General features: G+C 39.9%; 6 protein-coding genes across 11 annotated transcripts; 1 reads left to right on the forward strand and 5 right to left on the reverse strand.

Annotated features, from left to right (window-relative positions):
- Positions 1–281: 281 nt before the first annotated feature.
- Positions 282–1,021, reverse strand: LOC115752203 (receptor-like protein kinase At3g21340). The gene is made up of 2 exons (XM_030690278.1): positions 964–1,021; positions 282–772 (listed from the first exon to the last, which is right to left on the reverse strand). Exons 1-2 carry the CDS (start codon positions 1,019–1,021, stop codon positions 282–284), a joined length of 549 nt encoding a protein of 182 aa, XP_030546138.1.
- A 1,445-nt stretch (positions 1,022–2,466) lies between these two features.
- LOC115752237 (ankyrin repeat-containing protein At5g02620) lies at positions 2,467–6,376 on the reverse strand. The gene is made up of 4 exons (XM_030690334.2): positions 6,038–6,376; positions 5,155–5,758; positions 4,648–5,057; positions 2,467–3,691 (listed from the first exon to the last, which is right to left on the reverse strand). The coding sequence occupies exons 2-4, from the start codon at positions 5,492–5,494 to the stop codon at positions 2,813–2,815; spliced, it is 1,629 nt and encodes a 542-aa protein (XP_030546194.2). The 5' UTR covers positions 5,495–5,758; positions 6,038–6,376; the 3' UTR covers positions 2,467–2,812.
- An 8,687-nt stretch (positions 6,377–15,063) lies between these two features.
- LOC115752247 (3-ketoacyl-CoA synthase 12-like) lies at positions 15,064–30,646 on the reverse strand. 6 transcript variants are annotated; one of them, XM_030690346.1, is made up of 2 exons: positions 30,623–30,646; positions 15,064–16,501 (listed from the first exon to the last, which is right to left on the reverse strand). In XM_030690346.1, the coding sequence occupies exon 2, from the start codon at positions 16,498–16,500 to the stop codon at positions 15,115–15,117; it is 1,386 nt and encodes a 461-aa protein (XP_030546206.1). In that variant the 5' UTR covers position 16,501; positions 30,623–30,646; the 3' UTR covers positions 15,064–15,114. The 6 variants fall into 6 exon arrangements, with proteins under 6 accessions (XP_030546206.1, XP_048136451.1, XP_048136452.1 ...); XM_048280494.1 differs by having other exon boundaries at positions 30,607–30,644; XM_048280495.1 differs by having other exon boundaries at positions 30,633–30,643.
- On the reverse strand, positions 25,017–27,082 carry LOC115752246 (exocyst complex component EXO70H1). Its single transcript, XM_030690341.2, has one exon. It carries the CDS (start codon positions 26,937–26,939, stop codon positions 25,077–25,079), a length of 1,863 nt encoding a protein of 620 aa, XP_030546201.1. The 5' UTR covers positions 26,940–27,082; the 3' UTR covers positions 25,017–25,076.
- A 13,252-nt stretch (positions 30,647–43,898) lies between the features above and the next one.
- On the forward strand, positions 43,899–45,232 carry LOC115752224 (protein SODIUM POTASSIUM ROOT DEFECTIVE 3-like). Its single transcript, XM_030690320.2, has 3 exons — positions 43,899–44,597; positions 44,788–44,863; positions 44,963–45,232. Exons 1-3 carry the CDS (start codon positions 44,067–44,069, stop codon positions 45,109–45,111), a joined length of 756 nt encoding a protein of 251 aa, XP_030546180.1. The 5' UTR covers positions 43,899–44,066; the 3' UTR covers positions 45,112–45,232.
- Positions 45,233–50,219: 4,987 nt separating this feature from the next.
- Positions 50,220–52,821, reverse strand: LOC115752204 (cytochrome P450 93B2-like). Its single transcript, XM_030690279.2, has 3 exons — positions 52,053–52,821; positions 51,770–51,959; positions 50,220–50,972 (listed from the first exon to the last, which is right to left on the reverse strand). The coding sequence occupies exons 1-3, from the start codon at positions 52,790–52,792 to the stop codon at positions 50,316–50,318; spliced, it is 1,587 nt and encodes a 528-aa protein (XP_030546139.2). The 5' UTR covers positions 52,793–52,821; the 3' UTR covers positions 50,220–50,315.
- Between the last annotated feature and the right edge of the window lie 18,239 nt (positions 52,822–71,060).

Raw genomic sequence — 71,060 nt, forward strand, 5'->3', positions numbered from 1 at the left:
TGAACACATTTAATACCCATAATTTTTTGTGTTCTACCATTTTAAAATCATTTTTAATCTATTTACTAAACATAGCTAACTCATATAATGATCCAGTCCATCAAATACGGATCAAGAAATGGATTTATGACCCATTTTGACAGATCTACGCTTACACAATTTATCTCTATATTCCTCTCTATACGACTGCCAATAACAGATATAAGTGAGATGGACATTGGTTTGTTTTGTCACCCCAAGATCGATTCAGTCGCGCCGTAATTGTAGCGGTAGCTCGTAGTTCACGCCCTGTCTTGGCCCATAGTAGCATACATACCATCGGGTAAGGGCCACAGTTCCAATGCCAAGATGAAAGGGTACTGCTCATCCTGCGTCCTAGCCATACACACGCTTATTAAATCACCCCAACTCGTGTTTACTGGTTCGTAGTACTGCGGCTCTGCGGTTGAGTTCGACACGGTGGTCCACTTGTCCCCGTCGAACTCGAGACCAAAGCTCGAAGGCCTCGAGAGGCCATCGTAGTTCCCATAAAAGAACACTGCCCTGATGAAGTACCTCTTCTGCACAGCCGCCGGCAAAGAGTAGCAGTCCTTGTTTTGTTCCGGGAAGAACCTGAGCGTGCTTATTTGCCGTTCCGCACTGAGGTTTCCATTAGGAAGCTGCACGTTTTGGCCCCTTTTAACGAAATCTGAATCTGTGTGCCAAAGAATTCCATCTACGGCATCGTAGCTTGTTTCTGACCCGCAATCTATCCGCAACGGGGATAATGTATCTGATATTGCAAGCACGTGTTCATCAAGGAGTATTGGTACTTAACTATCAAGAGCTCCTCAAAAGGATTGACCAAAGTTTTGGGGAAAAAAATTCTCTTTCCTAAATCTATCGATTCATATATGAAGGCGAGATTAGCCCTTGACGAACACAGATGTGTTGAAAGTCAACCATGAATGAAAACTAAAGTACCTTGAGACAAAACTTTCAGAGCAAAGAAAACCAGGAAGAACAGCATACCGATCTCCATTTAAGCTCCATCAATTCATTGTGGTTCTGAAGCAGGCTTTTACAGAGCACTAGACAGCTAAAAGGAAACAAAAATGGGTCCATCTCAAGTCACCTGGCAGTTGCTTTAGTTTAGTTGATTACAAAGAAGATTTGAGGCTTCTCTTTTACCAATATGGTCAACTGATACATTTCCTTCTCAACTTTTTCTATTTTGTACATCCCAAATCTTAAACAATGATTACCTCGTTAGCCCACGCACTGCTCATGTTAGGATGCACGTGTGAATTGTATTAAAAAAATTCCATATTGGAAAATTACTGTGGTGTCGAGCAGTTAATATATCCAAGTTGGCCCATAACTAATTGGCTTAAGCTTTTGAGTGAAGGTGGGTCCGACTAGATATGTTAACAGATTTGAACTTGAGCTCTCTCTTAGTAATTTCCTCGGATGAAAGTATTAGGCTTCTGCTACGTACTCCCAATAAATGGTATCAGAGCTCATGATTGATTGGTGGCCCACTCACAATATGTATCGGTGTTTGGCGAACATCTCAAGGAAAAAATCTGGTTCAAGTTGAGATGGATCTCAATGAAGGAATTTGGTGGCCAACGCTATTTCCGGGCTAGTGGGCCTTGTGATGTAGCAATGCAAGCCCGATGAGCGATGATGGAGATTAAGGGGGAGCAAACCTAACACTAAAGCTTGCCCGTGAGAGGGAGATTGTTAGGATGCACGTGTGAATTATGTTAATGAAATCCCTTATTGGAGAATTAATGTGGTGTGTAGTAGTTTCGGTTTAAGTTTTTGAGCGAATGTGATTAGCGATCTGTCCGGATGAAAGTATTGGGCTTCTGCTGCGTACTTCCAATAGCTCCTATCACGAGACCGTCTCATGCATAGCCAAGCTGTGAATGATTTGGAAACCAAGTGAGACGACAACGTTGTTTGAGATTTTGTGTTCCAGATGACCAGAAAACACACAATTACTCTGTTTCGAGCTTTTGTTTTTTTTTTTTTTTTTTTGGGTAAAGTAAACGAGCTTTCGGATTTTTCAGTGCAGTCAAGCTGTACAAGACAAATCTTTTGAGATCAACTTCAAGGGGACACGCCAAACTGCAACCTCTGTGCAGGATCTGGGATAAATACTCATTTTACAATGCAGGAAACTGTTGTCCTCATTTTACTTCTAGCATTGCCCACCTCGCCCGACTTCGTCTACTGCTTTTCCTTCAACAATGTCCTGCTTCTTTTATCCGAAAGAATATGCAAAGATGCAACTCTGTGTCAAGTTGAAAATAGTTAGCTCGAGTTACGTTGTCATGTCCATTGAGGGAACAAAAGAAGACATCTTTGATTGTATTCGTTTTGGGGAATAGGCTGTTCAATGAAAGGGGTCCATTTCTGTAGTCAACTGTGTGTATGAATCAAATCATGCCAGGACAATTGGCACATTATGGGCATGAGTAATAGTAAATAAGCAGTAATTGCTTAGAAGCAGTTCTCTTCTAAATGCAAGATCCATTAACAGCCATAGATGCTGAATCCAGAGAGTTGTGCAACAGCAATTATGTACACTGAAACACAAAACTTTACATCTCAGGAGAACAGGATGCCTCCTGGATCCCATTAAGCTGAACACTTGCATTTGGTAGATATTTATGTTGACAGCCAAAACTTTCTGGAGCGAATCAGAGCAAAGACTCTCAACCTCCATCACATGTACATCGTAAAGGATTCCGAAGGAAAGAGATGCGCTATCCTCCCGAGCTGAGAAGATCTCGGGCTTTCTTTTCCATCTGATGTAATTTATTTATATCGCATACATCTTCTTATATTCATTGGTGATGATCTCCGAATCCGACATCACTGAAACCGACCAAGACCTTGACCTACTTCCCAATGAAGACCTCCTTATGTTCCTCATGTTGGAGGCCTCGATCCGATGCCTTATGACCCAATAAATCATCGTGCCGAGAGTTGTGGCCATAATGGTTGTCCCTATGATGGTCACCCCTATTGCCAACCACCTTTCTTTCTGACCGACCACCACAAATGAGAGTGCCAAGAATGCCACCGAGACCATCACGCAGGCCAGCCACATTAACTTGTTAATGATCGCCATCATCTGCTTCTTCGCTTTGCTCTCGATGACCACGACCGACGTTTGGACCACCACCACAGCCAGGGATATGAAGAGAGCAACCGAGTCAAAAATAAAGAAAATCACAAACGGAACTTGTGGGGCAATATTCGCTTCCCCGAGAGAAAGGCCCGGTGGAATATCAGTAGGGTCATCCACGTATTGGCCTGGGACGGTGAAGATGGCTGCAAAAGCGACAGTGGCAATGAGGACAGCCACCACAGTTGTGGAGTTGATGGCATTGTTGAGGCCTTCAGCGTGCATTTTATTGATGCGCTTGGCGATGCCCTGGACTCGTTTTCTTGTTTGGCGGGTGTGCTCGAGCTGGTAGTGGACTTCATGCTTTATGTCGCTCACAGTTTGTTTCAGCTCACGGGCAGCACTGGTTGCTTGTGGCTGGAGGGCCTTGGCACTCTGCACGCCGTGCTCCCGGAGAATGGTCGCGATGTTGGAGTGACCCATTTTTTCTGCTGTATCAAGGGAGGTCTCGCCAGACCGGTTGATCATTCCTGTGCTAGTCTCACTGCAACCGAGCAGCAACCGAACAATCTGCAGAGTATTGTAAGATCTAGGATATTAGGATGCTTGTTTTTCTATCTGCTTAGACATGGAAAGGATACTGTCTGGCAGTTAAAGATGGAGATGCGGAAGCGACAATGTAACGATTGAAGAATAGGTCAAAATGCTAGCGCAAAAACTTAATTCACAAGTAGAATGGTCGTGTTTTCTTATTTTTCTATCACCATGAAAGGCAGGCTTGGTTTTTCCGGTCATCTGACGATATTGCAGATACTTCTCCAAAAGCAATGCAGTATGAGAAAATAAAACATCTGCCGAATTTTAAGAGAAAAAGATGGGTTCATTTTCATTGTCCAGCTTTGATTTACTACCGAGACAATCAACCCGATCGGATATTGGACGAGTCGGTAATTTAGCATCAAATGTTTTTGGCAGAAGTCAGTGAGCAGTTCAACCCCAAACCTATCCGCATAAGTATCATAAACATCAATCATGAATCAATGAAATTAAAGTGCTTTTAGCAAGATATAGCAAGGGAAGCTTTTGTCCCTTAATGTAATTAAAGTAACTAGCTAACTAGTAACGAGTGTTTACAGCTAGCATTTCCATTGTCATTAACAGAAGGAGCGTCAAAGTGGGCTCTTTGGATCAAGAAAAGGCTTCACAGTATATTTTCAAGTCATTCCTAATAACGGATGAACTGCCTAATCTGGTCTAGCCTAACATGTATTTCTGAAGTGACCGGAGGACGCGTTTGAAATCCATGTATTTACTTGCTATTTGTATGTTCCATCCTGTTTCCATATCAAGTCTTCAAGAGCAAACTGGATCATAAATGCAGCGGCTTGAAGTCGTGCTGTTAGAGCTCAGATAATTCATATTATTTTAGCTCACCACGCCTTCTTACTTTAAAGCTGAAAGATACTTTGCAACAACCAGTCATGACGTTTGGATCAGCAAAACATAGTAGAAATAGTAAAATTTACCTGATCTCTGCCCTTCCGGGTCGCTATGTGCAATGAGGTGTTGCCCTTTGTATCTACCATGTTGATTAAGGATGGATCTGCTCTTATCAACACATCCACCACTTCAACACGCTGACCCTTAACAGCCATGTGCAATGCTGTCTGCCCCTTTTTATCTACACGAGTCACAATACTAGGCTCTCTATCAAGAAGTGACTTTATCACCTCCAAATGCCCATTTCTGGCGGCTGAATGCAATGCTGTTTTCCCATTACTTCTCGCTATTGTTGCCAACCCACTTCCGGACTCCAACAACACATTCACGACATCGATATGGCCTTGCGTCGCAGCTGTGTGAAGCGCTGTTGTGTTCGACACATCCACCGTCATCGCCAGTTCCGGATGCACCTCCAAGAGTACCTTTAGTATTTCTGAGAGAGGGTAAAAATCAATCAATTCCTATATGCCTTACAATGACAAACCAAGGGCCCCAAATAGATATGAGATCATTCTACAGCAGAAACATACCCAAATCCCCTTGTTTGGCCGCAATGTGTAGCGCATCAAAGCCATTTCTTGCCTTGATTCCTGCATCGGCTAGATCATAGTGCTCGATCATCTCCCTCACAAGGTCGACGTAGCCATATTCGGCTGCAACGTAAAGGGCAGTTTCTCCAGCTTGGTTTTGCTTCTCCAGCAATTCCTTCAACTCTGCTTCTGCCTCACTGGCTTTAGAAATGATTTCCATTATCACAGCCAGATTGCCCGCTCTCGCCGCGGAATGCAGGGGCGTGTCGTCCCGCTTCCCTGTCAACTGTTTGGTCATCTTCTTCCGGGGCTGGCTTGGCTGCCCAGCTGGTGCCTCCATGCCTATTTAATCGCGCAAAATCTCTGTCCTTAACCTCTTCTGCTCGGCGATATGGATTTCCCTCTCCTTCCCATCGAACACAAGACGACAATCGCGCTTTCAACCCCACAAAGTAGGGTAATTCGCATCCAGCAGTCCCAGCTCAGAATGAGGTAATGACAACTCCTAAGGAACCCCACGATGAGACAGAAACCTTCTCTTGTTTCTCATTCCTTCATCTCACGATATCCTGGTTTTGGCATATCTCGCACCCCAATCAACACCCTGTTCATTCATAAACACCTCCAGATTAGATTTGACCGCCACAACATCAGAATCAAAGCTCCTGTTGATTCATTTGTCTCCATCGACCACCACCAAACTCGCATGGAAAGAACCATTTACGCACATCTTAATGCTCATAAGGGAAAATAACAAAAGAAGGGAGACAGAACACAAGGACCCAGAAACGGGAAGAGCTAAAAATAACTTCATCCTTGATCAAAGAACATGAATCCAGAAAAAAAAGAACCATGAAAAGTAAAAAAGGTGCTTCTTTTCTACCTGAGTCAGGTACGAGTGAGCTCTCCGTTTCTTGTTCCCTCCCCCTTGCAGCTGATGCGGAGAGAAACCCACATGGCTCAGGGGATCATCGAAACAGCCCCCCCTTCCCGCAAAGGAATTTCTTGGGAGAGGAAAGAACAGCACCCAGAAACTTTTCAAGCGTCGTCCTTTCTAACTCATTTAAAAGGAGGAAGAGGGAATAAAACAACGTTATGCGTAACACATGTTCACAACGGCTTTTGTCGTGGATCGTTTGGGTTTTTACATGAATCGCACCTGCAGGGAGCCAATAAAGGTGAGAACTTTGCTAGACGCGCGAGTGATGATGACAACGATCGCTTACAGAAATTTATGGGCCGAAAGAAAAGGAAAAAAATATTATGAAAAGGAAAAACAAGTAAAAAAAAAAAAAAGATAATTGCAGAGAAAACGGCAAAAGGAGAGACGGAAGGGAGAGAAAAAAAAAAAGAGAGAAAGAACAGAGGGTGGGTGTGGTCATATGAAAACTAACAGAAATAACAGAACCACGCGCCCTCGTAACTGGCGTGCGCGTGTGGGGTTAACGGCTCTGGTTTTCCTTGGCTTGACGCAAGAGCAAGCATGGGGGGCGATGCTAATCAGAAATTAGAATGGGACAAATCCGGAATTTGTGGCCCAAACCCGTCCGAGAAAATACACATTGTCATTCCAACGTGTGTCAGATGTAATATCACGCGACGAAAAGGAAAGGGGAAAAAAAAAACAAACAAACAAACCCCATTTTTCTTCGTCATCGATACCTTCGTACGTGGTTGGAACTCGAAAGTCAATTTTCACGCATTTATCAAATCTTTGGATTTAGACGTGCGAACCCGCGAGGTATTTCACTATACAAATTTCAATATGGTTCGATACCAATAGTAATATTACATGCAACGCAACCTAGCCTATAGATTTTTTTATTAGGTCCATGACACGACTGTGAAAAGGACGATATTATGTTGATGACATAAACGTGAAAAGGACCGATTTTTAAGATGGTCATCATAGATTGAAAACTAGTCACGTAACTTACTTTAGACATATATTTTATTAACCAAATTTATATCGTTTGAAAGAGGAGCACCGTTCTTTATTGCCATGGATCAACATCCGCAATTTTTGTAAGTCTCGAGTGACGTTACAACCAATTGTTTCCCACTTAACAAGAGCATTTAAATAAAGTGACTCCCATAGAGTGGTGCCAAGGACTATTTAGGGTTAACTTTCGCCTACCTCATTTGTTATTTTTCCTCCTAACTTGGACGATGACGGTGTGAACGCTTGAAAATCCCACAATCGAAGATCCAATAGGAGGGGGATCGCGAGAGGGGGGGTGCACCAAAAAGTTCGTAATCGCAATTATTGGTCGCTTTTCAACGCCCACTTTAAAGTGGGAAAGGAGAGAGGAAAAAGCCAGAAGAACAAAAAAAATCATGGGTATTTTAAAATAGTGGACGGAGATGAAATTTGAGGACGGCCAAAAGGCACCAACGTTGATTTCAGTGGGACGCAGCTATGACACCACGGACGCACAAAGCCAAAAAAACCATAAGTTCAACCCTCCCACAATTCACCTACGCAAAAGCAAGGGCCCCATCCTATCGATCCTCCACTTAGATGAATGGATGGATGGGCTAAAAGCGATATTGATTCTTTCATGCTTTATATATTTTTGGAGATTCGTAAAGGGATCGATCTCAGAGCCGGATAAAAGTAGAAAAAAAGAAAGGAGGTACCGATTAGGATCTCTTTCGGTGTTTCATTTTTGTGGCGAAAGGAGTTTTGATCGTGGTGGGTCTAATGATGATCTTGACGGATATTGATGAATTTACTCTTCGACTCTGATAAAGCATTTTATCAACTTGTAAAATTACATAAAGTCCAGCATATCGAGTTTCAGTGGGACGCAGCTATGACACCATGGACGCACAAAGCCAAAAAAAACCATAAGTCCAACCCTCCCACAATTCACCTACGCAAAAGCAATGGCCCTATCCTATCGATCCTCCACTTAGATGAATGGATGGATGGATGATCCAAAAGTAATGTCGATTCTTTCATGCTTTATATATTTTTGGGGATTCATAAAGAGATCGATCTCAAAGTCGGATAAAAGTAGAAAAAAGAAAGGAGGTATCGATTACGATCTCTGTTGGTGTTTCATTTTTGTGGCGAAAAGAGTTTTGATCGTGGTGGGTCTAATGATGATCTCGACGAATCTTGACGAATTCACTCTTCGACTTTGACAAAGCATTTTATCATCCTGTAAAATTACATAAAGTCCAGCATATCGAGATTCCCATCCCGAACCTTCTCTTCTTATAAATCTTTAGAGAAAAAAATGCTAAAAATTATAGAAAATAATAAATGGAAATAGAATTCGAAATATTTGCCTTTTTTTTTTTTTTGGGGTCAAAAATATTTGCTAGTTGATGAGGCCCGCGTTCACGCAAGTGGACCACGAGTGATTTTGGACGGGCAGGAGAACGAACACGTTTGATCTCCACGTCCAGACAAAAGCCCGGTCGGTCCCCACTCGAATCTTTTTCTATTCGAGGGTCCGATCAAAGGTGATGTGATGATGTCTAGGCGAGACCAACTGGCCGACAACCGCTAATTCCCACACGCTAATGTTTAATGCCGTTTTTATCCAAAACCGATGAGGACGACTCCGCAAAGGTCCAACCAAAAGCTAACGGGGATTGCCTTAATCCCAGGTCTCAAAAACGCACTTTTCTTTTCTGGTAAACCGAATATATGTTTGCTTGCGGTAATTATGACCTTTCGAGAGAATCGACAACGGCATCTTTAGTGCAGTTGCTAGTATTAGTAGCACTTATTACATTTTACGTTAATAATATAAGAAAAAAAAAGTTAATTTCTCGTAGATTTTGTATGCCACTATAAAATTTCAAGATTTTAGAAACGAGGGATATATGATGTGCTATGATGCGTCGGATTGACAAGCCCGGTTCGAATTTTGAGAAGAATTAGGTTTATTTATTGATTAGGATTCCCTAAAGTATATGTGCGTCCTTGGAATCTAATATGAGGGACCACAGCTAGGGTTAATTGACCAATTGAGGTCTTGTGATGTATCATGTTGATGAAGAATAAAGATATGGAGAGCTAGCCGACCGAGACCGTTGACTTGTGCAGATAATTTGGATGATACATTTTTTTTTTGTGTGTGTGCCAATTTCCAAGGCGCCCGCCCGCAATTCTCTGAATTATTCACAATCCTCGGACACAAAACCGCATGCATCGTTTGAACCATATGCTTGATCGACGACATCGTGTGTTCTCGGAATAATGTTTGCCAATGCGTCAGACTAAATTGATTGTGGTTTAGGGTTTGGATTAACTTGTAGGACCTCGGCAAGTCATTCTTCTTGCGCTTGATACAGAGTTTGGCCAAGCTTCGTCCACAGATTGGAAATGAACTGAAATAAATTCCAGCCCATGAACATAGTAGGTGCTTAATTATGTGAAAGTAGTCGGACAGTGGCTTGCTTAATTATTGCTTGCTTGCATTGATTTTTAATGTAGTGGGGCACATGCACACGCATTTGGTTTGTCCCACTCAATTTAAGCATATTGATTTAACTCAAATTTGTGATTGGGGATCAATGATCACCATATAATAGTTATATAAGTTACTGTAAATTACATGTATGCATTTGGTTATGGAATCACAGTAGGGGAAAAAGAATTGAATTGTGGAGGCTTGTAGATGATTGAGTAGACTTTTTAACTAAGCAGAACGTAAGAAATATTTACGATTTATCTTGTACATGGGAAAAGTACCAAAAAAAAAATCCTCAAATTTTCAATTGGATCAATTTAGTCCTAAATATTTTCACATTGGTACTAATTCGGTCAATCCGGTCAATTTAGGTTGAAAATCGGCGACGTAGACACTGGTCATTCTATGTGGCAAGACCAACGACCGATCTTGACGTGGACATTTTTAATAATATATATTTTTATTTTTTTACAAGTTTTTCTATTGTTTTTTTTTTTTATTTTTTTCTTCCCATTTTGTTTTGGTCAGTGGCTAGTTGCCGATCACAAGCCACGGCTGACAAGGACTCTGGCTGGACATCGTCTGGATAAGGTGCATCACTAGTCCTGGCAAAGGTGGGTCTCACCAACGCCCGCCCTCGCTTGTGGCTGGCCATCAGCCCACGGCAAAAAGAAAAAGGAAAGAAAAAAATAAAATAAAAATTATAAAAAATTGTAAAAAATAATAAAATATATTAGTGAAAATGTTCACGTTACGTCGATCATACTACATAAGACAATCGGTGTTCATATCAACAATTTTCAGCATAAATTAGCTGGATGGACTGAACCGCTACCGACGTGAATAGATTAATGATTTTTTTGGTACTTTTCCTCCTGTACATGGGGGCGCATGTGAATCCTTTCTTATAATGGGTATCGTGAAGTTACTTTGGCGAATTCATGTTTGGGAGGTATAAAATCGGAAAGGGTATCCATTTTAAACTATGCTTGAATGAAACACAAGTGGGAGAAGATTACGAGGCTAAGGCAAACAATTAGGCGTGGATTAGATTAGCCTAGGTTGTAATCAAATGGTGATACCATGCAAATAGATGTGATCATGCTCCATGAGAAAAAGGGAGGTACTTCGTGTTGAAGGAAAGCTTAATTATATTGAGGAAACTAAAGCCGGGTCTAAAGAACTCGTGGATCCAACTTTTGACAGAATCGCTTTCCTCTTCCCCCTGTCGAAGTCTTTGACAAAGTCCACTGAAGATGCCAGCACTTGCCTTGACAAAGTTCAGTGAGTTCTTGTGCTTGGTTAGGTCACATGCAGGCAATTCACGCCACGAAACACACGTTGTCTTAGGACGAAGGCGCTAGCCTAAGTAGACAAAAGCTCCGAGCTCTTGAAATGCTCCACTAAAACGTGGGTTAGAATAAGACTAATGCGTGTAATTGATATGGACGACATGCTCGTTTCTAGTCTGCTGAATCGATTTACGTTTATCAGTAACTCACCGTCGATTTTACGAAATTACAATTTCTTTATAGTTCATAAATGATCGATTTGTCTTAATTTTCGCTAACTTTTATTTTATGTTTCTTATTAATTTTTCTATACTTCACAATATTTATCGAAATACGCCGGTGCAACAAAGATCGGAATTTTCGGCATATACAGTAGAATTCCCCATCCATCGTGCACGAATTCTAATTGAAGATAATAAAAATTCCTCAATTGGAAGCCTCTGGCTCAGCTTGTTTCGCGAAGAAATGAGTGATTCAGAAAATATTTTCCTAAAAATGATCGTTTTGCATCGCTTGAAATAATTAGGCAACTTAAAATACTTTATTACCAACAACAATGTATGTCTAAGTGGTTATGTAGACGATAAAAGTATTTTTCGTTCATTCGTTTTATTAAGTGATATAAGCGATTTAAAAAAAAAACTGATTTCTAAATCAATTATTTTTTACAAAACAAATGGAGTCTTAGTTAACAGGGGACGCGACCTCTCAATCAGGAATTTAACCTTCAATTGATACTCTCCAAGATGCCCTGGTATAGTCATATAAGTAAGACCAAGGTTAGGTGATAAAAACAATATAAGCAAGCACAGATTTATCTCAATGACTTCGTGGAGGAATGGATAAGAACGACTACTTTCTCTAATTTTGTCGGGTAAGCATAATTAAGAATCTAAGGATTAAACTTAGGTTATTTTTTTTAAAACAAGTCATCCCCGGTGCACATGAAAGGGTCCAAACCTACCCCGACAGGGACGAAGCTGATAAACAGTGCCTTGTCTTCACAAGGAGACAATCGTTAGCCTCAAATTCTTAGTTTAAAAGAATCCTCCAATGCTTATCTAGATACTGATTAGATAATGGCCATAATGGCGATCAACAGTCAAGGCTACACAACTTTGACGAGAAAGTGTCAAACGCTTCCTCATGCTGCAACCAAAGTCAGTACATATCTCTCCTGAAGAACTTAATCCCCAGCTCACGTAATTAGCCACTAATCTAGCAGTCTTAATGTTTTAGTAACTAATCAATTTATCTAATATGATTGTTCGCGGCATTTAGCGAAAAGTGTAGAGTAAAGTTTTGAGTGTCGTTTGATGATAATACAAGCCATCAAAATATGTTACTGTAGCTACTTCGTATCTATTTGTACTTAGGCTCCGTTTGTTTTGTAAAAAAACGAATGATTTGGAAAATATTTTCTTAAAAATGATCGCTTAAAAAAAATTTCATTGTCTGCATCCTAAACTTTATCGAGAAAGATGAATTTTTTTCCTTTTGTTCATTTCTCTAAGCGGTATAAGCGACGCAATCGGAATTAACATGCAACATTCAACTCTCTTCCGTTGACTTCACCAGCCATTTTCACAGAGAACTTCTAATGACCTGGCTAGATCACCAAGATTGAAATGTGATTCTTGGCTGGAATAATGTTGTTTTATCTTCCCAAGTGACCTAAAACTCCATTGACGTTCTCACGACGGTCAATAGAAATCAGCTGGAATGAAAGCGAGGGAACGTCTGTTCTCTTTCTTAGATACAAGCTAATCATAATCCGTTAATCAATATCCAAGCAATCTTTGCTCTTCATTGTTCGGTGGTATCAGAGTCGCGTTTATGACCCATCATCGGGGTTTTAGAGCGTGATTTTCCTAAACTAATTTGCGATGCGATTCCGAGAGTCATTTCTCTCGCGCTTTCGACCTTGCCTGAATTCTCATCGGAGTCGAAATTCCTTACCTAATGAATAAAGCTACTTAATTTCAAGGTTAAGTGAGAGTGATTAGAAAACCCCGGAACCAGTGGAGATCATAGGTCATCGTCCACCTTAAACAACTCCGCTAATTCAGTTCCCTCCACGGACTGACCAGGGGTCACGATCACGGACTAAAACCTTACTCTGTTGACCAAACGGAGTCGTGTTGCGTAGATCATCTTCATTATTGTTAGGGGGATCGTTAGGATTTAGTTCTCGTGACGAAAGTGATTAGCGAAGTTGACCATGATACCTGGTTTTAGGCCATACGTTTCGTTCTGGCAATTCGCACTAACTATATTTACTTTTGAGTTAACGATCTTTCGAGATTTATCTGCTCAAGTGCCCATCCACTTGAGGGACGACTTCGTCTCGGCCACAACCGATCAAGTCGCAAATGCGTGTAGCGCTTCCGTTTTGTTCCTCCCGCTTGGATACGATAATGAAGAACCATCTGAATTTGCATGTTTGTTGTGCTTTACTTATTAGCGATTTCCGGGGATAATTGTCCAAAAAGTCATGAACATATTGTACGACATTCAATTCGATCGTAAAACATTCGATTATGCCAATTTAGTCATGAACCTTTTGACGATTCTTGAAAGATGTTTAGATATATTATAGAGATGTTTATGATATCTTATCTAATTCTACATATCACTCGATATTATGCATATATCCGCTTTGATATTGCATATCCTTGATTGATGTGGTGTTTTTGTTTATTTGATTTCCTTAGATAGCGATCTCATAAAGCCTGTAAATACGCTGATGTAATCTTCATTGAATTTCTCCCATTCTTAGTTTCAACTAACCTTTCAATTGTGTTCATTTATTCATTTTGAAAGTTTTGCCAATTTAGTCCTAAAATTATTATTTGAGTAATTTGCCGAAAGGACTACATTGACAAATCGTTAAAAGGTATATGATTAAATTGGCAAATCCTCTAAAGGTTAAGGACTGAATTGGATATCGTACAATAAGTTTATGACTTTCTGGACAATTTTCTCGAGCAACGTAAGTTAACCGGTTCGGTCACGTAGTGTCTAAAGCATGCGGTGTAGTCGTGGTATAATAAACTAGTTGGGTATCCTTGTATAGTCGTGTCCGGTTACGGCCATGAGTCCTCATCACGATCGTGAAGCGAAGCCGAGTTTTCTTTATTTTTCTTTTCTTTTTCAGCGGGCTCGGAATCGTCCTCCGATTAAATTCCGGTCCCCATCTCTAGTAGCATGCGCCCCCACCCTACGTTAACAGATTGAGGTTGTTGAATTGCAATGAGACTGATTTGTTTTCCTTTTACTACTGCGTGTTGAACTAAAGAGGCAATTCTGTGGATCTACGCAAGGGGACGCAATTAAGAAGTGGGTGCTCAGTCCGGCCAGCCGAATGCGCGTTCATCCCAGCCTTTTTCCCAATTGACGATGACCGAAAAGAATGGGCCCATCAACTCATGCACTAGACTCGTGGTGGGCCCCCTTTTTCCTATAAAAGAAAGGCTTCAACTGCCGTAGGAAGCCCATTACTCTTAAGAGGCTTCGGTAGATCCGAGGCCCCGCTTCCAAAACCGAATCTCAACCAACGTTAATTTTAGGATATGGTTCATACTCTTCATCGACAAGAAAGCATGGAGTCTAGGAGGCAGTGCCCCTGAGCCGCCTTAATTAAGCAACCTCAATTTTGTGTCTCGATTTATCATTCTTGGGTTTTACGCTTTACTTCGTTTAGATTGTGCGCCAAATCCTAACATTCAAACCCGACAATTTCGTGAAGAAGATTGGAGTGCTATCATAAAATTGGACGACACAGGCTTTTAGGGCCAGTAGGCCGTACGCAGTCCGGCTCCGCTCAAGCCCGCCGGCTGATCGGTTCTAAATCGGCAGTAACAAAAGGTCCTTAGGAATTAATCATGTAGACTTCACATGGAGGGACTTCATTTCTTGAAACACAAAAAGAACCTACATTATTGCACACACGTGCCCAAAAAAAATAAAATAAAATAAAACTTATACTTGTTTCTAGTATGGGCCACTCGATACATACAACATGTCCTGATCTGGCCTGTATGGAAACTTATTCACTGAATGACCATTACATTTGTTTTCCTCAAATTCTCCTGCAACCAAAATGATTATTAATGGTGTCGGTCTGACGAACAACTCATTCCAATTTGATAGTCCACGAGGAAAAAGAGAAAAAAAAATCCAAGAAGAACAGAACATAACATATAGGAAGTTTCAGGACGACCATAGGACTTTCGACATCACTCAGGAATCTTGAAGGTGCTTGGATCCTCGTCCTTGATCCAACCATACTTCTCCAGGAAAGGATTGACGATGGACTCCGGTGGGTAACTGTCGATGCAGTCGCTCCACACGTTACCATCTCCCAAATCTCTCGCCACTTCCCATAGGCAACTGTTGCACTTGAATCCGGCGCCGAAGCTTATCATGAACACCTTATCACCCTTTTTCAGCCTCTTCTTTGCCTCCATGTACGCAAGGACATACCACAAGCTACTCGCCGACGTGTTCCCGAACCTGTGGAGCGTCATCCTCGCCGGCTCGAGATCGTACTCGCTCAGCCCGAGGTTTGCCCCGATGCCGTTGATCACGGCCTTCCCACCCGTGTGTATGCAAAAGTGTTCCACCCCGGTCTTGAAGTTCAGCACCGGCCTCTGCCCCGATCCTTTGGTCGAGTTCCAGTTCGTCATTTTTCGGTACGTAACGACCGCCGCGAAGCGGACTAGCTCTCGGATCGGCAGTATCTTGAAGGAGATCTGCTTGAGATTGTCGATGAATGCCCGGGTCGCTGCCTTCGGGAGGGTCTTCCCGAGGTAAAACCCTGTGTGGCCTTGCGCGTCCTCCATCTGGATGCAACAGTCGTACGACTCGTCCCTCGCCCCGTGGTGGGTCCTCACCAAGCACTTGAGCTTGAACATGGCCCGATCTGCCAAGGCCCTGTTGTTCGATAACAGGATCGCGCACCCGCCGGACCGGAACAAGCAATTGGCAAGGATCATCGACCGGTCGCTGCCTGAGTACCAGTTTGGGCTCAAGGATTCCGAGGTCACGACGAGGGCATACCTATTCTTGTGGGACTTAAAAACGTTGCTAACGACATCCACCGATATTACGCTGGCGCTACACCCCATTCCAGTGAGATTAAACACTTTAATGTCGTCCCTCATTTTGTAGCGATTCACAATCCTAGCAGGTAAAGAAGGGACTGCAGAGAGCATTGACACATTGACCACAAGCACATCTATTTGGGAGGGAGATAGGCCTGACCTCTCCAAGAGCTTGCCGATGCTATCGCAGAAGAACTCTTCCATCTCGGAGATGCCGTCGTCCAGCGTCGGGTTCTCTTCGCGGCCCGAGAACATGATCCTTGGGCCATAGGTCTGTTCTCCGATGCCGGAGCTCACAATGGCTTTCAAGAGGAATTGGTACTCGAGGAGGCCAAGGTTCTTGGTCCTCTTGATGATGTCGCCGCTGAACTCGGTGTTTAGCATCCGGTCGTCGGTTGGCTTGTAGCATTGGTAGTCTAGAATGTAGCACTCTCTGTCCCTCCTCTCATCGATCTTTCTCCATAAGATGCACAAGGAGAAGAAAATGGGGACAAGGTAGAGCATCAAGAAAAGCTCCATCTTCACTCACACGCGCACACGCAGAGAGAGAGAGATGCAGAAGGCCGAAGGCCGAAGGAGAGAGAAGACGTACAAATTTGTCGGGTGAGAATTTAAAGGAAGCACTTAATGAGGAAGACGAGAGTGGAAAACATTGTGTTACTTTTGTCAGAATGACGATAAATCAAAGCTCCTGTGATCAACGAGCCAATGTAGTTTACGTTAACATCGTCAAAGGTCACGGCTTTCTCGGGTGCTTCAAGAGCAATCTCGATGCAGAGTGCAGACTAATGCTTGGGCCTGATAAGCGAGAAAGCTTGCCCATATATATATATAGAGAGAGAGAGAGAGCGAAACCCTAACAACCTCTTCTTGAAAAAAAGCATAGTTGGAGTTCACGTATGATTTCCTTATCATACCTTTTTCTCTTTGACCCAGTTCAGGACCATCTACGACATAAATCGCAAGTAAATACGGTTCACAGTTGGCAGCTTATGCAGAACTGGTATCCTCATTTATTGGAAGATGAAGGTAGGTGTTGGCGATTGCAAAGTTAGCTCTATGTACACATTACTTCAGATAACATAAAGTTGGGCAAAAGCCGCTGCTACTGTGATTTGCATGTTACCCAGAGTACCAAACGCTCTGGAAATTAGGTTTCTCTATGCGGACATACGTGAACTTTTCCTTTGATCGCGATGCTGACTGATTGTAACCTAAGTAAATTACAGTGTCTTTTGACATCTGAGGGGAAGGCTAAGTAACAACTGGTACTTTGTTAAACAGAAGAACCAGCAACCTGGTTTGTCTGCTGCAAATGCCACAGGTGAATGTGGGACTGGGAATCACTAGGATCAAATTGAGTATTAGAGAGACCTGCGAGATTCTACAAAGTCTTCCAGCCACTTGATTCATTAGGTCAATGCAAGTGGGAACTTAGTTTGATAATCATAGCATCCACAATCAAATGCTCATGTCAATGTGCTGAAGTGATCGAGGAGCTGCTACGACAATGAAAACTCTCTCGAACGATGCTAGCTGATGCTAAGGTTTGTTTGAGAAACCAACTTACTTAATGAAGTGTCCTTTTAAACGGAACTGATGATATTGATTTGATTATGTAAGTGTGATTCGCCTGAACTAGGATGGTGCGTTGCCTGTTCGATGATCAGTTTGGGGTTTCGGTTCTTTCCATTGTATTTTTCCTGGATCAATGGGGTTTACGTTGACATAACTCGCTATCAAATTGGAGAATGATTCAGATTATGACGGTGAAAGCCACCGGCTTGACTTGTCTGGTCAACGGATATAAATGTAGATTAAAATTGAGTCATTAAAACTTCTCTGTCTCTATGCCCAACTGCCTTTGTGTCTCTCTCCCTTCCGTCTCATTATAACCCGTTTGTTCGTATCTTTATACCGGTCCGTATTAGTTGTTGTCAGTCCCACCTAAAAATTTAAGTTAATAGGTGAAAGAAGATTACATGAATATAAAGAACATATGAGATCCGTTGTCAAGCGATATGGGACAACAGATTCAACAAATACAATAATAAACTATATATAATAGCATTTCATAGGACGTTGGATGCGATGCACTTATTTAAATATCAGTTCGCTATTTATGACATCACTTAATGTATAAATTCAGGAAATCAAACTTAGCATTCCTACCTTTGCTCATCAAGTGAAGAATTCATCTCAGTTCAACCCAATGAAACATGGTCGATCCTGCGACAAAATAAAAAGTGAAAAACGATGTGACAAGCTATTAAATAAGACTAAAGTAGAAGCTTAACCAATTAATCATGGAAAATACAGATGACCAGACGGGTAATTCTAATTTCACCGGGAGTATATGCACGAATTACTGAAGCTCTTCCCTCCACAGGAAAAGGGTAGGCTGCTCCTGGCCACAGAATGAAAGTACGGTCCAGTTCATCGAATTTGTCCAGATGGAACTGAACGAGCCGAGCCAATCACTTCATACCAATAACGCAAAGACATAAACTCGTGGAAACATAGTCAATCCCACGGTTCTGCTATTTGCTCGTTAATGAAATGCTGTTGGTTGTGTCCACACATATGTAGTATGTAATAATTCCCTGCACTAGTGCAATCAGCTAGTAAAGTCATGCTAGCTCCGTTCGTTTCGCCGAGAATAAGTGATTTGAAAAATATTTTCCTATAAAAATTGCTTAATATCAGTCGAAATAATTAGTCAATGGCATACATTTTCGTTATCAATAGCAATTTATGTCTCGAAATTTTCGGGGACCATGAATATATTTTTCGTTTGTTCATTTTTGTATGCTATATAGATAATCGATTTTAGCAAAATATTTTTCAAATCGCTCATTTTTCACAAAATAAACAAATACTAAATAAATGTCTGAAGGGCACTAGTCAACAAATTAGACACCAAATAAGTGTCGGGTTTTCCCCCTCCGAAACACCTTCACTGTATCAACCAGGCATTCGACTAGATATACTTCATGAGAAGAAAAGTATGCCGAGATTTATCACGCTTCTTCATGAGTGTGTCTTATTGATCATGAATGCATGGAATAGGCAGCTATTTTCCCTTCCTATTCTATTTGGAGGATTGATCCACTTGGTCAAACCCTAGGTATAAGCACATCACTCCGTCTTCGCTGTGATCACTGCAAGTTCTACGAATCTACACAGAAATATGTCTCAAATGACATCCTATCGAATCATAAGCTGTTCTTGATAAGAATCGTGAAATCCAAGCTTCTTCTGCAGGTGGGTTCTACACTTCTCATTTCCAGTTGTGTCTCCATTAAAAGAGTGAGCGCATTGAATGAGAGAGGATCGGCCCAGAAAATATCGAGTTAGGTAACTTAGGTGGGAGGGCACTAATGAGACGGATCTGGGTGGACATGGCGTGAAAGTTTCTCCTGTCAACTAACTCGAAAGTTCACGATCATGGAGTCAACTCTGCCCGGCTTTAAATGTCATTATGTCTCCTCCGTCGGCCGGCAAAACGAACTTCAATTCATCCCTTATTCGTAGACGTATCATCGTCTCCGTATCAAGAGAAAGGATGCGCAAGCGCCATTCATGACACATAAAAGAGTTTGTGCCAGCTAACACCAGTAGTAAAGTGCTTGCCAATCGCGCAACGAAGCGATGGCCATGCAAAGTCGAGAGATCGCCTTTGATCAGAGAATGCTTTGCCGAAAAGTAAGCGGAGCTATATGCTGTTTAGAATTAGGCTTCTAACCAGATTAATGGCGCAATAAAAGATAGCGATACTTGAGACCTACAAGAACGATACAAGTTCATGTTAGGACGTACGTGTAAGTGAGTTGTATTAGAGAAATCTCATATCGGAGAATCGAAGTGATGTAAAGCAGTTAATATATCTATGTTGGCTCATAACTCATTAACTTAAACTTTTGAGTAAATGTGGGTTTGAATGGATATGTTGACGAGCTCGGACTTGGTCTCCCTCTTGGTAATCTCCCCGAGTGAAGAATCGAAGTCGTGTTCATTAGCTTAAGCTTTTGAGTAAAGGTGAGTTTGTCTGGATATGTTAACGGACTCGGATTTGGGCTCCCTCCCTCTTGATGATCTTCCCTAACGAAGGTATCGGACTTCTATTAATTAATTCATACACCGTGTGATTGGCTCGATCCACCATATTATCCAAAAAACAAGTCTTTGTAATAATTTTCTATCGACATCTATTTTCTTAGCCTTCTGTTGCTTCACTGAAGTTTGAGTCTCTTTTTTTCTCGACAAGCTACAATCTAGCTATAGCTTTGAATCTGCACGCTTGGCTTCCAAAGAAGACAATAATCAATGAGCTGGCGTGCTTTCGAGGCGTAATAAGAGCCGCAAAATTTGTCAGATGAACTTACTTGGTTCGTTCGTAAACGATCTCTCTTTGTAAGTTGCTGGAAAAGTTGCTTGATGGGCCAGATCGAGCTTTGTAAGTAGCTGTTAGGCTTTCCACATCAAAACAGATCTCCGGAATTCCAGAAATTACATCAAGCCTACTTCAAGATAGGATAAGAAACAAGTATACAAAATCAAATGACTTTTGAGGTTATATAATAAACTTAAGTTCAAGGAAGAAAATTTCTCTCACATATTTTTCTGAACCGATTTCTCATACAAACAGGATAATACGGTCACGCGAGAAAAATCATTTGATGCCTTTTGTCAGATCGACTAGAGTTTTTGTACGTTAGTTTAAGTTCCAATTCATTCGATCTTTGTAAAGTTCTGGTTGGACTAAGTTTAGAGGAGATGACTTCTCTATTTTACCTATACAGACCCAATAACACTCAAAACGTAATCAGTCCTTCTCTAGTAGGAGCAACTTTAACGCATTGGATTATGAACACCGACTATTGAAGCAGAATCAATGCATTTGCAAAATTACAGTTAAGTTGATTAATTGACACCAAGCATCGCGCTGGACATATCATAAGAAACTTTAATATGCGCTCTAAGACAGTACTCAACCGCCAAAACGGTTAATTAAAATGAATGAAATTATTTTGGTCATCTTAGTTCAATTCTCTTATGACACGGTTGTTAAATGATGAATTAATAGGGAAGATTTCCAAAAAAATAAAGTTATAAACCTATTGCAATTGTGTCAATTTAGCCTTAAACATTTTTTATCAGTTGAGTCCTAAACCTTTTACACTTTTGTAAATTCAATCTATTTGGCCGGCCGGCGTTGACATGTAAAATTTTTGAGTAATACTTTAATAATTTTCTAAATTTTAGTTATTTGTTTAAAATAATTTTTTTCTTGAGTTTTTGTTTCTTTTTTTTGTTAGGGCCGGATGGAGGCGAGCGGCCACTTGCTGAGGGCCAACGACCTCTGTAGGCCACTAGGCGAGGGCTTGCGAGCCTCACCGACCATTGTGCGAGGGTTCGCGGCCCTCACTCCTTGTCTAGATCGAAGCAAGGGCCGCAAGCCCTTGTCGGCCTCGCCAGCCACGGTGAGGATCAAGGTCATTGCCCAGCTGCGAGCAAGGGCTTCGACCTTCACTCACGGACCGGTGGAGATCGGCGGCCTCCGCCTACTTTCACCAAAAAAAAAAAAAGTTAGGAGAAAAGCATTAAAATAAAAATTTAATTAAACAATTCGAAAAATATTTAGTACAACTAAAAATTATGTATATCGGCGTCGACCAGCCAAATGGCTTTTTTTTTTTGTTGCTAAATGGATTGAATTGGTACAAATGCAAAAGATTTAGGACTCAATTAGCAAAAAAAAAAGGTGCAATACTGAATTGGCACAATTATAACAGGTTTGAGACTTTGTGGTAATATTCCCAAATTAATTCAGCTGTCTCATTCTCTTTTTTGCTAAGCTTTTTCCTCTTCTTCATCCTTCTATTGTCATTCCACTTTCCTCCAATAGATCAATGAACAGTCACCAACAGCATTAACATTCTTAGAACTCAATCTTAGGGAAAAGTATAAAAAAAGTGCTAAACCTATTGTATTTATACAAATTCAGTCCTCAAATTTTTAATGGGACCAATTTAGTCCTAAATCTTTTCGTATTGATACCAATTCAGTCCATCTGGTTAATTTTAGTTGGAAACCGCTGACGTGAAAACCAGCAGTTCCACCTAAGATGAAAGGTGTTGATGCGTAAATTTTTTTTATAAATTTTAAAATTTTCTTTTATTTCTTCCTTTTTTTTTTTTGCCCACTATTTTACTATTGGTGGCCAGCAGTCACCGAGCGAGGATGAACCTCACCTGGGTGAGGTGAGGTCGCCTTGGCCAGAGCCCCGGGGGGGAGGGGGGGGGGGGAGAGAGGAGTGTACCAGCGAGGTCCCCCCTTGCCAAATCTGGTGATGCCGACGCTAGCTTGGGCGAGGGTGAGGTCGGCCTCGTGTCGAGGGAGGAGGAGGAACACAATGGGAACAGCGGCAACAACGAAGAGTGTTGAATCCTCCAAGGGAGACAAGAACCACAGCAGCAACAGTTATGGAGGCTGAGGCTCAGGGCATTTAGCCATGCATTTTTTGTGAAAACTTCGGCCGTGATTCCGAGTCCCACTTGCGTCACCCGAAGCGATAGAATCGAACAACAATGGATATGTGAAATTTGCCCACTCAATGCCTCCAACTTTGCCATATGAGATTGCGTCTACACAACCCTGTCTGCCTTTTTTTTTCTCTGTTTCTCAACTTTCGTCATACAATCCTCATCTCAGTCTTGCTAAGTACCCTATCGTACTCGAGATCTGGTGACCTCGCCTGGGCAAGCGTTCGCCGTTCGCCTCCCCAGATCTAGCGATGGGGGCCTCGCCGGCGCTCCCCCTTAGCTCGGCGAGGCCGACCCTCGCCGGCCAAGGCCTTTGGCCCGTGGCCACCCACAGTGAAACAGGGGAAAGAGAAAAAGGGAAAGGAAAAAAAGTAACGACAAAAAGAAAAATAATAATAAATTAAAAATTATATTAAAAAATTACACGTCTGCGCCGGTCATCCTATATGGCACAACTAGAGTCCACGTTAGCATTTTCTGACTAAATTGGTTGGATGGATTGAATTGGTACTAATATAAAAAGGTTTAGGACTAAATTAGTCTAATTAAAAGGTTTAGGGCTGAATTGGTACCAATGCAAGATGTTTATGACTTTTTTGGTACTTTTCCCCTCAACTTTAAATGATGTAACTGGATCAACTGAATCGTATGGTTCCGTGTCCAAAAAATACCTTTTTCGCTCTATTAAATTTCAATAAATGTTTTTTTTTTTTGTAATCAAGGATCCGAAGGTTTATGCAACGGCTTGCACCTGCGTCAGCACCTCGGGGGGAGCTAGCACAGCGGCCCACCAGCCATGACCCCCCACTTAAGTCACGAAGTCGAGTTGGGAGTTTCGAACTAGTGACCTGACGAGGAATAGCACGTTCTCTACCAACTCGGCCATGCGTGGGTGGGTAAATTTCCGACAAAAAAAAAGCAATAAATGAGGATAAGTATCAAATAAATAATTGTGAATTATCAAATTTTGTACTAATTTACCAACATTTATTTGCATTACTTTTTAATGCTTCAAATTTAATATCTCTTGTAAGAAGTGAAAAGTTAAAGTTGGTAAGCAATAAAAAAGTTGATAAACAAAAAATATAATATAAATTTGCAGTGACATACATGAAAGTTGCTAACCCAAAAGTTAGATGGTAATTTGATCGAAAACTTGTTGGTAAATCACTTGAATAAAAATTGGTAAATTCATATAACAACCGGTACTTTGAAGTTGTTAATAAGAAAAGTAAATAAAAGTCGACATAAAGCAAGACAAGTTAATACTCTACAAACTATCGAAAAGTGCTGGTAATTTGCTAAATGTGTCGGTAAGTTAAAATTACTAGAAAGTTAAATGGTGAATGTTTCTTTTTTCCATTTTTCTTTTTTTGTACCGACAAGCTTTTGATACTTGCTAACTCTCGTGTCATCTTGTTCTGAATGTCCGGACTAAGATATCGTAGCCTGAAAAACAACTTTTTATCTTTTTAATAGAGAAAATAACTATTACAATGTTCAATTTGAAATTTCCTTCACAAATATTAGAGATACTTGCATTAATTTCAAACATTCTTCATCAAATAAGAGAGAGATAGAGCGACAGGCGTAACTTTGTTTATAAATCATATGGCATGTCATATAACCGGTGTCGCTATCCCAACAGAGGGTCGATGCAAAAGCTTGATTGTATGTAGACACAATGGAAGTGATGTAGTTGAGAATCTTGAAATTATGATGATAAAAATGGAGAATAGTTTAGAACGACAAGGAAGAATATTGGTAAGTGTTAAGGTTAACAAATGTTATGCGAACATGTTGGACCTGGTTTTCTTTGACAGCCCATCCATCACTCAAAATGCACAAGGCCCACATAAGTGAGAAAAACTAGAAGCTCGTTGGCCCAGACATCATAGATTCTCTAGTTTCCTGAGCCTCATAATTCCTGAAACCTGAAAGGACCGTATGATATGCCCTTACATACTGTGCCTGGATCATACTCTGCGCGTATCAAATCAATCGCCACGATGACACTCTTTACGAATGCCACATAATCTATCAACGAGCTCGTGGAACTGATACACCTTTCAGTTGAATTTTCGCGTACTGATTGGAAAGAGATCTTCGAGTTCGAGATCTCTAACGGATCGGATCCTTCAACTAATTTCCCACATGAATTAGATAAGGCGGGCGGGACTTCGAATAATAGGCCTAGTATCTAGAACAGTTCAACGAAATCAGGACAAAATGATTATACATTTGCTGATCCTTTAGGCGGGAAGGCTCATTTGACTCGCTTATATTTTGCGAATGATTTGCTGATCTTTCTTGATATTTGAATTTAACAAGTTCATATATGTATATAGTCTCAAATTGAATTCAGGTTTCCCGCTGTTTTGACGCTTTATTGGATTGATAATACTCTCGGAGATTGGAATAAAATCAGCTTATTGAAGTATAGAAAATGTTTGACCAAAAAAAAAAAGTGTAGAATAACAATATGTCAACTTCACAAACTATGCCATCTCTATACATGTCAAATGTTTGTGTACATGTTAGAGCGATTGATCAATGACTCTGCCCCTTGTTCGACGAGCCCGTGGAGGACGAGGACGAGTGCGAGGATGAAAAGCTGGAACCCTCGGACCCGTGAAATAGGTCCGAGAGGTAATTCCCCAGATCCTCAGGGGCAAATCTGACAATCCCCTCCCTGAACGTGTCCCTCCTCAGGGGCGCCCCGTGCGTCTCGTAGAACTCGCGATATCTGGGCACCAGCTTCTTCGCGAGCGATACCTTCATCTCGTCCCTCAGTTTCGGGTCCGCCACGACCCACCCGATCTGCCTCTTGTACGCTTCCTCGAATGCCGCGTTGAAACTCCGGAACGATTCCTTCGCGTGGTTCATCGACATCTCCGCCGCCGGCGGTTGAGCCTCCGGCAGCGACTCCAGCACCTTGCTCCACCCCATCTTCTCGTAGTTCGCGGCATACTGCCTGACCTTCGCCTCTTGCTTCGTCACCCAGTCTTCCCCGAGCAAGTACCTGAGCCTCGACTGCCGGACCTTTACGACGACGTAGTCGAGGTTGTTGGCCAGGAACAGGTAGGACAGAGCCACGTCCTTGTACCGCTGGGCCTTCGCGTCGAGCTTGCACAGCAGCACGAGCACAAGCCACGCGAGCCGCGCCGACATCGGTGACGCGTCGGGGCGGAGATCGGGGACGGCAGCCTCGACCGGCCAGTCAGCGACTATGTCGGTGAGGACCTCGCTGTAGTCGGCGAGGAAGGTGAGGTAGTTCATGACGTAGCGGGTGAGGGGGTGGACCCCGCCGCCGGGGACGGCGGCCTTGGATGAGTCCTTCTGGATGGCCGCCTCGAAGTCGGCGAGCATCAGGCGCGCGGCGTCGCCGAGCTTGATGAGGGCGTTCACGGCCTGGGATCGGACGGCGGAGGACGAGTCGGACGAGAAGGTGGACTTAATCACGGGCCAGATGTTGGCGATGCCCTCGTACAAGTCGAGGGCGCGGAACATCTTCTCGGGTGATTTTTTGCACTTGCCCACGCTCTCCGCGAAACCAAACAGGGCGATCGCGTTTTCGCGCGTGATCTCGCTGAAGCAGGACTCTCTGATGTGGAGCGAGGAAACGAACACGTGGTCGCACAGGATTCGCTCCCCGTAGAACACCGTGGTCACCGCGAATTTGACCGCTCGCAACCAGCACTTGATCTTCGCCTCCAAGACCTTCCAGTCCATCTTCTTTATCTGCGAGGGAGTCAGCGTCCGGTCTAGCCCGAGTCGGTACAGAGCCTCGTCCACCACCGACTTGCGAACGATCTTGTACACCTTGACGCACTCTTGGCCATAGCCCGAAGAGATCATGCAATCGGCGATGGCCTTCAAGTCCGCCATCACAGTAGCCGACGACGACGACGGCGACGATGTCCTCTCCGGCGTACCCAACGTCTCCAAGCCATCGCCGGCGGACTTCAGGTCGTCTTCCGATTCATCTTCGTAGCCCTCGGAGACACTGGAGGACCGGGTGGAGAGCGAGACCGACTCGGGGTCCAGGTACTGACGGTTGGTGGAGAGGATGAGGTAGAACTCCTTCTCGAGGCGCTTCATGGCGGTTTGCATGAGGAACTGGGCTCGGACGAGCTTGTCGGAGGCGGAGTCCTCCCTGACGAAGAAGATCATGGCGGCCTGCAAGTCCCCGACGGACTTGAGGAACTGCTTGGCCTCCCAGCGGCTGTCGCGATAGAGAGAGGAGGAGGTGTGGTGGGAAGGGTCCCACTTGGCGATGAGGGGCTCGGCGCGGTCGATGTTCTCCTGGACGAGGGACTCGGACAAGGTGTGCCGCATGGGGGACGAAGCTGGGGTGAATCTGAGAGGAGAGCGGGAAGGTGAAGGCGAGGGCTTGAAGAAGGGACTCCTCATGGCTTCTGTTCTCGTCCCTGTCGCCGGAAAGTGATTGCGTCCGATTTCCGTTTCTGCGCAACAATTATTTATTTTGGCAGGTCAGTGAAGTCCAGCTTCTCTCAAATCTGAATCTGGAGAGAGAGAGAGAGAGAGAGAGAGACAAGGGCTTGTGGGTGTGGGACTGTAGGAAGGAAGAAGAGCGATGATGGGGGGGGATTTATAGAAGGAAGGAGATGACGTAGTCACGTGAGAGTTTGAGTTTTGCATGCTCGCTCCTCCGAAAAAGGTTGACTATGTCCGTCTGTCTGAACGCGTAGGACTGCATGACTCGGCGGATAACGAGGAACGCGGTGTTAAACTCGCGGTCTGTGAAAATTACGAAGTGCTTCTTGAAAATGGACGACAGTGGATGAATTTTGTACGCACGTGCGAAGTAGCCGAGGAAGTTGCAATTTTTTGTCGCGAAACAAATGTGGTTTTTTTTTTTTTTTTTGGTCGGTTGGAAACAAATAATTAGCTGCTTGTAGAGATGAAATTTTTTTATGTACTTCGATGTGTTCTGAACATGAGTATATGATGATGGGAGGCGGAGCAGAAGTTCGATACCTTTGCCCGAGAGATCACCAAGAGGAAGTCCAAATCCGAACTCGTTAACATATCCAGTCAAACCCACTTCACTCAAAAACTTAAGCTAATGAGTTATGAGTCAATATGGGTATATTAACTATTCTACAACACTTCGATTTTTCGATGTGAAATTTCTTTAACACAACTCAATCACACGTGCATCATAACAATCTTCTCCTCACGTGTGAGCTCAATGATAGGTTTGGTTCACTCTCTCTTGATTCATGTATCCTTCTACATCAACTTATCTCAAGTTGAATAAGCCAACTTCATAACCATGAAGTCTACCTTTGGACCCGCTTAGTAATCGCATGGGACACCAACCATCGCCTTTGATATCACATGTTAAATCGATAGGATCTTTCAATCACACGAATATAAAACAAAATTGATAAATATAATATACCCGAATAAAAGGAAGTCATTGTTGATCCGATGAGAGAGAATATGTCTTTTATGTGTATGGATCGTCACCACTCTCCTCTACAATAATAGTGGTGGATGTGTATTTTTCTCTCTATGATTTGTGGATGGAGCAGAAGCGTAAGAATATGGAAGTGCAAGGCAAGCGTTAGCCGTTCTCCACAAAAATAGATATTATATAGGGGGAGTGATGGGACCAACTCTAGAGCTACTTAATCTTAACCGTCTATCACAATTTAAAAATAAGAGTTTTAAAAGCCCAATTGGATGTAACAAATATATAATAAATATATGCTAGTAATATATTTAATTAAATAATAAATCTAATAGGCCACATATTTTGGTGGATCTCGTCAAATCCAACATATGAATCTATGTATAGGTATTGTTAGACAATTATGTAAAATAACATATCAATCAAAATGTATACACGATATTGAGAGACACGAAAAATCAACAAAATCATATATAAAAAAAACTCTCGTATAAGAAATAATCCTAGAGAATCCCTAATTATCTCTAACACTTCATCGTCGTCGTCATCAATGAAAATGGCGGGTACATCCAACAATTCTTTGTATCTCAACCTCGAGTCTTCCAAATATAATGAAAAGAATTGGTAAATTAGAGCTGTTGCTCATTCCAATTTTTAGCATTTTACTCCGTTTTCCTCTCTTTACCCCCGTCGCCTCTGGCTAAAACCTACCACAAGGGCCTGTGGTGAGTTCCACGTGCCATCACAATCAATTGCAAAATCACTTTTGACCAAGTAAGACATACCGTGGTGCGTCAGATGCCGACTGCCTCTGCAATTTGCTTATTCAATCTCTAGGTCAAGGCTGTGCATGTTTGGCTCGTTTAGCAGCTAAGCAAAGGGTCGAGGGCAAGAACATAATAATAATTTTTTTTTTTAATGTCCGGCAGTCGAATGATTCTCGCACCCTTCCTTTGGGATATACAGTATTACCAACTTTGTTGTCAGGTCTAATAATAATAGTAATAAATATGGGTAGATTATGGTTTCCATGCGTAAGGACCGTTTCAGGAATCAATGTCGCTGGGAAGTTTTTGTGACTCGTTCCAACTCAGTTCCGACGCGGGCCTTTGGGATCGGACCATGCTTTTACTATCCTCTTGTTCTTACGTTCACGTAATACTAGGATTGGCCCTTTTTTAGGGTTTCGAGTCCGTTGATGCTACGTCCAAATTCAAAATCGGGAAGGCACATTGATTGCTAAAGTTCGGGTCCACAAGTTTTAAAAACACAGAGTCGGGTTTTTGGGATGCGCTTCTAACTTTCCTTTTTTTTTTTTTTTTTTGGGACAGATTTCTAACTTTCCTTAAAAGCATAATTCTAGCCAATTTGCGTAGGTGAATGTCACCGAGTGTATGTGCTCATATCGATCATAAATTACAGGAAATTATATGAATTTTACCAACATACTAGTTTCTGGTGACTTTGAGAATAACATCATATTATGGGTCACAAAGTCTTAAAAGAGTGGACTTCATAATAATTTCTATTTTTTTTTTTTTGGTGGCCTTTTATAGGACGTAGTCATTTCTCAAATAATATTCTGTTGATCAACCATTCGAGGTAAGCATGTTCCGTGCATGTGACATTCGTTGTAGCCTTGTAGGTAAAGCTTACAAATATGCCATATCTACCATGACGACCCTATCAATAGAACTATTCCGGAAATTCTCAATGTTTAACCATAAATAGATTTAGAGCACGATTACCCTATTCGGAAAAGGCTAAGCTGTTACATAAATACGTCAGTGGACTCTAATTGGTTTTATTAGGACATTTTGACCATTTCCAAAAAGCATAAGCACACGGTCAGCATTGTTTCGGACATAACCTATGCCTCTGTCTCGAGAATATTAATTTAAACCCTAAAAAAAGGTTGTCTTCATGTTCGCCGATGCTCCTCCATAAAAAACAAACCGAAAGTGCGCCATAGGACTTGGTGAGCTAATTCTTTCAGCTAATTAATTAATGAGTCTGTAATGAGTATATAGTTCTTGGAATGAAACCTCATTTTGGCTTTCAAGCTGTTGGAGACTTCCGAAATGACCTGGTCATCCATCGAATAATACAAACATTGGGAGGGATACCAATGAAAACTAGCTCGTAGGAGTCGGTGGCATGCTGGTTTTTGGCCCCTACGCCCTTTCCTTTCAAGGAGGCTAATGCTTATATACATGTTCATTACCCCAAATCATTATACCGTTTCCATTTTTCAGTCTAGGTAGGTGAAAGCTGATTACCGGGTAAAACTCGAGCTCTTTAGTCTTTTGCTCCTCTGGTGTGACTCTAATACCGATTGTAGAAAGAGCTGGTAGTCGATTTATATGTGTGAGGGAAAGCTTCCCGTATGACTGTTGGGTTTAGATTTGTTGGTAATCCGAATACATACAACAAAAGCCCAATACCTTCATCTAGGGAGATCGCCAAGAGGAAGCCCAAATCCGAGCCCGTTCCGTTTTTGGACTTTCACTTAAAAGTGTAAGACAATAAGTTATGAGCCGACTATGATATATTAACTACTCTGCACCACACTAATTCTCCGATGTAAGACTTCTCTAACACAATTCTCACGTGCATCTCAACAAGTATTTCTTCCAATGTAGAGAGAGAGAGAGAGAGAGAGAGAGAGAGAGAGAGAGAGAGAGTGGTTCAATTAAAGCTTGATTCTTAAATGAAATTGACCAATTTTTATGACCGGTTTTCAATTATCGGTTTACTATAGCTCCGGTTGTTTCACGGAAAATACTTTCCTGGAAAACATTTTTCTTAATTTTCGGTGTTTGGAGGGCGGAAAATGAGTGGTCAACGAAAAATATTTTTCGGTCAACGGAAAAAACCTTCTAAAGCTATGGAAAATGATTTCCTCATTTTGAGAAGAGGAAAACATTTTTCTCATATTTTCTTCCTCGTTTCTTTCACACTTCTTTTGTTTAAAATTATTTTTTTCATTATTTAATTATTTTTTTAAAATTTTGATTTTAAAACTTTTTACAAATTCGAATTTTTTAGTGTATATTTTTATTTTATTTTTTTTTCTTTTCTCCTTCTTCCCCCTTCTTCCTTCCTCCGCTTGCTTCCTTGGCCTGCTTCTGCTCCTTCCTCTGCCAATGATGGACCTAGGCGACGGCGGCCGCCTAGCGAGGCAAGCTCGAGGCTCGGTGATCACTTGCCTCGAAGGAGGCCAAGCTTGCCGATTTGGTTCTGCTAGGCACGGCCTCAAGCGAGCGAGGCAAGCGAACTATCCTCGGCCTCGGTCAAGGCCAGGCCTCGCTAGATCTGGAGAGGCTAGGCGAATCATCGCCAACCTCATGCGAGTCCAGGCCGGCGGTCATCGCCCTCGAACGAAGCCGGGCGTTGCCTGCGGCCGGTCGCCGGTTTTTGTTGTGGCCGGCGATCGGTAGAAAATAGTAATTGAAAAAAGAGAAAAACATAAAAAAGAAAAAAAAGAAAAGAGAAAAGAGAAAAGGGGAAAAAAGGCAAAAAGATAAATAATTAAAAAATTAAAATTTCAATTTAAAAAAAAGGAAAAAAAAAGGGAAAAAAAATTATTGAATGAAGTGCATGGAGGAAAATTTAATTTAATTTCCATACCAAACAATAAAAAAATATTTTCCCATTCTTTTTAATATTTCAATCGAACACCGGAAAATATAATCATTGTTTTGGAAATTGACTTTTTGGAAAATATTTTTTAGAAATGACTTATTTTTTGCAAAATAAATGGAGCCTAAATGACATGTGAAATTGTCGTTGGTTCTTGAATGTTGTCCACTTGTTCAAAGAGCCGCGCACAATCCGACTCATCATTTGATAAGTCACCTTGTAGACCAGTCTTGTGAAACGTAGCGTCGTGATAAAGTACAAGCGCGTGCACGTTTCACCAGGAGCAATCGTTCCGTGGCTCTCTTCCAATGCCCATTCGTCGTTTTCCCATCTGTTTTTTCGCTTCCTTTGCCGTAGCGTGTAGGGAAATTGCGCGGAGCGTCCGCACTGCTGCTCCCTATAAAGGACCACAAAAATCAATTTATCTATTAAGGTCGTTTTCCTCGATGCATTTACCATTTGGGCCAAAGCGACTCCAGCTTGGAAAAACAGTGCCAAATTCAACCCCCAAATCTTAATCAACCATCCAAGGAAAACACTCGTTTCGCCTTTCAATCTTTTTTTCGCCTAACTTACACGTCGAAAAGCCAGTCTTAGGAATTTCATTTGAGTGGATCACGTCCATCGCATTATATTGTATCATTAATGACATGGAGAATTGCATGACCAATGCCATCGTATTCGAATATAGTTCCTCTTTTCTTGGTCATATGAAGTAGCTCGTGAAGATCAATTAGCTTCCGGCCCAATAGTCCAAGAAAATGAATGAAGTTTGAAATTGGAACATGCAAATGTGAAACAAGGTTTCGTGCTAGGCTAGAGTGCCATGAATTGTTCAGGTACTAATGTACAAATCCCTCTTACCGTGTGCCCTAACCCAACAACCATGTGGACCTGCGGTTCTATGAAATGATGGAGTGGATCACCATAAATAAAATCATTCATTTCCTGCGTAACTATTCATTTGATGTTTGTTTATCTCTTGATTCTTTTTATAAGAAAAAAAAAGATTGAACAATAAATGGGTAAGCCAGCACGATTACACTATCTAGGCGTTATCGTGATTTAATACCCCCTTTGAAATATTCGACTTAGATTATAACTACTAACCACAGTTATCGCTGGTTTAAAGTTTGGGAGGTTAGTTTACCAGCACCTCAATAGTAAGGGTATCAATGGCTTCGGTTCGGTTTCTTCTCAAACCGACCCGCCGTTGATTTAAACGCGGAAATTATCAAAAAAGTCCTAAGCCTATTGTACTTGTGTCAATTCAATCCTAAATCTTTCGATTTGACCAATTTAATCGTAAACTTTTTGATTATTTGCCAATTTAGTCTTAAACTTTTTTATAATTTGTCCATTCAATACTTTCGGCCAATTTTGGCCGGATTTTGTTGATATGGCGATTTAGTTAGCACTAATTGTCCTATATGGCATGATCGGCCCTAATATGGATAATTTTTTCAATTTAATAATTTTTTGTAGAAGTTTTCTGAAATTTTTCTTCTTTTATTTTGTTTTTTTTTTAATTTTTGCACGGTCGACCCCGACCGTGCCACAAAAGATGGCCAGCATCCAAGTTATTAATTTTCAGCCAAAGTTGGGGATCGACTACATTGGTAAATTGTAAAAAAATTTAGGACTAAATGGATCAATTGAAAGATTTAAGACTAAATATGAACTAGTGCAATAGATTTAACATGTTTTTTTGATAATTTTCCCTCATCTTACAAGGATGGCTTCGTAGTTTCCCAAGATATCCAAGGTTGGCATTGTTACAATGGCTTGGTGGTCTTGTTCTTCTTGTGCAATGGAGCGGTGAACTCGATGGATTTTTATTTTTTATTTTTTGGTCCAAATTAGATGAAGTTCTTTTTTTTGGTAAAAAATTCGATGGAGTTCTTTTTTTTTTTTTTTTTGGTCGAATAAATTTGGATGGAGTTTTTTTTTTTGGGTCAAATTTTGGATGGAGTTCACATGGTATATTCTCCGGGGTTTTTGGAAAGTTCCTTGAGCACTAGTATAGGGAGTGCTCTCCAACCTTGGAGGATGTAATAATTTATTTCTTTTCTTCTTTTGCTAGTAGAGGATGAAATGCTCTTTTTTTTTTTTGCCCTCAGTGTCGCGTGATAAATAAATGTTCTAATTTTTATTGGTTTTGTTGGACATCTACGTTTGATACGCCGGTGACTCGAGGCAGACCCACCGGTGGCGGTGTTGTTGTAGACTTTTCTCACGCTCACTTCGACTAATCCATCGGCTCTGACGTGCCAATTTTTGATAATATCTTTTCGTGTTAGTTATTTATTCTTTTTTTTTTTTTTTCTTCTCCTTTTTCCTCCGATCGATCGGACCACGCTGGCCTTCGCCTCTAGCCAATCGCCGATTAGGAGAACAATTGGAGGAAGAGGGAGAAGAAAAAAATAACTAAAAAAAATTAAAAATTACTTAAAATTGCCACGTCTGTGTCTGCAAGCTAAATTTTTCAGCAAGGACTGACTTGGCACAAATATAAGAGGTTTAGGAATGAATTAACAAAAAAAAAAAAAAATCAGGACTGAGTTGGCACAATTACAAGAGATTTAGGACTTTATTGGTAATTTTCCCGACTTAACGATTATGCAGATAGAAAAATTAGGGGCTGCAACAAAAATAAAAATTCAGGGACAATTTGTAATTTTCAAAAGTTCGGGTGCTATTGTACACCGATGCTAATGTTGAGGGAGATGGTTTGTAACTTTTCAAAGTTTGCGGGGCACTGGCACTTGTGCTGCCAAGGTTCAGAAGGATTTGAAACAACTATTCGTTTTTAGAAGGAAAAAGTTGTGGATGGAATTTTGAGGGGGGAAAGAGAAGAAAGAGATTCCTTTAAAACAGGATTATCCGTTTGTTTAAACATGCTTTGATCCATTTTTATGGCGAAGCTCCGGAAATATTATCAGAAAGGTGGGATACATTTCCTTAAGCAACCGAACGAAAACGTTAGGATTTGGCGCATAATCACAACGAAGTAAATATTAAAACGAGAAAGAAGAAATTGACACAAGGTTTTATCCTAATTTATCCTCAAACTAGAGTTACATCCGGCAGAAAGTTTCACTATAATTAACATTTCGCACATCTCCTTACATCATTCAATTATAGGTGAAAAAGAATATATATAATAGTAGCTATTTATGAGCCCAAACACAAACTATAATAAGTGAGACCCACATGATTTTCTGTCGTTGAGGAGTATGAACCACGCTTTAATAATCCATGTCCTAGAAATTTTCTAGATAGAAACTTTCTAGACTCTTAATCTCGCCTCTCATTATGTATTTTCACGCGACATAGGCCAAAGTCCAATCTACGCGTGAAGGGAAGTATTAGAATTTTCAAATCAGTGATTTCATAAAATCTCATTATGCATGGTGATACTCCTAAAATGTGCAGTGATCAATGGGCGGGAAACTTCTGTACGCGTAAGCTGGGATTAAGACATCCGACGTTCGACGCAAAGGATGCAATTTAGTGCGGGTTGGCTTGCGGTATGAAAGCTGAAATGACGCTTCAACTCTTCAATCTGTTCGTATGTTTGACCTGTCGACGTTAAAATAAGAATTAGAATGACAATTCGGACAAGCAAAGCAAACGTGCAACTTCGCTCCATGTCACTTTGACTCCGAAGAATTTTCTCCAGGGCTCTGAAGCATCCGCTTATGATTAATCCCCGCGTTTGGCACCGATGCTGTCTGAAAATCTGGGACAGTTTTCCCACAGAGACTTAGCATGGTGTAATGAAAAGACAATTCAACAACTCAATCAATAAAAAGAAGAAATTCCTCCCATAGGCAAAGGGAAAAAATGAGGTCTAAAATTCCACGAAAGAGTATTTTGTGATTCTTCACCCTATGGCATTTGCACAATCTTTAAACTTTAGGACAATGCTGTCTATATACATACATTAAGAATGCTTAGATAATTAATATGTCAAGCGATATGGTAAGGTGTTTATCTGTTATTTTCCATGCATACTTCCAATGAATGGCTGAGTTACCGATTCCAATGTTGCGTCCATGGTAGAACGAGGGTAGCATCGACTCCGTCCACATGGAGAAGTATCAATTTATTTGGAGTTAATCATGTGGCTGCTATGTTGATCTCATTGAGATTCACTCTCTGTGAATATTTATATGTTTATCATGACTTAACACTCATCGCGAAATATTCGTTTTAAACAAAAATTACTCGTCCGACTTGCGGCTCAAATGTTGGTGTATTTGGGAGGTTAGTGTCCCACAACCTCAATCGTAAAGGTATTAATAATTCCGATTCAGTTTCTTATCAAACTAATGAATTCTTAGATTAAATTTACGGTGCATCAACGAGTCATTAGCGGCCCCAAATCAATAAATCTCTCCATGTGAAGATGACAAATTTTTGAGATAAAAAAAAATGACAAATTCTGAATATACAACTTGACCATTGGTTCACTCGTGACATGGCTTGAGTTGACTTCTCTATCCTAGATCTACCACTTTTAGGGGCTTTTTTTCTCAATTTGTTCTTGGAGTTTCTTTGCAAAGTGATCGGACGCACGAGTCCCAAATTTTTAATTATTATATAACATTACGAAATAAGAGGTCGAACAATAAAATAAATGAAATTAACAAATAAATCGAATATCAAATTTACATGATTCAGTTGGGGTGATCTACGACCACAAGGATAATAGCAAAATATTTCACTATAGATCAAGCGATACGATAAAGGTTACAACAACACTTTAGTCACTTCAACCCTCTCAACGGTTCGTTGACCCCAATGACATCCAATAACTCACACGATAGCCCTCACTATCTCGCGCGAAATAATCTTTTAATTTCACAAAAAATCACACAAAATCCTAATACGAGATTCTCAAAACTTCAGAGCACTTGGGATGTAATTTACGAAGAAATCCCGCATCTTTGATGCTCTTTACAGCGAAGCCAATTCTTATATGTAAACAATAGCTGGTTCTAAAATAGGAAAAACTGTATAAGGATACCACAAGTGTCATAACTTTTATACGACGTTTATTTGAGTGTCATAACCTTATTTTCTACCATTTAAGTGCCATAACCTTAAATTGATCATTTAAGTACCGAAAGTTTTTAAGTTGATCACTCAAGTGTCGAAAATCTGACATGGCATAACACTTGTAATAAACATTTTTAAAAAGTTATAGCACCCAAGTAATCTATTGAAAATTTATATGACACTTAAGTGATTAGGAAAAAAGTTATAAAATTCAAGTGATCGGCATATATAAGTCGTGGCATTCAAGTGATCGAAAAAAAAAATTACAATACTCAAGTGAGCGACGTACGAAATTTATGACACTTGTGATGTTCTTATCCCTAGGAGTTAGGAATCAAACTCGAGATATAATTTCAAAGAAATTTAAATTCAAACTACTATAGTTGTACAAGTTATGAGATGAAGGATCAGTTATCATGACTACGAAGACGTATTTGACCGCTATGGGCTAAATCTGGCCTCTTGATCATTAGCTAATAATGTTTAGCTTTCGGCGTAGAAGCTAGTGAAAAGTTAATTATATGTCATTGCGTTGACGAATTGTATGCTTCACCACCCGAAATTTGTTTAGGGCAAAGGCTTCTCTGTCTCCTAACTACATCACCTGCGCTCGATGTCCACATAGAATAAATGATGCTTCGACTTCGACAAAAGTTATGTACTTTGCGGACACTTGTCGGTAAACGAGAGAGCCCCACAAGTTGGGTTTTCTTTCAATGTCAATCATCATCAATACAAAGTCAACGTATGACCGACTTCTCAAAATTGAACTGTCGAAATGTAACAACTTTGTGCCAAAACCCTAAGTTATAGATAAGGGAAAGAGTAATGAAATTGGACTTTTTCGTGATTGCTTGCAACTGTAGAACCACTGATTAAAGACTGAAATTTATGGTGGTTTGGAATATTGGAATTAGCAAGACTATTCATGTTGGACGAAAAATACTTGTATGCAAGCCACATCTCAATGGTTACTCTTGGCAGGGTTGATTGGATACATAATTTGATAATTGTACCTTGCAAGTTGCAAGTCAAAAGAGTTAAGGTTCTAGTCTATATACTTTTAAACATTGCAAGTTGCAAGTCAAAAGAGTTAAGGTTCTAGTCTTTATACTTTTAAACATTGTACAATTGCGTTTGCCACTCATATTTGATTTATATTCATGCAAATAAATAAAGAAATTATTAAGTAACATGTGATGCTAAGTTAATTACAAAAAAATTGTTTTTGTAGTTTCCGAAGAAATGCAGGGTTCTCATGTTACTAAGGAAATTTGCCAAACCTATTGTACGGCAGTAATAAAACCTTGCGATAGTACCAATTTAGCTCTAAATCTTTTGACAATTTGTCAATTTAACTATAAACCTTTCAATTGTATTAATATTATCCAAATATTATGACAATTTGCTAATTTAGTTCTAAATCTTTTGATGATTTGCCGGTTTAATTTTTTCGGCCAATTTGGTGGGAAATCACTAATGTGGTGGTTTACTCAACACCGATCGTCCTACTGACATGGACAATTTTTGCAATAGTTTAATTTTCTAAGATATTTCTTTTTATTTTTTATTTTCTTTTCTTTTTCCTTTTCTTTCATTTTCTTTCCTTTTTTTTTTCTTTTCCCCTTCTCTCTCTAACTAACATGGACCCTCGCTCGAAGCTTGTGAGGGTGACCATGACCTGAGGTAGGCAACCACCGTCGGGCATCAACGAGGCCCGGTGATGGCTGGCGGAGGGAAAAAAGGAAAACAATAAAAGAAAGGAAAAGGAGATGAAAATAAAAATAAAAAGGGGAATAATTTCAGAAAATTTTAAAAAATATATAAACCACATCAACACCGATCGTGCAATGTAGGATGATCCGCGTTAACAATTCATGCCAAAATTAGCCAAAATGATTAAAATATCAAATTGTTAAAATGTTTAATACTAAATTGACAAATCGTCGGAAGGTTTATAGCTAAATTGACACAATTAAAAAGTTTAGAACTGAATTGACCTCCATACAAAAGATTTAGGACTTTCTTGACAATTTTCCTCATATTATTATGGTATGTACTTTGTGATGTGTGATGGTTACCTAGTAGAGTCTTGTTCTTTTTGAGCAATGGAGCGATTAATTCGATGGAATCCACACGGTATATCCTCAAGGCTTGTTTTGGCAATTCCATGAGCATTGGTAAGGGGAGTACCATCCAACCTTCGAGAATGTAATAGTTTATTTTCATATTTTATTTTATTTTATTTTTGTCTAATAGAAGATGAAATGCTCTTTTTTATTTTTAAAATCCAGAAGAGAGAATTCTAGTTTTTGTTGGTTGCGTTGGACATTTACGTTTTGATCCACCGGCCACCCCACACTCTTGTTGTTGAATTATCTCGTGCTCACGTTGACTTTATCTCAAAACCCCTTGAACGTTGGCAACATTGCCCAATGGCTCCTGAACTTTGCAAATTTATAAATGATGCAATCCTGGACTTTGATTTTTATAGTTTCTAGCATAGGTGTTTCTTGAAACTGATCAAACTCATTTTTCTTGACAGAATGACACCAAAAGTGTCAAAGTTTGTATACAACGCTCACTTTGGTGCAATTTTTTTTTGGATCACTTAAGTGCCCATTTTTTTGAGAAACGATTATTTTAATGTAAACTCCGGTGAACTTTGCCGGATATCTTACGTGGCATCTACGTGGCTCGCCGAAGGATCCCAGTCAAAATAAAAAATTAAAAAATAATCTAAAAACTAAAAAAATAAATATAAAAATATAAAAAAGAGAGATTTTATTTTTTGAATTTTAAACTTTTCTTAAGTTTAAGACTGAATTTTTTTAATAAAATTGCCATGTTGGCTGATTTTTTTTTTTAAATTGCCACGTGGACTTATTTTTTAATTATAAATGACATGGCACCAAAATGGTATAAATATAAATGCCATGTATATTTTTGGGCCGGAATCTCTCGCCGTTGACACTTAAGTAATCGTTTTTTCTCCGATTTGGCACTTGAGTGAGTTGGTGAAAAATTTTGGCGCCAAAATGAGCGCTCTGCACAAATTTTGGCACTTGAGATGTCATTCTACTCATTTTTCTTGATCCAAATAATCTCTAGTAGGTTTTCTTAGCTCATCAACCATTGCATCTTCTCTCTTTTTCCTCCTTTTGTTTCCTCATTAACCATGAAATAGAGATTATATTGGTAAAAAAAAATTGAATAAGTCTAGTTGTTATGTGAGACTTAATGCCTATGCGGACAGAAAAACTAGCGACAGTAACAAATATCAAAATTAGGGGGTAATTTGTAACTTTTAAAAGTTCGGGAGCTACTGTGCAATGGTGCTACTTTTAGGGGGTTATCTGTAACTTTTAAAAGTTGGAGGACCACTTGTGCTGCCGAAGTCCAGACAGGTTTTGAGCAATTATTCATTTTTCTTTGTCCATTTTGAGAGGGGCGAGGAGAAAGATGTTCCTTCAAAATAGGATTCTGGCCAGACTTTCTCTCTCTTTCCCGCACAAAATCAACTCGAAGCTCAAAGATCAACAAAACATAGAGGCCAAAAATAGATGGAAGGGGACACTGATTTGGACTTGGGTTACGCGGATCAAGAAGCTCTTTAACACATGGATCACACTGTGTTGTTTAATGTTTAGAGCTACTTTTGGCGGGCTGCATGCAATTAAGACTTCGGTTAAGAAGTCAGAACGCACGTACTCGCCGTGAGAAACGAAAACCGAGTGAGAAGACGCTTCGACTCTTCCATTGTTTTTGTTGGAACGGCAACTCGGACAGGCAAAAGCAAACGTGCGTCTTCGTCCCACGTCGCTTTCGCTCTGAGAAATTTCTTGCGGCTCGGGACCATCCGCTAATCGATTGAAAGCGATCCCCGCGTTTGGTGCCGATAACGTCTTGACTTCGCTCATCTTCCCACACATATTTGTTTTTTAGCATGGTATAAATGGAAGACAGCTCAACAACCCTCTCAAAAAGAGAAGAAATTCCCCCCACAGTCAATAAGAAAAGGACGTCTAAAATTCGACGAAAGATTATTCTTTAATCCTTCACAACGCGTCAGTATTCGACGTGTGACAATCATAATACCAGACTGATGCTACCTGTATACATTTGACCGGTTCACGTAATTAACATGTCAAAACGATGTGTCAAAGTTGCAAATGGCTAAAATTGGAAACCTAATAGAAGCTTGTGGTGCCATCCTGTAGTGGGATCTCGATATTTTATATCAATCTTAATATTCTTAGCATGGTAAAGTTCATTTGAAGCGGACACCTTACAAATCTCTCACTGGCCTTAGGACTTAAAAGGAGGAAAAAAAAGTTTTCACCATATTCACGAGTTTTACCGCCCAGTGGCCACTCACTTTGGTCCGATCCCAAGTTTATAAATCGATCTTTGGGCTAGCTGCATCAAAAAGTAAAGCCCTTTCAGATAGAAGTAACATAATGGGCTCAATCTCATCCAACAAGATCACGAGTGGGCCTGATCATCAGTGGGCTCTCGGATCCTTCAAGTTGGAGGATAGCAAAGTCCAACCCAACACAAACAAATAAGGATTTTAAAAATAAATGAAGGGCTTTTTTCTAGATGATTGGAAATATGGGAACGAGAGAAAGATTATAATCGACTTGTGTTCCATTTCTGCACACATCATTCTCGTATCATCTCTTCCAGAGAGCGGAAATACGAGGTCCAAAATATTAATAGACGATAAAGATAAAGCGACAAGGTGTGATTTAAAAGTTCTATTAGGGATAAGGTTAAGAAATCCCTTTTTTTTTTTTTTTTTGTGAACAGCTTTATGAAAGCAAGAAAGCATTACCGAACTCGATCAATCTGGTGCAATGCATCAATACAGCTCTATGAAGACCCTTGTCTGGTCTCCATCGATTTGCTTCTCTAACATGTCAAATTGCCTGCCACAAAAAAAAAATGTGTTTTTTCCTACATCAACAAGAAGATGGACGAAATTAAAATAAAGAATGTCGGACAAGAAGCTGACATATGTCGATCAGATTTAAGGTTTCATATAATAGAGAGAGAGAGAGAGAGAACATTGTTTATGTGGGAAAACTTAAATAAGGGAATTAGTCCCACCTAATCAAAGAATTAATAATGACTTAGAAAAAGGGGGATATAAACACCTTTAGAAAAAGAAAAAAAAAGGAGTACGGTTGAGAATTCTTTGGCTAATGAAAGCCCCACATCTTTAAACGCCTTTAGGAAGTCTTCTGAGGTGATTGATTACGCGATTTCATCGCAGAATCTCGAGTTCGTTTTACTTCTCTATGCAGCTCCAAATTTGTCGAATATATAATGGTAGAGAGTTCTTTCTATTTGTTTCAACAAAAACCTAAATGATCCGTGCGTAAATATCTTGGTGGGATTATACATCGATTTCACTACATCAGTGAATATGAAGCTTAATTGTAGGGAGTCACGACTCAAACATATCAAACTATGGCACGAAGATCTTGAAGATCTGCTAAATTAGCAGCTTGCTTACGACAGGAAACAAATCTAAAAATGGAATCGTCAGCTGCAGAAGCACATGCCCTTGTTCCACCAATCTGGATCATTGTTCTCGCAGTTCTGGCACCAATTAAAACCGTGCGCACGTGCTCGCCACTCGGCCATTTCCATACGGGTTTTGTCCCGATCCAAGGTCCGATCAATTGATTCTCACAATGGTTTGATGAAGGTGACCAAGTTCGTGAGTTGTACATCTGATCTTTGTGCCCGTTGCTTGTCTCGTCTCCAAGTCAGGCTGCCGGTTCCACTGCTCGGCCACGTTAATCTCCTTCAACTGCATTTCTAGGGTTTCACTTATAAGACAACCAAGCAAAGAGACACTCGGGTTCACTGTATAGATTTTAGAGGTGAGCATGGTCTCTAAATTGAATCGAACCGGTGAAAACATGGTAGATTCTAGGTTTTAGGGTATGCAAGGTAGATCCCAAGTTCTAGGAAGTGGAACCTAGAAATAAGTCTTTGTGTTTTTCTTGTTGTATGTATTCGCACGAACCTGCGGTATTCCATGATATCCGATGATGAGTGTGTTATCTAAAACTATTAGTCTAAGCTTCCATTTTCGGTAATATCCAAGATCGAAATTTTTTTCTTTGTTAATCTCTCACACTCTTCGTGTGTCTAAATATGAATTATGTCGGTGGACTGTAATAATAAATAGTGGTTATTAGAAGTGATAATTCATTGTGATCATTAAATTAAGAATACAAGTGAAACCTAAATAGATCCTAAAACTTATGATAGGTAGGTTTCAAGTTTCAGGGTATATAACTTGAAAAGAATTTGAAACCGCTTATCGCTAACAGATTCACATGAATCTTGCAATATTAATCTCAAACAGACCGTACGGATCCGTAGTGCTATTTTATGAGTAATGTAGTGAGAATCGAGAGCTTAGGACATTTTTTGAAATCGACTCGGCGTATGGTGAAACAATGATGCGCCAATAATAAGATAGGTCGGGTGCTAGAGCAGGTCCCTCCTTCCTCCTTGACCCTAGCGAACTGCTTGCCATCGATGGCTGCTCCTGCTAGTGGTAGCAATCATTCCACGCCCAAAAAGATGATGGCCCAACCCAACTTGTCAAACCCCTTTCGCTTATAATAACAAAAAGATTTTTTCTTTTTAATTTTTATAGGAGAAAAGCTTGTCACAACTTTGAAGGTCGAGATTGATCCCCTGCAATCTTCCATGGTGATCTTTTCCCACACACAGGTGGGTCTATTCTCTCTCTCTCTCTCTCTCTCTCTTTCATTTCACCTTTTTTCTTTGTGGATACATAAAGTGGATTTTACATGTTACATCGAGTGGTGTTAAAAATTAATCCACAAGCAAAATCAAATTATTGGTACTTACGAAACTAAATATAACAAATGAATTCGTTCCATTTAATAGATAGAAAGTTATAAAAAAAAAAGAACACATGCACAATTACATGGAAAATCTTTTCTATACAAATAATTTATGGTTTGAGAACTTTTTGACACGACTATCTTAGTAACATGTTTGGAAATCTTTTCTACACAAATTATTTGTGGTTTGAGAACTTTTTGACACGACTATCTTAGTAACATGTACGATTTTAATCATTTATGTATATTACCCAATTTTTACTCACCGAAGGGAGACACTATAATTTAAGAAATAAGAAGAGGTGGAAACATCCCCTCTCTCTCTCTCTCTCTCTCTCTCTCTCTCATCCGCCAACTTTAAAAGCAAGAGGGGTTGCCCTCACCTAGAAGCTTTCTCTCTTCCAAGTCGTCCTCATTTCACATGCTTATCTGAAACCACATTTCATCATCTTCTTCTCCACGAAAAACTCATAAACACACACTCAAGAAAGTAAAAAAATGAAGAAGATGGATCTGTTCTGTGCATCGCCAGCGTCCACAGCGATATGCACGAGCTTGGACCAACGTTCCATGGTCCGACACGGCACCACTAGGCCCATCGACCGCCACCGCCGCCACCATCACCATCAGCAGCAGCAGCTTCGGGATCGCCAGAAACACCACCTGATCACCGGATACATGCCTTGTTCCTCCCACCAGCTGCCCTTCACTCCGAGGCCTTATTCCGAAAGACCCAGGAGGAGCACTTGCTCGTCGTCCACGAAGCTGATCACCAGCGGCGATCACCACGAGTACACCCGCAGGAAAAGCTCAGCTGACGTTTACGACCTCGCGAGTGGCACGCCTCGTGGTTCGTCGGCCCGGTATTTGCTGAGCGACAAGCCCTTCGTCGACTGGGTTTCCGAGTCAGGTCGGGTCTCGTCCGCATTGGTACCCATTCCACCAGCCAATAGCAAGACGAAGTGCGAGGTCGGGTCCAGTGATTCTTCATCTCTCAAAGCCTCTTATTCTGCTCGATCACGCGACCAGGTTCGTGCGATTATGGGTCATCTTATAATCTCCCTTCTGTTGTCGAGTAATCTTGATTCAAACTCTCTTTGGCAATTGCTCATAGAACGAACTATTGAAGTATCCAAATTTCTTTGAACCTTTAAAATGTTGAATCCTGTTGTGTTAGCTGTAAAGTTATGTTTACTTTGGAGGTATCGCTCGCTTGCAGGTCGTGGTTTTGAGAGTGTCGCTTCACTGCAAGGGATGCGAGAGCAAAGTGAGGAAACACTTGTCCAAAATGGAAGGTGGGTTTTCCAAACACCTCTGGAACAGTCCATCCCCCGGCATAATAGTCCACAGATATTAATGGGCGCAAGTGGTGGCGTTGGCTGGTTTCTGTGCAGGAGTGACGTCGTTCAGCATCGATATGGAGACTAAGAAAGTAACGGTGAAGGGAGACGTGACGCCCTTTGGTGTTCTCGCCAGCGTCTCTCGGGTGAAGACCGCCCAGCTCTGGCCATCTTCAACCACCTCTTCTTCTTCACCTTCCTGATCTGCCTGACTTAAATCTCTGATGTTGTTTCCCTTTCTGTCTAAATGAATTCCCAGGTTAGGGTTGCAGTTGCAGGAGCCCCCCCTCCCGTGCGTTTTATCTTCATAATCTGAAACATGTATGGCTGTGTGCTTTGTAAATTAAATTCCGAAAGACACGTCATGTTTCCATATGACAAGAATCTTGATCTATGTTACATGTACAAAAGGCGGAGCAGGTCCGTTTGGTACTGGCGAGGCCCCGATATCTTATTCTTCTTGAAACAAACAATGAGATCTCGGCGATTCTGAACATGTATTCTCCTATTCATTTCAGCCCACGGCTAAAGAATACTTGTCGGAAGTTGTTTACGCACATAATTCCGATCGGTCGCTTTTTGCAAGATGATCGTGTGATAAAAAACAACCCTTTGGTCACCCAGCAATTGTTTGAACACTTCTATCATTCTTAATTCTGTCACGATGAACCCACTAAACTAAAGTTCATTCAATGAAATTAATTCCAGCGAAGATCCTTGCTCAACCAGTTAAGTAAGATGAAAAGATGGATTTAACTAGTAGTAAAGCTTAATCTGATGGCAAAGCCTGAGGCTCTCCATCATTTTCTTGACGAGCAAAGGCTGAAGCTCGCGTGCATGAGCCACGTATGTATGATGATGATGATGATGATGATGATGATGTAGTGGATAGAGGTGGTCACTGATCATGAGTGAGGTGGTGGTCACATTTGTTTGCGTACACACGAACTCTTTTTCCTTGTCTGCAATCAGTTGGGCGTTCCATTCAATGATATGAGTGGTTCCTCCATTTGGGAGAAAGAGGTAAAAAGAATTAGAAAAAAATTAGGAAACTTCATTGATTCATAGTAACTTGACCCCATTCTTTCTAATCATAACGGACTAATTCATACCACACACTTGAATTTGAGATCTCGGGGGAGATTAATGATGGAATTTTCTCGTATTCGCTCTAAGTGTAATAATTCTTGACTAGGATAATAACACAAATGGTCATTGAACTCCGACTTAATGAGCAATATGATTTTTGAACTTTTAATTTGTTTAATGTGGTCATTGAATTTTTAATTTATTCAATGTGATCCCTAGACTTTTAGTATATGTTTAATTTAATCCCTAAATTATATGAAAATGTTCGATAATTACCCTTCCATTACTTCAAGTTCAAGAAAAGTATTAAACATTTTCATAAAGGATTAAATCGAACATGAACAAAAAGTCTAGAGATCATATTAAACAAATTAAAAGTTCAGTGACCACATTGCACATTAAGCTAAAATCTAGGGACCACATTGAACAAATTAAACGTTCATTGACCGCATTATAAATTAGACCAAAATTCAAGGACCATTTGTGTCATTTTCCATTATTCATTTCCACAAAGGATGTGCATGTGATAAGTACTTTGTAATAATGCATGGAGTGTAATGTACATATCCTTAAATTATGATGCACTCATGCCGACGATATAATTTGAATTTACTAAGGACGGTATACAAAACAAGACTGAGATTAAATAACTAGGAAAACCCAGATTAATTTTGTTTGAGTGTGCCTTAAGTGGCTATTAAATAGGAAGAGCGCCAGGAGTAGACATATTTTGGTGCTGGTGTTTGTGCAATCTAGGAACACCTGACAAAAGCAAATCGAACAACTAGAAATTGAAAGTCCACTTTGAGATTAATTTTGTTTTCCTCGAAGGAAACTTTTTGCGACCATAGAAGAAATGTAAAAGGACAATTGGAAGTTGGTTCTTAAATTGGGAAAAACATCTTGAGTCGGTCCACGCTTTCTTGATTGGATATTAACCTTATAATCTTCTTGGACCATATGTTGCTTTTCCCAAATAGATCAAATGGGTTTTGGGTACGACTCAATTCCAAATTATGGAGGGGATGGTGGGGGCCATTGTTATCTTTTTTGCCATCTTTATGCATCTGCTTTTATTTCGTGCTTTTTGAAACTTAGGTCATCTTTTAACCAGATTCAGGATACAAAGGAGACACGAAACCTTTGAATTGGTCGGTATAGAACAAAAAGGCAACAATTCAGACATCTCTCTCTCTCTCTCTCTCTCTCTCTCTCTCTCTCTCTCTCTCCATGATGTTATTGAGGAGTTTCGAGTTTATTTTCTGCCTTTTTCTTTTGTTTTTATTTATCTCTTTTTTTGTCACCTTTTATTTCTTTGACTGTGACGTGCCCGGCTTGGAGGAAAGAGGGAAAGAAGTGGGAGAAAAAAAAAAAAAGGAAGAGAGGAGAGATCCACCCGTCAATCCACCTTATGAATAATATCCGCCGGATCAGAAATTTAGGGTTTCTTTATTTTTTTGGTCGGCGCACTATGGATGGAAATTATTTCTTTTCAAAGTTGTACGTTACTAATTTGTTTCTCCTTTTCAAAGATTGAGAGGGATATTTTGATTTCTATGCTAAGTTACAGTTGGGCATAATGGATACATGGATACCATCATTAAAAATTTTGCTATAGCCAACGGATGATGATATGTCAATTAGCGCAAAATATTTGCAAGGAAACTGTTTTCACGAAAATGAGTAAATTTCTTATGTTTGATGATGTTGGTATTTACTTGAAAGACAAAGTTTTCACTATCTGAAAGAACAATGAAACTAATTGGGGATTCCATTTTAATATCACCTTAGTAACAACAAATCAGTCTTATTTAGAACCAGACCACAAACTTGGAGCTCAAATAACTCTCTACACGATTTTTTAAACTGAATCAACGAAAACAAAACAGTCCCTAAACGAAGAACGGCCATCGTTGTACCCTAAAATTGCATCTATCCATATTCTTTCTTTGGGGCTTTGGTAAAAAAAGAAACCACAGAGCTGCGACGTCCAAATCAGCCAGCTAAAGTAGATAGTAAAGGAGAAAGGTGAATGCGATGGACCCAAAGAAAAAAAAAATTCCGAGGGTTTCAAGACAAGACAAACAAAATAAGATTCAAAAAGCTTTTTTGTTCGGTTCCTCAGCTTTTGGGGGCAATAAGAAACACCCATCATGTGCTTCACTGATTACTTTCGACGTTGAGGACGATGTGAATTAGTTTCATTATGATTGGAACCTTTTTAAGAAAACCCTACATAACAACCAGAGAAATGAAGACGAGCATAGTATGTGATAGCCCACCATGGATGGACCTTCTTGAACATGTGCGACCCTTGGAGATTCGCATCCCTATATGTCCACTTACACTTCTAGAATGGAGTTCAAAAAGAATATTGTAACAAGTTGTAACATAAGTCGATCATCTCGCCCTAGATAGTTCAATCTAAAACTTGAAGCCACTGACCTAGAAAAGAGAATTCATAACGGAACTTCATGTTTAAGCGGTGTAAGTAGGACATTTTGTTCGCCAGTTCGTAAGTAAAGAGAATTAATTCAGTCTCAACTTTTTCATGACTATTTCCATGTGATTTACATAACATGTTAGTCAATCAAATCGACTTTGAATAATCTACACCGATTCGGGGTGCCACTAAAATACAAATTCGTACCCTTCTCAACATTGATTATTACGGGTAGATTATGATTTAAGTTTTCTCAGTGAAAGATTATGATTTTTGTCGAGTGTTGGACTGGGGGATAACGTTGGGGATCAATTGGCATATTGATCACGTGAGTAGTCTTGTCTTGAAATAATGACGGGAGGGAATCTTCCGTATTCTGATTTGCATTATTTAATGCTCCAATAATTACTCAATTATTCGTGTACCACACAAGAAACAAAAAACACTTACCGAATTGTTATTCTCTTTACTACCTACCAGCAAATGGAAAATTGTCAAAAAAGTTTTAAACATTTTACATTTTTACCAATTCGATCTGAAATATTTTAAGTTTGTCGATGGAGTCCTAAATCATTTCATCTTTTGTCAATCTAGTCTTATTGATCGAAAATTGCCGACGTGGACACTAGTCGTCATACGTGGCATCGCCGGTGCCGACGTGGATAATTTTTTAAAAAAATTTCTATTTTTCTTTTTATCATTTTTTCCTCCAACACTGGGTGAGGGTGGTCCTCACCCGACACCGAAGGGGAAAAAAGAAAGGAAAAAAAAAGAAAATTATATTTTAAAAAAATAAAATATTATTAAAAATTATCCATGTCGGTCTCGGCGGTGCCATGTAGTTTGGCCGACGTCCACACCGGTGATTTCTGGCCAATAACATTGAATTGACAAAAAGTGAAAATGTTTCGGATCGAATCGGTAAACTTAAAATGTTTAGGAGTGAATTGATAAAAGTGTAAGAGGTTTAGGAGTTTTTTGGCAATTTTCCCGATACAGTGTCGATGCCACAAAAACACTTAACAAGGTGCGTCTTTCTACGTCGGCGGAAGAAAAAGATCAGATCGCTCGAAGCTTTCTCTAAGTCAAGGCGATTTTCATTTCTACATACAACAAGTTGAGAGGCCCGGGCTCTCCGTTGATTGAACTTCGAGCGAGGAGTAAGTCAAAAGGAATTCGGCCCACGATGAGACTCAATTGCTAAAACCTGATCGCCGGCCGGCGGAGCGGTCAATCCTGGCCATTCATCCTCGTCGACCCCTCTTACGTCCACTCCATCTTGACCGCAGCCGCCGGCGTCTTCGGCAACTCTAGCGTGTCGAGCCAAATTTCAAGGTAGCCCCTCCATTTTCAAGTGCCCTGGCATGCATGCATGCATCAAAACTGTTTTTTTTTTTTTTCCTTTATCGGTTTGTTTTTGAAAAGAGCTTGGCATGCACAAACAGAACTTATATTTTTCTCAAGAGTCGGACTAGTCTTAGTTATTTATTTTTTTTTTTTTTGTAATAGGTCATTGGCTTTGTGAAGAGTGTGATCAGGTTAGAATTTTCTTGTGTGATATATATGTCCTCATGGACACGGGACACACGCAAATCGATCCGTTCATCTCGGACTACATATCACATTCTACTCACCTCAAATGGTTTAAGAAAAAAGAAGCAAGTATTTGAGCATGGCTTTTAACTCTGTAAGAGAAGAAAGATGGGATTTTACACTAGGTGCAATCGAAGCACTATTATGGCATTTTGGACAAAATGTGAAACCAAATATAGTTTAAACTTCAAATCGAAAGGAAGGGGGACAACTTTATATTTATTTTGATTCAAGGAAGCCCAATTCTAGCATTTTGGACCCAATTGATGAACCCGTGGGTTTCTAGCTGCCCAAGAACTCTAGAGAGCCCAGACGCGACACAGGCAAACAAAACAGTTCATTGGCCCTAGGACAGGTCAATCCGGACCGTTCATCCATGTCGACCGCTTTGACTTCCTGTCTGTCCCGATCGCACGGCTTCCAATCGAAGCACTGGATCATCGCCGCCAGCGTCGTTGGCAACTCCTGCATCGCGAGCGAAATCCCCGGACAGCCCCTCCGACCAGACCCGAAAGGCAACAGCTCGAAATGCTGGCCCTTCACATCGACCAACCCCGCTGGATTCCAGTTGGCGGGCTCGAGAAACCTCTCTGGGCTGAACTGCAGGGGATTGGCCCACACATTTGGGTCTCTAGCTATAGCCCAGATGTTCACAAACAGCAAGGTGTCTCTGGGGATTGCGTACCCGCTGATTTGGCATTCCTGGACCGCCTTTCGGGCGACCATCGGGATCGGAGGGTGGAGACGGAGCGCCTCCTTTATGATGGCCTGGACGTACGGCAGCGATTTCACGTCGGACTCATCCACCAACCTGTGACCGCCCACGACGGAACTAATCTCCTCCCTGGCCTTCTTGAGCACCACCGGATTGTTGATGAGCTCGGCCAGTGCCCACTCGATGGCAGTGGCCGACGTGTCGGTGCCAGCGGTGAATATATCCTAGGATGAGAGCGACAAAACTCGTGAAATGGTGAGTGAAACAGACCGTGGCCTAAACAGTTTCGTGTTCTCCTGGCATACTCGGTTCTGATTCTGCTACATGCATTCTGTGCTTCGCAAAAATGCCCCGTAGTACATGCAAAAAATTTAGCTCAAAACGCAAAAGAAGCTTCGCTAGTTATCGGCATATTTAGGGACGCCCTAGGGACTCGGCAGATATCGCATGTCCTCTGCCTTCGCTAGAAAACTCATTTTGTGAAACTACCTACTTCAGTCATCGTAGGTTTAGTTACGTTAATAATACTAAAGTTTTGTGTAAAGATAGTCTAAACTCTTCCTAGTTGATCAGTTATGGATTCTGGTCCATTTCATAACGAATTACGATTATGCAGCTAAGCTAAGGAGATGATTTATGTCACGTAACCTGTTAACGTGATGTCACTCATTCCATCCAGTATTCAAAGAAGAACGCAAAAGACAATGACTATCCATCGATCGAATGACACCACCTAAACAAGCCACGTAAAGCTGTTGCGGTCACAAGTTAAACATCCGGAATGTCGTATCCCGTGAGTATAGACTTGTGCCCAAAAAAAAAGTTACGAGCTCGTTATATAATTGTGTTCGTGAAAAGAAAAACAAGAGTTCGATCAGCTCTTTGCCTTTCGAATCCGAGAGAGAGAGAGAGAGAGAGAGAGAGAGAGAGAGAGAGAGAGAGAGAGAGAGAGAGTTTCCGAAAAAAAAAAAAATCCAAGAGAGGTGATTACGAACAAATTAACAAATGAGTTTGCCCTTACCAAAACCAGTGCCTTAATGTGCTCTCTGGTCAACTTCATCTCCGAGTTCTCATCCTCGTAGATGTCGAGCAACATGTCCAGAAAATCCTTCACTTCTTCTTTCCCTCCTTCTTCCTCCGTTCTTCGCATTATCTTCTTCCTTCTCAACTCCTCTCTGTCTCGAATGATCCTCTCCAACAGCGCATCATATCTGTTCATCAATCACAGGACACGTGTACAAAATATGTGTGTGTAGGCATGTAAAGGTATTTGTCAACTTAACTCAAGTAGGGCAACATCGTACCTCCTGTGAATGTCCTCGAACCTCTTCTTATAGCCCTGAAAATCAACGTTCTTGCAAAACCAGATGAAGTCGGAGACGTTAAATTCGCCGAAGATCTGAGCGACCTCCCTCGCGAGGGTCCTCGCCTCTTCGGCCTGGCTGTCCCCGCCGGAGCTCCGAATGCTCAGCATCATCTGAGAGATGATGTTGTTCGCCAACTTCCCCAGCTCTTGCGTGACGTTGACGATCTCGCCTCTCAAAGATTTGTCGTTCAAGGCTCTGATGAAGTGTCGGAGCTCGCCGGTGCGGATGGGGAGGAACTGGTTGAGGGTGCGAGCCCCCAGGAGCTCGGTCTGGCTCAGCTTCTTGATGAACTTCCAGTACGGCCCGTAGGGCGCGAACGCGAAGGCCGACTTGTAGGTCAGGTGGTCGATGGCCGCGGTGTGCTTGCGCGCCGCGAACGTCAGCTCATGCGTCTTGAGGAGCTCCCGTGCGAGGTCGGGGGTCGAGGCCACGACGCATGGCACCGACCCAAGGCGGAGGCTGATCAAGGGGCCGTGGCGGGCTGCTAAGTCTCGGAAGGAATGATGGATGAGGGGGCCGAGGAGGTGGAGGTGGCCAAGGACCGGCAATGCCTTGGGGCTCGGAGGGAGGTTGGGCCTTCGTTTGAGGGCAATCAAGAAGAGGGCGGTGGTGGCGGCGACCACGAAGATGGGGACGATGAGATTGGACGGGGACATTGCCTCAAAAAATGTCTTCATGCCTTTCTAAAGCGAAATAGTTGTGAAAGTTCAAATAAGGAAATGAGGGGTAAGGTGAGCTCCGACCCCGAGCCTTTATATAGTGGGCAAAAAATAGGTGGGCCATGCTACTCATTTACAAGTTAGAGTCTGTCAATATATTAAGTTGAGCCTACCTTTAATCAAAAACTTAAGTCATTAAGTTATGGGCTAATTAAGATATATTAACTGCTTCACATCATATCAATTTTTTGATGTGGGACTTTACTAATAAAACTCACATGCGCATCTTAACATTTATAAGACTTTTCCCGAAATGTCACACCAAAATAGCTCCAGAGTAGTGATTTGCTAGGGTTTATGAAAGATAAGGTGTAATGGACCCTTTTTCTGTTTGAGAAAGTAGATCGTTCAAGAATTTGATTCTTTCATCTTAAAAATGTTGGGAAATAAGGAACATGGGTGCTGAGATTCGCCATCACTCGTTTGCTTGGTTTTGTCCATCCAACCTGGTTGGAGTTAGCACATAAGGAGGAGATGGTATTATAATCTAATGATTTTTTCCCAATCCAACAAATATATGGCATGGATCGAGATATCTATGCCTCGCCGTCTTCATCTTCTTCTTCTTCTCCTTCTTTTCTTTTCCTTTTCTTTTTTGCGAAAAGTTATCATACCCTTCACCCTTGATGATTATTATTATGCCTAAATCCAATCCAATAAAAACCACTAACTTCGACTCGGATCTCATTTCGGACCCAAACTTTTCTTTTGTCTCCTAAAAAAACACAAATTTTGAATCAGCACCCAAATTTGTGCCCGTCAAATTTTCATCCAAAGATGTCGTTAAAGATGTGACACGTCGTTCCACATGTAGTTGGTGGTTCTTTTTTTTTTTTTTTGGTGGGGATGTAGTTGGAGGTTCGCGGCTGTGTTGGTGTGGAAGGATCGCACGTAGTCCGAGAGCTTCCCCTGTTTTTGGACAAAGCCGGATCCGTCTTCTGAGTCACGTAGCAGCTCCCTTCCTTTATTGATGTTGATGGTGGCATTAGATTGGGATAGAAAAAGAAAGGGGCGATATAGTCTTCCGCAACTAATATTTTATTTTACTTCCGCGGGCAAAACAAACGAACAAACCGTCCAGTTGGCAAAGACACCTAGACTTTAAAAAAATATTAGGTACCCATGAGGTATTCCTGACGTAGCACCCCATCATGCGACACGTGGACACTTTGGTGTCGGCGTTTCGATGAGCCCGGCCTTCTTAGGGAATTTAAAAAAGCAAAGTACGAGGTATTGGAGTTTGATCGAGGGGACCCTTCATTCTTTTTGTAAGATTGCGTGCAGAGAAGGGACAAACGAAAATAGCGGTGCTCTGATTTATCGATGGAATTGTGAATGTTTCAAGTCGTGAGGTCAAAATACTCGATCACTTATTCATCGATCAATTATTTGATGTCAAGAATGTACAAACATAAGGAAAATTGTAAAAAAAAAAGTCTTAAGCTTATTGTATTTTTATCAATTCAGTCATAAACCTTTAATTTTTTGCCAATTTAGTCATCCACCTTTTGCATTTGTATCAATTCAGTCTTAATTTTTTTTTTTGGCCGATTCAGTCCTAAACATTTCTCATTTATACCAATTTAGTCCATCCAACCAACTTTAACTTGCCAGCGCTGTCATGGACGACGGCCACGTTGACGGGACATTTTTGATAATATTTTAATAATTTTTCAATTTTTGGCAGTTTTTTCTTTTTTTTTCCTTTTTCTTTTTTATTCTCTTTCATCTTCTTCCTCTAGCCACCTCCAGCACGTCATTGGTGGCTGGAGGACAGAGCTGGCAGTCCACTGGTCCCGGTGCCACTGTGTGAGTCCTGCGTAGGCACCCGTGACGCCATGGCTAGGTAAGTCTGGCGCCATTGGACTTGGAAATTGTCAAACGAATCTCCCCACCTGTCCAGACTTCCTGTTTTCTCAATCATCATCATCATCCGTCGAGCTCTTGATTTTTGCCAGAATTGCTCGATTGTTTCCCCTGCTTTTTGCAATTTTCGATGGCTAATTACTATGCCAATTTCGATTTCTCCGCCAAGCGGAGGTCGTCTCTCTTCAACAGGTCATTCACCATGCACGCAGAGCCCCCCGCGGAGAAGCCCTACACCAATAAGCCCTCTTTTGAGCGAGCTGGTTTTGTCAAGAATATCTACAATTTGATTGATGCCATCAAAGGTAAGGTCCGAAGGCTCTGCAATTTGTTTGAACCCCCCAAGTCCCCGTCTCAGGGCATTGATGAGACCCAAACCATAGCCCATGCCCCTTCTAAGTTGAAATCCACGAAGCCGGTCGATTCTGGGTATAATCATAGCTGTCTTTTTAGGTCACCGGGCATGGAGGATAGGATCGTGGTATATTTCACCAGCGATGTTGGACTCACCTAGCCATGGCATCGCAATTGCCTTCGCTACGCCAGCTCGACAATGGCGACGCCGGACTCGCACAGTGATGCCAGCACCGGTGGCCCGCCGGCCCTGTCCTCCGGACACCGACGACTGGAGGTGGCCGGAGGAAGAAAATGAAGGAGAATCAAAAAAAGAAAAACAAAGAAAGAGAAAAAAAAATTGAAATATTATTAAAAATGACACGTCGGCGTCGGCCGGTATCCACGTCATCGCCAATCGGTCAAAGTTGACTGAATGAGCTAAATTGGTACAAATGCGAAAGGTTTAGAACTAAATCAGCACAAAAAAAAGGTTGAAGATTGAATTGGCACAAATACAAAAGGTTTAAGACTAAATTGGTAAAATTCATTTAGGACTGAATTGACAAATGTGAAATAGGTTTAGGGCTTTTTTGATAATTTTCCCTACAAACACAATAATTCGTGTTCTATGAGTTGCACCATGTATAATCATTACGCTCACAGCACGGCACTATTTTATGCATGTGTTTTCTATATGATCAGGCGCTCAGAGATCATACAAAAAGGTTGATATTTAATTGAAAATCATCTCTCCATCTATAAAGGTATGTTAAACTTTAATCAGAAGATCCCATGAAAGTCTATATCTGCTTGTTACAGTGAACTACAACCGAAAATTATCGTACACATAGTCTAGGAGCGCAGTAAAGATAACAGCGATGCTGCCATGCCCGGTGTTGTCGGGTGTTCGTTGTCCATTGGGAATCCACTGATGTTGCAACAACCCTTGCCGACAAGACAGCGTGGTTTTTGTTTTCTGAGAAATATTCTTTGGCCCCTTTGTTTTTGTGGGTGCTTTTGTGGCCAAATAGGAAGAAATTGGTTGTATTGTTAGCTTTCAAGAAGGCTTGACTGAGTTCCAAAAAAAAAATAAAAAAGGCCTTATATTGTATCATTAATGACATGGAGAATTGCACGACCAATGCCATTGTACTTGAATATAGTTCCTCTTTTTTTGGGTCATATGAAGTAGCTCGTGAAGATCAATTAGCTCCGGCCCAATAGTCCAAGAAAATGAATGAAGTTTGAAATCGGCACAGGCAAATGTGAAACAAGACGTTTTCGTGCTTGGCTAGAGTACCATGAATTGTTCAGGTACTAATGTTCAAATCCCTCTTACCGTGTGCCCCAACCCAACAACCACGTGGACCTGCGGTTAAATGAAATGATGGAGGGGATCACCATAAATAAAATCATTCATATCCTGCGTAAGTATTCTTTTGATGTTTGTTTATCTCTTGATTCTTTTTATAAGAAAAAAAAAGATTGAACAACAAATGGGTAAAGCAGCACAATTACACTATTTGGGCGTCATCGTGATTTAATACCCTTTTTGAAGTATTCGACTTAGATTATAACTACTAACCACATTTGTCGCCGGTTTAAAGTTTGGAAGGTTAGTTTACCAGCACCTCAATAGTAAGGGTGTCAATGGCTTCGATGCAGTTTCTTCTCAAACTGGCCGCTTGTTGATTTAAACACGAAAATTATATAAAAAAAAGTCCTAAGTATGTTGTACTTATATCAATTCAACCTTAAATCTTTTAATTTGACCAATTTAATCGTAAATTTTTTGATTATATGCCAATTTAGTCTTAAACTTTTTTATGATTTGTCCATTCAGTACTTTCGACCAATTTTGGCTGGATTTTGTTGATATGACGGTCTAGTTAGCGTTGATCGTCCTACATGGCATAATCGGCCCTAACATGGATAATTTTTTCAATTTAATAATTTTTTGTAGAATTTTTCTGAATTTTTTCTTCTTTATTTGTTTTTTTTTTATTTTATATGGTGGACCCCGACCGTGCCACAAAGGATGGCCAGTGTCCAAGTTACTAATTTTCAGTCAAAGTTGGCCGGATCGACTATATTGGTAAATTGTCAAAAATTTTAGGGCTAAATGGGTCAAATGAAAGATTTAAGACTAAGCATGAACTAATGCAATAGATTTAACATGTTTTTTTGATAATTTTCCCTCAACTAATTTTATTACAAGGATGGCTTCGTAGTTTCCCAACATATCCAAGGTTGGCATTGTTACAATGGCTTGGTAGTCTTGTTCTTCTTGTGCAATAGAGCGGTGAATTCGATGGATTTTTATTTTTTTTTTTTTGGTCCAAATTAGATGGAGTTCTTTTTTTTTTTTTTTTTGGTCGAATAAATTTGGATGGAGTTTTTTTTTTTGGTCAAATTTTGGAGGGAGTTCACATGGTATATTCTCCGGGGTTTTTGGAAAGTTCCTTGAGCACTACTATATATACACGGCCGGTTCGGTGGAACCGCCGGTTCCGGTTTAGGAACCGGCCGTGTATATTTCTGGTTCCGGGCCGGTTCCGGTTCCGCTTCGGAACCGGAGGTTCATTCCGATTCCCTTTTTAATAATAATTTTTAAAATAATAAATAATAAAATAAACATTATAAATTATAAATTATAAAATACAATTAAATTGTACATTGTAATAAAATATGGGAAAAAAAAAAAGAAGAAGGAATGAGCTTGAACTTAATGAATTATCATTAAGCGCCTACATATCTTCTTGGGGATAGAAGAATCAAAGCCCATGTAGTTCTTTTACCTTTGAGAACCCCAACTTACCTCATCGTCAATCGTCGCTACCCGTTGTGGTACCCGTGGTAGTGGTATCTCCAACATCATCGCTAAAAAATTCGTGTTCACGATCTAACTCTTGGTGTCGATATTTCGCCCTCGTCCAATCGCCGACACAAGCTTGAGCTTCCACAGAGTCCGGGCTTAATCTTGAACGGCGAGAGTCCAAAATTAATCCTCCAGCACTAAATGTTTGTTCAACTGCAACCGTTAAAGAAGGGGTTGTTAATATTTGACGAGTGATGAGGGCGAGAACTGGATAATCGATTTGGTGACTCTTCCACCACTTCGGGATTTCGAAATCTGTACTATGTTATGCATCACGAAACTCAAATTGAGTGGTTAAATATTTTTCTAATTCAGAAATACTACATGTTGCCCCTTTTTTGTTTTTTTTGCCTACTCTTAAGCATATTATACCATCTACTAAGTGAACTACCACATTCGCTACGCGAGGCTGTAGATTGTAAAGATCCGGAATCACTTAAACCATATCTACTACAAAATTCTCCATATAATGCTACTATAGATTCTTTAACATCTCCTAGTATATTTGAAATATCTATTGAATCTTCCAAATGTAAACAATCATGATAATAGACATTCAAATAATCTTGTAAACCGTCTAATTTAATACGTGGATAAAAAACAATACCAACTAAATAGACAAGAGGAATTTGCAAATAATAATGCAACCATTTTTCTCGCATTACTAAAATAGTTCGACCTAATTCGGTATCATTTTTATATTCACTAAAAACACTACCAATATTAACACACTCTATTAAAAATAAATGCGTAGTAGGATAATAAATACCAGATAAAGTCTTAGTAGCATCATTAAAAATTTTCAAAATATCTAAAATTTTCTTGCAAACGTCCCAATGTTGAGGAAGTAAAGTAATTTCGGGAATATTTTATGAAATAAACATACATAATAAATCTTTATATTCAAAAGTTTGCCGAAGCAACTCGTACGTAGAATTCCAACGAGTCGGAATATCTTTTGGAAATCTTCTTGCCCTTCTCCCATTTTGTTTACAAAATTTTCCCCATGATTTCATACAATGGGGACAACTCCATAAAAATTTAATTGCACTCTTTATTGGGGCGAGAGAAGTGTCAAGAGTTCGTAAACCATCTTGTACACATAAATTTAAAACATGACAAGCACATCTAATATGAAAAAATTGTCAGCCAAAAGTGAGTTTGCAAATATTTTCTAATTCGGGAATAGAAGCGGTATTTGCGGCGGCATTATCAAAACCACTTGAAAATACTTTATTTATTAAATTATATTATTCTAAAACTTGCCTAATTATTCTATAAATATTATGAGTCGAGTGTCTTTCATCAAAAACTCGGAATGCAATAAGTTTTTTTTGAATCGTCCAATCGTCACCTATCCAATGACACGTGACACCCATATAAGAATGAATTTGTCAAGGATCACTACAAATATCGCTACCTATATGCACACATCCATTGAATTCCATAAAAAATTTTGCTAAAGATTTTTTTCTTTTTTTATAAAGATGAAAAACTTCGCGTTTAAGAGTATTTTTTGGAATAGTTGGCGCTTGCGGAACCAATGCAGTATTTATCAAATATTTCATATTAAAATTTTTACCAGTATTAAACGGAGCATGATCAAGGGCAACATATTCACCTAATGTTTGTTTATAAAGTGCTTCAGTGAAACGAAATATAGGATGAGGATTAGAAGTGGCGTACCCGGAAATTTGTTGTTGTGTATTGTCGATCCCCGCTTGCATTGGATGTTTTTTCGTCAAATGCCGACGGAATGTTCCGTAGCCATCTCCTTTCGTAAATTTATATGTTTGCGAACAATATTTACATTTTATATTATACTTACCTTCGGCTTCATCACGTACCTTGTCGAAGTGTAGCCACAAGTCGGATGTATTATCTCGGCCCTTCCGTTCCGGCTCATTTGCCGTTGACGTTTCTTCGACACCGGTGGGAGGATGAAGACTTTCTTGTGTTGGGATGTGCTCGACGTTTGGAATCGGCACATAGTTGATATTATCGTCGTCGTCTTCCCAACTTGCATACTCACGAGGATCATATTCGGGAAAGGGATACTCGGAATCTCCCATAGTCATCTTGCCCTTGTCAGCATTTCTGCTTCTACTTGCCATTTTTGAGAGAATTGATCGGAAATCCGATTGAGAGAATTGAGTCGGGATTGAGAGAATTGGGAGAATTTGAGCGATTTGAGAGGATTTCGGAGAGAATTCGAGAGATTGTTCGGAGAATTTGTGACAAAAATGAAAGGGGGAGCATATGTATTTATAGGCAAGAATTATTTTTATTTTTTATTTTTTATTTTTTTACAAGCAACGGCCCAAAGGGCGCGGGGGGGGGCGGCGGGCCGGGCGAGAGCCGTTGGGCTCTTCGCCCTCGGGCCCGCCCCTTTTTTTTTTTTTTTTTTTCCTTCTTTGCCGGTTCCCACGGTTCCGGGTTGGAACCGTGGGCCCTGTTAACGGGCCGGTTCCGGGCCCACGGGCCCAAATGGCACCCTCTACTACTATAGGGAGTGCTGTCCAACCTTGGAGGATGTAATAATTTATTTCTTTTCTTCTTTTGCTAGTAGAGGATGAAATGCTCTATTTTTTTTTCCCCTCGGTGTCGCGTGATAAATAAATATTCTAATTTTTATTGGTTTTGTTGGACATCTACGTTTGATCCGCCGGTGACTGGAGGCAAATCCACCGGCCGTGGTGTTGTTGTGGACTTTTTTCACGCTCACTTCGATTAATTCATCGACGCCGACGTGATAATTTTTGATAACATCTTTTCATGTTGTTTATTTATTTATTTTTCTTTTTTCCTTTTCCTTTTTCCTCCAATCGATCGCACCACACCGGCCCTCACCTCCAGCCGATCGCCAATTGGGTGAATAGCTGGAGGAAAAGGGAGAAAAAAAATAACTCAAAAAAATTAAAAATTACTTAAAATTGCCACGTCAACGCCGATCAGCCAAATTTTGTCACAAGGACTGAATTGATACAAATATAAAAAGCTTAGGAATGAATTGACCAAAAAAAAAATTCAGAACTAAGTCAGCATAATTATAAGAGATTTAGGACTTTCTTGGTAATTTGTCCGACTTAACGATTATGCAGATAGAAAAATTAGGGGCTGTAACAAAAATAAAAATTCAGGGGCAATTTGTAATTTTAAAAAGTTCGGCTGCCATTGTACACCGATGCTAATGTTGAGGGAGATAGTTTGTGACTTTTCAAAGTTTCCGGTGCTGCCAAGGTTCAGACGGATTTGAAACAACTATTCGTTTTTAGAAGGAAAAAGTTGTGGATGGAATTTTGAGGGGGGAAAGAGAAGAAAGAGATTCCTTTAAAACAGGATTATCCGTTTGTTTAAACATGCTTTGATCCGTTTTTATCGCGAAGCTCCGGAAATATTATCAGAAAGGTGGGATACATTTCCTTAAGCTCCGGAAATATTATTAGCTCCACGTACAGATGTTTACATTTGTGATGCACGGCTACGAGTATATATGTTATCATCCACATGTTTTTTTTTTTTTGGTCGGAAACACAAGTAATCTTTATTTCTCAGCTTGGGTTTGTAGAACGTAAACTCAACCCAGGGGCATCACAACAAAGAAAGTCCCATAAGGTTTGGGGGGGTTTACATAACGAAAAAGCAGGAAGTAAGTTCAAACGCGATGCTTTAGACAACCGGTCTGCAACTTGGTTAGCAGATCTCCCGCAATGGGCCACGGTAAACTCAACCCAGGGTCATCCATATGTTAGATGCTATCATCTTCTATGACATTTTTTGCAAAAGAGTGAAATCTAGGAAATTTAGGCATAAATTTATGAAAATGAGGTCAAACTAGCCTAATATAAGCTTATTCTATTTTTAGGGATTTTCTAAATTTTTTGTGATTTTTTAAAAATTTTCCAATTTTTTTTAGTTTTTTTATTTTTATTTTTATAAGGTTAAGGGAAAAGTAATGAGAGACTTGAAAGGGAAAATCAAGAGATGTGAGACTTCATTTTGTTTAGTGATTCTCAAAAACGATTCTTTTTTTCATAACCAACTTTTTTTTTGTTCTGGATTTTGCTCTAGAACCGATTCTGATTCTCTGAAACCGATTCTGGAAATAAAATTAGAATCAAATTTATTTACGTTACCAAACGCGATTCTCATCCTTTTTTATTCCCAAAAACAAAATCAGAGAATGAGAATAGTTACCGTGCAGGCCCTTAGCATGGTGTAATGAAAAGACAATTCAACAACTTAATCAATAAAAAGAAGAAATTCCTCCCATAGGCAAAGGGTAAAAAAGAGGTCTAAAATTCCACGGAAGAGTATTTTGTGATTCTTCACCCTATGGCATTTGTACAATCTTTAAACTTTAGGACAATGTTGTCTATATACATACATTAAGAATACTTAGATATTAATATGTCAAGCGACGTGGTAAGGTGTTTATTATTATTTTCCATGCATACTTCCAATGAATGGCCGAGTTACTGATTCCAATATAGAACGAGGTTAGCATCGACTCCATCCACACAGACAAGGGTCATTTTATTTGGAGTTAATCACGTAGTTGCTATATTGATCTCATTTAGATTCACTTTCTGCAAATATTTATATGTTTATCATGACTTAACACTCACCGTGAAATATTCGTTTTAAACAAAAATTACTCGTCCGACTTGCGGCTCAAACGTTTGTATTTGAGAGGTTAGTGTGTCACAACCTCAATCGTAAAAGTATCAATGGTTCCGATTCAGTTTCTTATCAAACCAATCAATTCTTAGATTAAATTCACGGTGCATCAATGAGTCATTAGCGGGCCCCAAATTAATAAATCTCTCCATGTGAAAATGACAATATTTTCAATAAAAAAAAAGATGACAAATTCTGAATATACAACTTGACCATTGGTTCTCTTGTGACATAGCTTGAGTTGACTTCTCTATCCTAGATCTACCTCTTCTAGGGGCTTTTTTTCTCAATTTGTTCTTGGAGTTTCTTTGCAAAGTGATGGGACGCACGAGTCCCAAATTTTTAATTATTATATAATATCGCGAAATAAGAGATCGAATAATAAAATAAATGAAATCAACAAATAAATCAAATATCAAATTTACCTGATTCGATCGAGGTGATCTATGTCCAATGAATGGCCGAGTTATTGATTCCAATATAGAACGAGGTTAGCATCGACTCCATCCACACAGACAAGGGTCATTTTATTTGGAGTTAATCACGTAGTTGCTATATTGATCTCATTTAGATTCACTTTCTGCAAATATTTATATGTTTATCATGACTTAACACTCACCGTGAAATATTCGTTTTAAACAAAAATTACTCGTCCGACTTGCGGCTCAAACGTTTGTATTTGAGAGGTTAGTGTGTCACAACCTCAATCGTAAAAGTATCAATGGTTCCGATTCAGTTTCTTATCAAACCAATCAATTCTTAGATTAAATTCACAGTGCATCAATGAGTCATTAGCGGGCCCCAAATTAATAAATCTCTCCATGTGAAAATGACAATATTTTCAATAAAAAAAAAGATGACAAATTCTGAATATACAACTTGACCATTGGTTCTCTTGTGACATAGCTTGAGTTGACTTCTCTATCCTAGATCTACCTCTTCTAGGGGCTTTTTTTCTCAATTTGTTCTTGGAGTTTCTTTGCAAAGTGATGGGACGCACGAGTCCCAAATTTTTAATTATTATATAATATCGCGAAATAAGAGATTGAATAATAAAATAAATGGAATCAACAAATAAATCAAATATCAAATTTACCTGATTCGATCGAGGTGATCTATGTCCACGAGGATAATAGCAAAAAATTTCGCTATAGATCAAGCGATACGATAAAGGTTACAACAACACTTTAGTCACTTAAACTCTCTCAAAAATTCATTGCCCCCAATGAAATCTAATAACTCACACAATAGCCCCCATAATTTCTCACGAAATAATCTTTTAATCTCACAAAAAATTACACAAAATCCTAATACAAGATTCTCACGACTTGGGAACACTTGGGATGTAATCGACGAAGAAATCGCTCATCTTTGATGCTCTTTACAGCGAAGGCAGTTCTTATATGTAGACAATAGCTGGTTTTAAAATAGGAAAAGTCGGATAAGGACACCACAAGTGTCATAACTTTTATACGACACTTATTTGAGTGTCATAACTTTATTTTCTACCATTTAAATGCCATAACTTTAAATTGATCACTTAAATACCAAAATTTTTTTAAGTCGATCACTCAAGTATCAAAATTTGACATGGCATAGCACTTGTAATGAACATTTTAAAAAAGTTATGGCTTCCAAATAATCTATTGAAAATTTGTATGGCACTCAAGTGATCAAGAAAAAAGTTATGAAACTCAAGTGATCGGCATATATAAGTTATGGCACTCAAGTGATCGAAAAAATATTATAATATTCAAGTGAGAGACGTATGAAATTTATGATACTTGTGGTGTTCTTATCCCTAAGAATTAGGAATCAAACTCGAGATATAATTTCAAAGAAACCATTTAAATTCAAATTATTATAGCTGTATAAGTTATGGGATGAAGGATCAGTTATCATGACGATGAAGACGTATTTGACCGCTATGGGCTAAATCTGGCCTCTTGATCATTAGCTAATAATGTTTAGCTTTCGGCGTAGAAGCTAGTGAAAAGTTAATTATATATCATTGCGCTGACGAATTCTATGCTTCACCACCCGAAATTTGTGTAGGGCAAAGGCTTCTCCGTCTCCTAACTACATCACCTGCAGTCGATGTCGACATAGAATAAATGATGCTTCGACTTCGACAAAAGTTATGTACTTTGTGGACACTTGTCGGTAAACGAGAGAGCCTCACAAGTTGGGTTTTCTTTCAATGTCAATCCACATCAATACAAAGTCAACGTATGACCGACTTCTCAAAACTGAACCGTAGAAATGTAACAACTTTGTGCCAAAACCCTAAGTCATAGATAAGGGAAAGAGTAATGAAATTGGACTTTTTCGTGATTGCTTGCAACTGTAGAACCACTGATTAAAGACTGAAATTTATGGTGGTTTGGAATATTGGAATTAGCAAGACTATTGATGTTGGATGAAAAATACTTGTATGCAACCCACATCTTAGTGGTTACTCTTGGCAGAGTTGATTGGATACATAATTTGATAATTGTATCTTGCAAGTTCCAAGTCAAAAGAGTTAAGGTTCTAGTCTATATACTTTTAAACATTGTACAATTGCGTTTGCCACTCATATTTGATTTATATTCACGCAAATAAATAAAGAAATTATTAAGTATCATGCGATGCTAAGTTAATTACAAAAAAAATTGTTTTTGTAGTTTTCGAGGAAATGCAAGGTTGGCATGTTACTAAGGAAATTTGCCAAACCTATTATACGACAGTAATACAAACTTGCGATAGTACTAATTTAACTCTAAGTCTTTTGACAATTTTTCAGTTTAGCTATAAACTTTTCAATTGTATCATTATAATCCGAAATATTATGACAATTTACTAATTTAGTCTTAAATCTTTTGATGATTTGCCAGTTTAGTCTTTCCGGTTAATTTTGGTGGGAAATCACTTATGTGGTGGTTTATTCGATCTTGGGCTGTCCTACGACGTGGACAATTTTTGAAATATTTTAATTTTTTGAGAAATTTCTTGTTCTTTTTTCTTTTCTTTTTCTTTTTCTTTTGTTTCATTTCCTTTTTTTCCTTTTTCCCTTCACTGCCTGTAAGGGTGGTCGTGGCTTGAAGCAAGCAACCTCTATCGGGCATGAACGAGGCCCAGTGATGGCTGGTGGAGGGAAAAAAGGGAAAACAATAAAAGAAAGGAAAAGGAGATGAAAGAAAAAAATAAAAAGAAGAATAATTTCAGAAAATTAAAACACACACACATATATGTATGTGTGTGTGTGTGTATATATATATATATACCACGTCAACACCGATCATGCCATGTAGGACGATCCGCGTTAATTAGACCGATGCGTTAACTATTCCTGCCAAAATTAGTCAAAATGATTAAATTAGCAAATTGTTAAAATGTTTAGCAGTAAATCGACAAATCGTCAGAAGGTTTAAGGTTAAATTGACACAATTAAAAAGTTTAGGATTGAATTGACCGTCGTACAATAAATTTAGGACTTTCTTTGACAATTTTCCTCATATTATTATGGTCTGTACTTTGTGATGTGTGATGGTTACCTAGCATAGTCTTGTTCTTCTCGAGCAAAGGAGCGATTAATTCGATGGAATCGACACGATATATATCCCCTAGGGTTGTTTTGGCAATTCCACGAGCATTGGTATGGGGAGTACCATCCAACCTTCGAGAATGTAATAGCTTATATTCATAGTTTATTTTATTTCTTTCGTCTAATGGAGGATGAAATGCTCTTTTTTATTTTTAAAATCCAGAAGAGAGAATTCTAGTTTTTGTTGGTTCCGTTGGACATTTACGTTTTGATCCGCCAGCGAGTAGGGGCAAATCCACCGGCCACCCCACCCTCTTGTTGTTGAATTATCTCAAAACCCCTTGAACTTTGGCAACATTGCCCAATGGCTCCTGAACTGTGCAAAGCTATAGATCATGCAGTCCTGGACTTTGATTTTGTTACCTGAAAATGATCAAACTCATTTTTCTTGGTCCAAATAATCTCTAGTAGGTTTTCTTAGCTCCATCAACCATGAAATAGAGACCATATTGGTAAAAAAAAATTGAATAATTCTAGTCGTTATGCGACACTTAATGGATATGCGGGCAAAGAAAAACCTAGCGACAGCAACAAATATCAAAATCAGGGGATAATTTGTAACTTCTAAAAGTTCGGGAGCTGCTGTGCAATGGTGCTAATTTTAGGGAGTAATATGTAACTTTTCAAAGTTCGAGGACCACTTGTGCTGCCGAAGTCCAGGCAGGTTTTGAGCGATTACTCATTTTTCTTCGTCCATTTTGAAGGGGGAGGAGAAAGATGTTCCTTGAAAATAGGATTCTCGCCAAACTCTCTCTCTTTCCCGCACAAGATCAACTTGAAGCTCAAAGATCAACAAAACATAGAGGCCAAAAATAGATGGAAGGGTACGCTGATTTGGACTTGGGTTACGCGGATCAAGAAGCTCTTTAACACATGGATCACACTGTGTTGTTTAATGTTTAGAGCTACTTTTGGCGGGCTGCATGCAATTAAGACTTCGGTTAAGAAGTCAGAACGCACGTCGTCGATGTGAGAAACGAAAACTGAGTGAGAAGACGCTTCGACTCTTCCATTGTTTTTGTTGGAATGGCAATTCGGACAGGCAAAAGCAAACGTGCGTCTTCGTCCCACGTCACTTTTGCTCTGAGAAATTTCTCGCGGCTCAGGACCATCCGCCAATCGACTGAAAGTGATCCCTACGTTTGGCGCCGATAACGTCTTGATTTCGCTCATCTTCCCACACATTTATTATTTAGCATGGTATAAATAGAAGACAGTTCAACAACCCTGTCAAAAAGAGAAGAAATTTCCCTCACATATAGACATGGTCACGGGCCGTAAATCGCCGGCTCTAGTTCATGAACCGGCGATTTCGGTTCGTGACCATGATTGAACCGGAACCGGCCCTTGAAGGGGCAGTTCCGGTTTCGGTTCGAAACCGCCGATTCAAGAACCGATTCCGGTTCCGAATTTAAAATTTAATTTTACATAATAAATTATGAAATAAAAAAATAATAAATTATCAATTGTAAATTATAATCAGATTGTACATTGTAATCAAATTTGAGGGAAAAAAAGAGAGAGAGAAGGGGCTTGAACTTAATGAATTATCATTAAGTGCCTATATATCTTTTTGGGGATAGAAGAATCAAAGTCCATGTAGTTCTTTTACCTTTAATAACCTCAACTTACCTCATCGTCAATCGTTGCTACCCGTTGTGGTACCCGTGGCGATGGTATCTCCATTATCATTATTAAAGAATTCGTCATCTCGATCTAGCTTTTGTTGTCAAAATTTAGTCTTTATCCAATCATGAACACAAGCTTGAGCCTCCACAGCATCCGGATTTAATCTTGAACGGTGGTAGTCTAAAATTAATCCTCCAGCGCTAAATACTTGTTCAATCGCAACTGTTGAAGAAGTAGTTGCTAACATCTATCTTGCGATGAGAGCAAGGACTGAGAATTGGGTTGAATGAGTCTTTCATCATTCCAAAATTTTGAAATCTGTGTTGTATTCAAAATCATGAAATTAAAAAATAATGGTTAAATAATTTTCTAATTCAGAAATATTACATGTTGCTCCCTTTTGTCTTTTTTGCCTATTAATGAGCAGATTGTGTCATCTACTAAGTCTACCACTCTCCTCCTTTTGTAAGGCACTAGATTGAGAAGATGTACTATTACATAAATCATATCTACTACAAAATTCATTACATAATGCTACTATAACGTCTTTAACATCTACTTGTATAGTTTTAATATCTACTCCTTCATTCAACTGTAAACAATCATAATACTAAATAATTCAGATAATCATACAAACCATCTAATTTAGTACGTGGATCGAAAATAATAACAACCAAATAAATAAGAGGAATGCATGCATAATAATGCAGCCATTTTGTTTTCATTGTTATAATAGTCAGAACTAATTGAGTATCTTTTTCATATTCACAAAAAAATACCAGCAATATTAACACACTCTATTAAAAATAAAAGCGTAGTAAGATAATAAACACCAGATAAAGTATAAGTTGCATCATTAAAAACTTTCAAAAATCTAAAAATCTTTTACAAACAATCCAATCTTGCGAGAGTAAAGTAATTTCAAAAACATTATTTGAAATAAACGTACATAATAAATCTTTACAAGCAAAAGATTAATGAAGCAACTCGTACGTAGAATTCCAACGAGTTGGAACATCTTTTGGAAATCTTTTTTATCTTTGCCCACGTGATATACAAAATATGGCCCATTCTTTCATAACTTGGGGACTACTCCATAAAAATTTAATTGCTCTTTTTATTGGGGTGAGAAAAGCTTCAAGAGTTCGTAAATCATCTTGTACACATAAATTTTAAACATGGCAAGCGCATCTAATGTGAAAAAATTGTTCACCAAAAGAGGGTTTACAAATATTTTCTAAATCAGGAATTGAAGCGGTATTTGACGCGACATTATCAAAATCAACTTAAAAAACTTTATTAGTTAAATTATATTCTTTTAAAACTTGCCTAATTATTCTATAAATATTATTGGCCATATGTCTTTCATCAAACACTCAAAATGCAAGTACTCTTTTTTGAATATTCCAATCGTCACCCGTCCAATGACATGTGATACCCATATAAGAATGAATTTGCCAATGATCACTCCAAATATCGCTACATATATGTACACGTCCATTGAAATTTGTAAAAAAGTTTTGCAAAGCCTTCTTTTGTTTTTTATAAACCTTAAAAAGTTCGTGTTTAAGAGTAGTTTTCGGAACATGTTACGCTTGCGGAGTACATGCAATGTTAATCAAAAAATTCAAACCAAAATTTTTACCGGTAGTAAAAGGTAAATGTTCAATAGCAACATATTGAGCTAATGTTTCTTTATAAAGTTCATCACTATAACAAAATAAAGGAGAAATGTTAGGATTGACGTATCCAGAAATTTGTTATTGTCTGGTATCGATCCCCGCTTGCGTTGTATGTTTTTGCGTCGGATACCGACGATATGTTTCATAGCTTTCTCATTTATTAAAATTGTATGATTTCGTACAATATTTACAGTTTATCTTGTACTTGTTTCCACTTACATGTACCTTGTCGAAGTGTTTCCATAAGTTTAATGTACTTTCCCGGGCCTGCCATTCCGGCTTCCTTGCTGTCGACGTTTCTTCGACGCCGGTAGGAGGATGAAGACTTTCTTCCGTTAGGACGTGCTCGACGTTGGGAATATAGTTGATATTGTCATCATCGTCTACTCAACATGTAAACTCACGAGGATCATATTGATCATGAGATTGAGGATAATCGGATTCCCCTATCCCCAACGACATCGGGCTCTTTCCCCTGTCACCGGCTCTGCTTCCACTTACCATTTTTGTCTAAAAATTGAGAGGAAAGCCGATTCGGAAAATTGTGAGAATTGAGCCGGGATTGAGAGAATTTGAGAGAATTTGTGAGAAAAAAATGAAAGGGGAGGAATGGTATTTATAGGAAATTTAAGAAGAAAAAAAAAGGGGGGATGAGGGAAAATTGCAATGGCCATAAAGGCCGAACCTCCTACGGGGAAAGAGCCGTTGGCTCTTTCCCTCTTATTTTTTATTTTTTTTGGGCTTGTTCTGAATTTTTTAAATTTGAACCGGCCCATGAGGGGCCGGGCCAATTCCGGTAAATGGGCTGATTTTAGTTATTCCACGGGCCGGTTCCGGGCCCAAACCGGCCCGTGGCCATGTCTACCCACAGGCAATAAGAAAAGGACGTCTAAAATTCCTCGAAAGATTATTCTTTGATCCTTCACAACGCGTTACTAGTCGACGCATGACAATCATACTATCATAGCGATGCTAGCTATATACATTTAGACCGATTCACATAATTAATATATCAAATCGACGTGTCAAAGTAGCAAATGGCTAAAATTGGAAACCTAATAGAAGTTTCTGGCACCATCTGATAGTGGAATCTCGACATTGTAAATCAATCTTAATATTCTTAGCATGGTAAAGTTCATTTGAAGCGGATACCTTACAAATCTCCCACTTGCCTTTCACCATATTCACGAGTTTTACATGATTATGCAACTCTTCTACACCAAACGGATTGAGATTACTCGAGTTTTAAATGGTTGGATTTCATTACTGCCCAGTGCCCACTCACTTTGGTCCGATCCCAAGTTCATAAATCGATCTTTGGGCTAGCTGCATCAAAAAGCAAAGCCCTTTTAGATTGAAGTAACATAATGGGCTCAAGCCTATCCAACAAGATCACTAGTGGGCCTGATCATCAGTGGGCTCTCGGATCCTTTAAGTTGGAGAATAGCAAAGTCCAACCCAACATAAACAAATAAGGATTTTAAAATAAATGAAGGGCTTTTTTCTAGATGATTGGAAATATGGGAACGAGAGAAAGATTATAATCGACCGGTGTTCCATTTCTGCACA

This window comes from Rhodamnia argentea, chromosome 6 (genome assembly GCF_020921035.1).
Source record: "Rhodamnia argentea isolate NSW1041297 chromosome 6, ASM2092103v1, whole genome shotgun sequence".
In the NCBI taxonomy this organism is placed as follows: Eukaryota; Viridiplantae; Streptophyta; class Magnoliopsida; order Myrtales; family Myrtaceae; genus Rhodamnia; species Rhodamnia argentea.

Coding starts and splice junctions, on each gene's coding strand:
- LOC115752203 (XM_030690278.1), bottom strand. CDS start 1,021: ATGGAGATCGGTATGCTGTTCTTCCTGGTTTTCTTTGCTCTGAAAGTT. Junction 773..963: donor TCTGAAAGTTTTGTCTCAAG/GTACTTTAGTTT, acceptor TTGCAATATCAG/ATACATTATCCCCGTTGCGG.
- LOC115752237 (XM_030690334.2), bottom strand. CDS start 5,494: ATGGAGGCACCAGCTGGGCAGCCAAGCCAGCCCCGGAAGAAGATGACC. Junction 5,058..5,154: donor GGCCAAACAAGGGGATTTGG/GTATGTTTCTGC, acceptor ACCCTCTCTCAG/AAATACTAAAGGTACTCTTG. Junction 3,692..4,647: donor CCCGGAAGGGCAGAGATCAG/GTAAATTTTACT, acceptor AATACTCTGCAG/ATTGTTCGGTTGCTGCTCGG.
- LOC115752247 (XM_030690346.1), bottom strand. CDS start 16,500: ATGGAGCTTTTCTTGATGCTCTACCTTGTCCCCATTTTCTTCTCCTTG.
- LOC115752246 (XM_030690341.2), bottom strand. CDS start 26,939: ATGAGGAGTCCCTTCTTCAAGCCCTCGCCTTCACCTTCCCGCTCTCCT.
- LOC115752224 (XM_030690320.2), top strand. CDS start 44,067: ATGAAGAAGATGGATCTGTTCTGTGCATCGCCAGCGTCCACAGCGATA. Junction 44,598..44,787: donor CTGCTCGATCACGCGACCAG/GTTCGTGCGATT, acceptor GCTCGCTTGCAG/GTCGTGGTTTTGAGAGTGTC. Junction 44,864..44,962: donor ACACTTGTCCAAAATGGAAG/GTGGGTTTTCCA, acceptor GTTTCTGTGCAG/GAGTGACGTCGTTCAGCATC.
- LOC115752204 (XM_030690279.2), bottom strand. CDS start 52,792: ATGAAGACATTTTTTGAGGCAATGTCCCCGTCCAATCTCATCGTCCCC. Junction 51,960..52,052: donor TTCGAGGACATTCACAGGAG/GTACGATGTTGC, acceptor ATTGATGAACAG/ATATGATGCGCTGTTGGAGA. Junction 50,973..51,769: donor ACATTAAGGCACTGGTTTTG/GTAAGGGCAAAC, acceptor CTCTCATCCTAG/GATATATTCACCGCTGGCAC.